The sequence below is a fragment of the Leptosomus discolor genome, chromosome 12 (assembly GCF_034619465.1).
Source record: "Leptosomus discolor isolate bLepDis1 chromosome 12, bLepDis1.hap2, whole genome shotgun sequence".
Lineage (NCBI taxonomy): Eukaryota > Metazoa > Chordata > Aves > Leptosomiformes > Leptosomidae > Leptosomus > Leptosomus discolor.
The window spans coordinates 16,819,649-16,891,737 of NC_141402.1; positions in this window are offsets into that span (position 1 = coordinate 16,819,649).

A 72,089-nucleotide genomic window follows, 5' to 3' on the forward strand; every position below is an offset into this window, starting at 1 on the left:
TAAGACAGCAGCAGCAAAGTAGGGAGGTTTTGAGTACTGTTACTCTCCCTGTCCCCTAAATGAGAGATCACACCCAAATGATTTCACTTGCCATTTCTCTTTTCTGGTATGCTTTTGCCTGGCAAATAAATAGCTGTTTTAAGATTTTTTCAGGGTCAGTGTGGAGCTTTATGTTGTTTAATGGTGCAAGTAGGCAATACAGACATAGAGAACATGCAATATATAACTTTGAAAATAAAGTAGAAGCCTTATCCCCAAATACTACCATAACCCTTTTATGTAGCTCAGGTTCCCATATACTCGTGTGTGTAAAGCCTTTTATACAAAGTGGTGGCTTGTGGCACCCGATGCATGTTACCCGTCAAACTTCTTCAGGCTGGTTTGCAGAGAGCTTTGATTCAGCAGTGAATCAGACCAGAGATAAACATTCATTCCTGATGTTTGCAGTACTCTAATTTCCCTACTCAAGGCAAGAAAATAAATGACATTAGAGCCCTGGAGCTTAACTGCGAGATGTTGGCAAAAATGTCGCTGGGAAGTCTTTTAAATTTGTGATATCCTTACACTTTTTATGCTGGCTTCTGTTACCAGCTCATTACACTTTCTGGGCTGTCTTTCAGTCTCTGGTATGATCTCACATTAGGTATTTTAGCCTTTAAAATCCTGAGGTGTAATCTTTTATAATAAACACTTATATGTATGCTTGTGTGAAAATATGTATATATAAATATTCAGATATTTATGTGAAGTTGGGTTGGTGTGATCAATGAGTCCTTTCCTAAAGGAGAATACTAATTCTTAGGTCTTGTGCATTTACCTAACCAGAACAGCTTAGCAAGCTTTCCCTAGGAAGTTTTGTAGGTGTTTTGAAAAGTGCATATTATCAACTGCACAAAATTTCTGTTAAGCACACATTGCTCTCGACTTGGAGGTGATCAGGGATTTTTAATTATTCTTTGGAATAATAGAAACAGATAAATATTTTCTTGAAACCTACCCAAAATCAAAATTCTATTCTTTGGGGCTTTAAAAAGAAAAGAAAAAAAAAAAAGTAGAGCTGCTTATCATGCAAATTCATGTATATTAAATGCCAAAGCACTTTCTTGGAAGTCAAGAGATTTTGAAAGTGAGTAATAGCATGGACTAGAGTCCATTGGCAAAACATCACAGCAAGTCACTCTGTTTTCTGCAGGCTTGTGAAAATATTCATGACCCTAGCCAGGTCCCCAGTCTTCCTTACATTCTATTTGCTTTATTCTTGCAGACTACAAAATCCCTGATTTTGCCACTGTGTTTTTCGCAAACTTCTTTCTGACCTTCTGAAGTTTGCAAACGACTGCTACATGTAAATGAAATGGTAATCGCCAAACTGTTTATTACCTAACAAATGGGAAATTCAGTTACATGTAGCAGCAAGTCAAGACACGCTTGGTATTTAAAGCTTCTCTTTGTGTGTTTGTCTGTTGTAAAACAGCAAATATTCTAGCAAAGGATTCTTCAAGGTTACACTAGATTGTTTTTGCCGTGTTTGAGTTCTTCAGTTCTGAGTTTTTCATTTGTGTAATGACTCACCCCTACGGTTTCCAGTGAACTTGGAAAAAATGGCATCCGATTTTGTCTTGTTCACCAATTTGATACATTACTCTATTACAGCCTCAAAGAGATACAGTTCTGTCAAAATCTGCTTTGCTCTACAAAAACAGACCCTGACCTAGAGGTGTCACAGTCATAAAAAGACTTTGAAACAGGCTGCAGCCCATTCATCTCTACGGCTTGGCTCAGAAAGAACGCAGAATTTTCCAGCATCTTCTCCTTTCTTTTTTGATGGAGCCCCCCTGAAAGAGGCCAGGTGCCTAACCACACCTAGCCTGCGAATACACGACACTGTTCCTATTGTGTCTGGATCAGCTTATACTGATTGGCTGGGAATTTTGGAGCGTTCAGTTACAATGACAGAAAAAACCAGAAGACAACTGACAGGATGAGGTGGGGAAATATACTGCACAGAGAAATAATATCTGTTAAATAAGTTCTTATTTGGTTTCTCAGAAATTTTTATCCAATGCAATACTGAAATGCATGCTAAGAAACGGGGTTTGTGTTGTGTGTGGACTCCCAAGTTTACTGATCCCTGTACTAATGCCACAACTGATTTCCATCTTGGAAGATAATCTAAGGAACCACGGATGGATTTAATATAAATGATGGGTTTTATGGAGACTGCTAGGATCATGAGCTGTCCAGTTCTCTTGATTTTTAAATCAACATCTAAGGCACTTAAGTAATGATATGCTTTCTTTCAGTCAGGGATACGGCCTGCTGCAAAAATTATTTGGTGAAGTTGTAGGATTCATATGTTTTGCAGGGATTCAGAATATCTAATACCCCTTATTTCTAAGACAGCCTGTGCTTGAAAGGCGTAAATTAAGAAAACTGTGTGAAGGCATGTTAAGAAAATAGTTATTTCTGGGAAGATGCCGGTCTGCATGAGGAGCAATGGGGTTGGATTTGGGTAGGCTAAATATTAAATTAATGATTGTGTGGGCATGCCTGAAAGCTGTAGCAACTGAAGTTGCTGTAGTTGCAATTGCACAGCTGTCTGTTTTGTAAATAATATCCTGGGATTTCTTGATATAACAGGTATTGCTTGGTCTTTCAATTACTAGTCTGTTTATGCATATATGGAAGATGCAGACAATTCTTCCTATGAAGAAAACTTCCTTTAAATATGACCTTGCCAGGGATTTATCAGCACAAGTTACAGGAAAAAAATCTGATTAATATTAGAATCTGTGTCCTGCCTATCTTCTTGAAACAGCATAGGATCTCAGGAAAGTAAAGTTAAACTGACTGCCTTTTTACAAATATTATTCCGTGCCTGGTACATACTTTCTTTTTTTGGTCGCAATGTAAAGTCTATTTTTTGATAAATACAAATAACTGGAAAAAAATTTAAGGTGCTTTTCTTCTCTTTGATTATTCACAGTCTATAAGGATTTCATGCCTAATTTACACAGCAATTCTATGGAGAATTCTATGGCTATTCTATGGAGAATGGCTTTCTACACCTAGCACAGCAAGCTTAGCAGCCTCTGGTCTGGTCTTATTCTTCAGAGGAATAGGTAACATAGGATTTTAGTATTTGAAAGGACAATAGAGAAGGGGATGTTTATTCACATGCATTATTCAAAGCAGAAAAGAACAATTGCAGCCCAACTCTCCTGTGCTCTGAACCGTTGCTGCATTCAGATACCTTCAGAAGCAAAGCGAGTGTGAAATATTTGGATTGTAGAGCACTGTCCACGTATTCACTACTGTCGCACTGCCAGAAGCAGGTCTGCCTGATCAGCTGGCTGGTGGGAAAGGGAGAAATATTAAACGGGAAACAAGGCAGCTGTGGCTATACCAATCCTGCGTGGTTATACAAATACTTTTTTTACTTTTTTCAAACTAGACTCAGCAGTGTGTCTGGCACGTAAGCCACTTTGCAATAGAACAAACTACTTCGAGAGGTCTGCAATAATGTTCAAAATGTGTTCTTAGGTTTAGGTGAAAGCATCTTGCTCATGTTCTTGCTACGTACGATTAGGGTGGTAGCATAATGAACCAGTATGGTGACTGTTACCTAAAATCTTAGTTAAACTGATCAAGTCTGAGTGTGATATGAATATTTTCAGATCTTGGTTTAGGAAAAACCCTGAAATACAAATAATGGCAGTTCCTAGGAGGAAAGGCTAAGGTTCAGAACAAATCAGAGTGATCTTGTACAGACACATGTATGAGTGGGTGAGAGTTTGTGTGAGTGGATAAGAGGGTAATATATGTAGGTCTTTTGAGTCCTTCTGAACTTCCTAATTTGTAAGACACTTATGGCAAGTATCAGATATCCCCAGGAATGCATTAGGTGTATAGCTGCGCCAGAGATGGGGTTGGAAACCTTACTGTTGTGTTTAACAGTGTGGGATTAAAAGCAACCTGTCGTATCTGGAAAAGGGAAGGGCGGTAAGTTCGCAGCCACTGTGTTTTTCTGTAGATCACCAGATTGGTATCATTAATTTTTGATTGAATTTGCTGAACAGTGCTACCTTGTTTAATCTAACACAGTGACTTCTTTCTTGTACTTCCCGCCCCCCCCCCCGCCCATGTTTTCCTGAAATAGCACAAGATTCCTCAAAGGGCTGAATTGGAGTAATGATATCAGTAGTGATGTTGAACTCAGTTACTTGTGAAAATAAATTATTTGAGTTTGAAGACGCTGCTGTGACAAATACCCTGGGAACTTTAGTATTATTTGTCTAAATCAATGAAGGCACAGTATTTTATTACTGAAATTGTTAGAGCTGTGGGAACCAAGTGAAGAAACCTGTCTTTCGGGTAGGTGTATAATAACCCTGGATGTGTAATCGTATTTTTGAGGGTTGCAGAACTGTGCCAGAGCTGAGGTTAGACTCATTTTCCTTTGCGCTCCTGCAGTTCTCATGCTTTGCATAAGTTTTGTAGTGTACCAGTGTTGTTATTCTCTGACAGATTATGTGTATGAATGAGACAAGATCTGTGAGAGAAGTGATGTCAGATATGGTTGGAAAAGACAAAATTCTGCATGTATGACATTGAATTTTTAAAAATAAGCCACTAAAAGCTTTTTCTCCATCTGTCAATCGACATAAAATATACCACCTCATCCTAAAAAACTCCTCATTTAATCAAGTTTCTGTGTCTATCAACATTTCTAAGGTAACCTGTAAAGAAGCAACTGGTGGTAAATATGTAGATAAGAGCCTGGAGTATCACTATTTTGATCTTGGTGGGCTTTAATGGTTTTATACCACAGCTAGCTTCAAATGACATGGCAGGTGTAGGTGTATCACTGACTGTATATACCTTCCTTGAATAAATGGAGATCTGCCCATCCCGGCTTCAAGAGGGGTATTGCGGCATAGTTTCTGCCTTATTGTTATTTTGCTGGTATAGCATAATGACTTGGGGAGGCTGGGGTGTAAAACTGGCTTTGCCCTGAAAGCTTTTAATTTGAGATGCCTTACACGCGTTTATCGTAACTATATAGCTTAGATAAAGGGCTCTAATATCTCTCCTAGCCAGCAGGAAGTCTGGGTTCTGGTAGTGTTTCAGTTTCCATAGAAGAGGGAGAAAATGTATACGAGTCCCTCTGAATAAGGTACATCCAAGGATGAACCAAGTCTGTCAAATGCAAAGGAATGCGTACAAGCAGCATGTGCCACTGTGCTCTGGTCGCTCAACTCAGTGGGATATTGCTTGTGGGAGAGCTTGAGTTTAGCTTAGGACAACAAAAAGGAAGGTAAAAAAAGAGAGAATAAAACTGTCTCTGATCAGTTCCGTGCTGCTTTCTGATCTGCAGGTGTTGGTGAAAATATCTCTGGTATATCGTGAGAAAGGACCTGCCTTCCTAATTATCTTTTGTCCCTCCTTTTTCCTTTAAGGGTTTAATTAACTTATGGCACAAGAAGAAAAGGCATGAGACCAGAAACAAAAAAGGCAAGGAACAATTCTAAACAAACAAACAATGCCTTATTAAGTCCTCTGACTTAAGAAAGTACCTAGAAAAGTGAAGGAGGTGGCCTCTTCTCCCTCCCCCTGCACCCACACAAATTTTTCCATGGTAGGCTTTCTGTATAAGGCCAGTATGTGGAGAAGAAAGAATTTTTGTTGTTTATAACTAGCTGCTAGCTGTCACAGCTGATCAATATGAACAAGTCCTAATCAATCTAGCCCCAATATAGGGGAAGAATTGAGTTTTCAATCTTTTCATGTAGTCAAAAAGAGCCAAAGCGATTGGATCCTGTGATGGCAGAAGATTGAATTTCTTATCAGGATCAGATAAGATAGTTTTCCTGCCTTCCAGAGTGATGTGGAAACTATCATGTCCTTTTTTATACATTATGATTATTTTAAGAACTTACACAGTCTTCCTCTCTGCTTATTTCTGTATGTTATATGAAAACAGAAGGATTATGGATCTTTGTATGGAGCTCCCCATATAAATAGCTTCCTGGTACTGCTGCTAATTTGTTATGTGAAGGGCTTTTTTCTTATTATTAAGTGAAGAATAAGCAAAATAGTTCTCTTAAAACTTTACTGGTACATGACTCATTCAGATAATTTAAAGTTACTGTGGGGATTTCTTTTTCCTGCAGTTATTTGTCCTCAATACCTGGTTTCTCAGTTTCTCTTTTAAGACTGCAGAGGAAGGTAAAATTATCATTAAAAAAAAGTATCTTTTTGGTATGGGTATCTCAATTTTTAATTCATAGCTTTTTCCAGCCATGAAGCTTCTGTATTATTTTTGTATCAGTTTTGTCTCTTGGACTTAGATGAGCTGGTGAAGGAGATGTTAGCATGCAACGTAAATACAGCAAGAGCAGCAGTATTCTGTGTGGTGAGGGATAGAGCTGTTGAGTCCAATATCAGAACTTTTTAACTCGTTTTCTCTTTGAATTGGAAACCAATGAGTCTGTCTTAGTTGTACAAAGGTAGTTTTGATTCAATTTATGTATTTCTTTTGAAACTGGCTCAATCTCAACAGCAGTAGTTGTTCTTAAAGTCTTCCAGTGGTTGGTGCCTGGGAGTGAGAGGCTCTGGGCAGCCTGAAGGGTCACTTGCTTGCAACAGAATCGTTCTTCCGATTTTTCTGATGGAAATTCTGAGGCACAGAGGAGTTCAGTGCCTGGGGTCATGGAGAAAATAATCGGCAGAGATAGGAGCAGAATAAAGAGCTCCAGACTTTCAGGCATGTGTTTCATCCACCGAAACATTTCTCCTGCGGGAAGCCAAGAAAAGTTTGATCCTTCCATTTGATACTGAATCTGGATTCTCCCTGGCCACCCTACTCTCGTATAGCTTTGCAGCAGCATACCTTCAGCGTTGATACTGCTTCATGCCCCTGTCACTCTTACCCTTTTCTTCTTCCACGTGTTAACTGGGGCCTTGCCCTTTGCAGCACCAAACTACCCCCAATGTTCTCCACCTGTACTGGTGCAAGGTGATGCCGTTAGGATACTTAGCCTTTCTTTGTACCCTTGGGTTGGCTCACTTTTCCACCATGGTCAAAGAAATGTTTCTTTTCCATCCATTGTAGCTCTTCATATGCCTTGTACTTCCCTCTCTTTATCTGCTCAGTGGGGTGAGCCTCATCTGAAGCTTGCTTGGGTTCTCACATATATGCCATCTTATTTCTTATATCTCTATCCTGTAAATATTCAAGTCCCTCCCCATCAGTTACTCTGCTGGATATTTGTGAGGCTGCAAAAATTCAGAGAATCTAGAGGGACAATTTTTGGTTTGTTTCTTTTGTGTGTCTTAGATTTATCTTATTAGGGCCACTTTTTTCCCTTCCCTGTTCTTCTTCTTTATCTCTGTCTCTGTGTTTGTGACTTCGAATTGTATTATCTTTTAGCTCCTGGCCTCTGCTGGGCTTTCCAATCTTGCTTTCATTTGGAAGCAGCAACCCCTTCCAGTCAAATTATACTGAGAATAAAACCAGCTCCCGTGACTTTTTGAAAAGATAAAGGTTTGGCAATTGACAGGTCATCTTAATTTGTAGTTCAAAGGTGAATGAATATACCGTAAGCACATTTGAACTTCATTTTTTCCTCAAACAGTGATGAGAAGAGATGTGTTGTATCTCAGGGTGAAGCTAAAAACATGAAGTGCCTGGAGGAAATATTTGTAAATATCCCTCATTTCCAGTCAGCTTTGAAACTGAGTCATCAGGGTGCCTGGAGCCCCAGACTGACTGTCACTAATCTTCTAGCCTTTGTCTTCAAAAAACATGAACTCTCCTAGTCTGGTTTCCTTTAAACTGGAGCTCTTAATGTTCCCCCTGCATTATACATAGTGCATTTTCCTTATCTGCTTGAGATGCTGTCTAAGCGCAACCTTCTACTCAGTGCTTCAGCTGGACTGTGTAGTGTGTTTGGTTTTTTTCCCTCTGCCGTCTGTATCCTTAAAAAGACCAAATGCTTCTGTAATTATTCATTCTTTTAAAAGATTAATGTAGAGGCAGTGTGTGTTTGTCTCTGCATCTGCTTTCTGTATGTGTGTATAGATATTTTTTTTTTTTTAAAATGGATGAGTGCACCAGTGACACCGTATATAGAAGGAAAGTAAGTCAAGCAGCTTGACTCTTTGCTTTCTGTCGCCACGCTACTATTCCTGTAGAATAGTTGCTTCGTTCTTTGTTTTGTGGCAACAAGGCATCACATCGCTCTGTAGTTGCTTGCTCTTTGGAAACCAATGAACACTATTGCAGTTGGCTCTTTTAAATCAATCACTGCGCGTGTGCTATTGTGGTTAACGGCCAAGGACTAAAATTCACTAGTAACTTACACGAAGGGGAATTGTCAGAAGGCTGTATGCCTGGTCAAGCACAGCTCAGTCCTGTTTGGACTTTTTTGGAGTGGTTTTTCTTTTTGATATATGGAACAAAAAAATTCCTGGGGACCAGTACTCATAAAGATAAATAATTAGCATGAGGCTTCAACCATGAAGCTCACTTGGCACAATCAGGCCTCTAATAACTTGTGTTCCCTAACAAGCCTGGTGAACTGAAGTTCTTGGAGACATCAAAGTGTTACACTCCCTGTGGAGAAAAATGGCTGAGAAGGGCTGAGTTGATGAGTACATGAGCTCTACCTTTGCTGCCCTGTCAGGTATATTATTTTATTTGATTTACCACACGCTTTTTAAAAATAAACCTTATCTTGCCATATCCATTGATCTCTAAAAGGATACTGCTCAATTTCTTTATATTAAGCAGTTTTTGGAAATCTGGACACCATCTGGATACAGTGCTCCAGATCTGTCTCAGTAATGATATGTCATGGCAATAACAGTTTTTTGTTTCATATTCTGCTGTGAACTCGTTGAAGGATTGCATTTGCTCCCATTTACATTGCCCCAGCATCTTATTTGTACTTGGCTATTTTTGATCTTACCGGTTTTTAATTCTTAAGCTTACCTGTGATATACATTCTTGGTTCCTCATACCAGTTTGCGTTGAACTGTATTCCCCATCATTTTTTACCAAAGCTGAACATATTGTGCAGTGTGAGATTTCTTGTGAAATAACTGCCTACTTACTTCTGCATCACCTACAAGGCTTACAGCCACTGCATTTCTATTCTTTTCCATAGAATTCATAAAGGTAATGAAAGTACTATTTCAAGAATAGGTTTCCAAGGGACCTTCTTTAGAATAGCCTTGATTCAATTATAATCTGATACTTTCCATTTCTGTTTTTTGTTAATCTATCAATTAACTGTTTATTAATTAATGTAATAATAAATTTCAGTCAGCATTTATTACAATGCAAAAACTGTTGTTGTACAAGACCACATTTATGAACACATTAAGACACTTATCTCCACAATAAACACTAATTTTGAATCAGAACAGCTCTAAAATTAAGACTGAATTGGAAGTCTTTGCTGATTAAAACAACCCTTGGAAGCTAAATTATTTTCTTCAAAGCTTACATCTTCTAGAGTAAGAATAGTGAAATTTCCACTGATTGGAAGTAAAAGTAAATTAGAATTCCCTATTCTGAATTAGCTTCACTCAGAATCAAACTTCATTTATGACTTTAATTACACTAATATTAATTAGTGGAAATAATATTCTTCTCTAAAGTATTCTCCCACCTAGGTTACTAACTCAGAAAAATTATTTTGTTAACCGAGCTTATTTTAGAAGGAAAAAAATCATCTTTGTTTAATAAAACCTGTTCTAATGTATCACCATCTTTTTGTCTGGCTAGGAGGGATCGGGCATTCCTGTCAGGAGACATCTTTTCATATAAAGCATAGGTGAAATTTGGTTTTAGCTTTCTATTTAAGGATCTTTTCTGCAGTGGGTAAAGAAAAATATGAATGAGCATGGTATATCTGTAGTAAAAGCTACATTTGGATGCCTTTGGTTTAGGTTGTGTGTCTACATGCTAATGGTTGGTGTGGGCTGCATATGCTTGATGTTGGTGATGCTTGAAACCATTAAGACGCTTTGGCCCAGACTTTCTATTCCTGCTCCTGAAATCGTTTCATAAAGGATGAAAAAACTTTTTCCCAAATGTAGCTGAGGTGGTTTTTGGCTTTTTTAAAGTAAAAAGAAGAATATAAAGTTGCAGAAAGGTGTTTATGAGATTTTTCAAAATCATTTAAGTGCTTCATGTTTTGAAATCTGATAATATGCCTAGTTCCTTTAAAAATCCTACTAAATAAACTCTAAGGTTGAAGATGAATGATGAGATACTGATTAAAACTGGCCTTCCACTTGGCTTTTTTGATGTTTTCTTCAGCTCCAGGTGATATTTTTTTCATTTTTAACGACAGATGATTATAGCTGAATGAGAAAACCCATACAGGCAAACTGATCTGGTGCCTCTCAAGCTTTCAGTGAAACTGCTTCTTCTGACATAGCTGGCTAAGAGCCTGGGGAAACTGATGAAAATTCATCTTACAAAAAGAACATCCACTTTGGTAATTTGTGTGTGTTATGGAATCTACTTTCTCTCTTTTTTTTTTTTTTTTTTTTCCGTGGGGTTTTTGGGTTTTTTTTGTTTGTTCCGTTTTTTTGTTTTGTTCTATTTTTGTGAACGAGCCTGCTGGTAGGGGTCTGGATAAATCAAAAGCAGGCAGGATTGCGAGATAACTATTGAGAGCTGTTGGATTGTGCTGGCAGCAGAGATGTTGGGCTCCACTCTGCGTGTGCTCTTTGGAACCCAAGAGGTTGGTTCAGGGTATCAAACTGTGATCGATTTAATGATAAATTAGTAATAATATAACTGAAATGTTATATTTTCTTTAAAAATAGAGAAGCTGCTGATTGACCTGTCTTATTGTGTAGGCTTCAGAATGTCTTCTGTTTCTGATGAAGAGTGTGACACTTGGATATAGGATCATTGCAAAACAAATAAAAATAGGTCTTTTTTCTCAAGAAAATAGAAAAGGACATTCTGTCCTACCTAGCAGGTTTTTTTGTTTAAAAAAAAAGTACCGTTTTTTAAATTAAACCCAGTATTTACCGTATGTATTTTCTCTCTGTGCATAGTTGTGGGCACTATTTGAAACAGGTTACTGGGCCACTCCAGCTAAGAAAGTAAAATACAAACCCCTTCACCTATGGCAGCAATTGTACATTATCTATACTGTCATTAAATTGTAGTAAAGTACAATTTTATAAAATGCAAAAGTACAAAGTGAGAGAAGGTGTAATTGTAATGATATTTCAAGCTGAAAATTCTTAATAAAATTGCTTTGGGAATGGAAGTTACAGAAAAGCATTAATATACTTTGTATGTTTGGAAAAATTTGCAATGGCAAATGGGTGAATTTGTAATTTTGAGGAAGTTTCAGTAAACAGACTTAACTTTTAGGAGAACCGTATTGCATTCCAATAACAAAGTTTATGATAAAATGGCATTAGCATTATGTTCTCTTAAAATGTTATTGAAGAGCAGCTGATGGAGAAATCCTCATAGTCACCTAATCTTTATTCATGTCTCTTTTGAAACACTGTGCTGAGCATGAAATTCAGCATTATCTACTTTGAAATGATCGAAATTCAGTTAAATATGCTGTTATAATCAGAAGAAGAACAAGATGTACTTTCCTCTTTCTGGAATCCTATCCTTTTTCTAAAAAAGAGCATAGTTTATAGCAGAAATAACTGAATGAATACTATTGTCTCCTATTTTGTAATTAAAATTTTATACATGATGATTCAAGAGGTTTGACTTCTGGGACTTGCACAAGTGAGTGGGACCACAGCAATCGAAGGTAGCTGGACCAGTCCGCTTGTACAGTACATCTGGGATGAGCTGTCTTGGCTTATAACCAAACTTTTTTATCCCAGTTATTTCTTTCTACTCTTACTGTGAGAGAAAATAGTTGTAAGCAAACCAAAGCAGTTCAATAAAGTGTCTTGGCAGCGAAACCCCCATGAAAGAAATAGTTCAGAAAAGGTTTAATTTGTTCTGCCTCAAAGAATATTTCAGGAATGAAAGAGATGCTTTCCTGTGAGAAATTGTGAGCATCTGGGCATTTTTAAGAGCTAAACACATAATTTCAAGATTAGTGCTGAGACAGAAGTCTCATCTCTATCTAGATGAAGTAATATTTTTGTAGTTTTGTTGACATTTTAAATATTAATTAGGCACACATGATTCTGTTTAGACATTCTTGGAAAACGGAATTACAGAAACTGCAAACCTTTTATTAACTGGAGCGCTGATAAATAGAGACAAGTCAAGGTGAACACTATTTCTGGCAAAATACTGCAAAAGTATTTATGAATATTCAAAAAACCTGTAATAACTTTACTAATACTGGTGATTTTTCTATGTAAATCTTGTTTAAAGCAAATTATCTGATAGAAGATTTGGTATCTACAGGACTGTCCAGACTTGTGGTATACACAGCTATTTTGTCAGAGGAGATACTCAGTTAATGTTTATATATACTACTGTATTACTTTATACACAATATCAGGAATAGGAATAACATAGGCTTTAATTTCTGTCTATTTTTTTTTTTTTAATACATTTACTTCAGATACCAGCTGAAGCTATGGTTATTTAGGATTGTAGGAGAGAGGAGAAAGTTCTGGTCTTTGGGAAAACTAGTAAGCATCTTGATAAAAATAATCTTTACTTGGACTATGCCTTTTATTTTTTATTTTATTTGCTTTTCAGTTCTGAACAATTACCAGAAAACTAGCTGCTAGATATTCCACCTCAAATGTTCCTCTATTTCATCACTTAGCATTCTTATTTTCAGCGTAACTTATGATGATGAGGTAAAACTAGTTATAGAGAAAGATGCTAGAATTGTTAATACCGAGAAGCTACAAGTTCATGCAGAAAGAGCCCTTGTATTTCCAGAGAAGACCTTCCCTGGAACATAACAACTTTGAAATTACCCTACAGGAAAAATTGCCATCTAAATTGCTAAGCAGAAGTAGAATTTTTGCAGTACAATATCTGGATATAGGAAAAGAGGTGACAGTAGCAACAGATGTGTAGTAACAGTATCCTTCTACTGTGCATAACAAAAGACACAAAAATTACTAACTGGAACAAAGCATCAATCCCAAACTGGCTATGACGTCCAGTCCAGTTGTAAAGACAGAACAGTGGCATTAGAATGAACAAATTTTTACAACACAGAGATGAAGAAGAAATTTAAGAGATTGTCACTGAGGAAGATAAGTAATATTATATATTTTCTTTTGGTCCCTAGGTCATTAAATAATTAAATTTTTAATTTTTTTTTACATGAAAATATTTATTCTTAATAAATGAAGGCACACTGCTTAAAATTAAAAATAAAATAAAGAAGTACTCTGAACTAAATATGGGGGAGAAATGGAACGTAGAGCATATGCATAACATGCAGTGATCAGAGTTCTTTATTACTCTGGCAGTTAAAGAAAATGGAGAGGTTTCTGTGTTTGGCTTAAAAAAAAAAAAAAAAAGAAAAGAGCTTTGAGAACTGTGGAAAAACATAAGGAAAAAGTCCATTTCTTCTTGTCTTGATACTTTCTAATCTTCAAAAACTTTGGCTTGAACAAGTTTTCTCCCTTGTGACCAGCAGGCAGACACAAACCGGAGCAACAGCTGTCTTGGCCTCATAAAAACTCCAGTGCAGCTACATTTACAGTACACTGAGACCTGCTGAGAAATTAATGCAAAGATTGTACAGGGCATTGCTGAAAACACCAGAGAGGCTCTCCTGGGAGTGGCAATCAGCTCCTCAGCGTTCACCTCTCTGCAGAAGGAGAGCCGAAGTGTTCTGCCTTTGAAGCTGCTAATGTTCATCTCAGCGCTCCGGTGTGAAAGCCGAGAGAAGACGACGGCGGGTTTGGGATCGCTGCCCTGCCTCCGCCGCCGCAGCAGGATGAAGTGCAGAATCTGAAGGAGAAAGGAAATAAACCCCCAAACCTGCAGCCGTGAAGATGCAAAGGAGTCTGGGGTCCCGCTGCAGCCCTTGCCCGGAGGGAATGGGTGGGGGGAAGGCAGGGATGCACCCGTGCTGCACCATGCCGGTTCTGGAGCGAGGTCCATGAAGTGAAGGACCAAGTTTTTCCAACTATTGCAAGGAGCGCTGTGCCGTTGATACAAATCTTGGTACAATTGTACCTCTGTGGGCTGGTACAATTAAATATCTGCAGTAGTTGGAGCAAATAGGAAATTAGTCAAGCCAGACAGCTAGCATGTAGAACTTGAGTAAATACTGTATGCTTTATGGAGAATAATTCAGCTCTGCAGGTTTTGAAATGAAAGTGTTATATAAATTGGAGATAATGGGACAAACTAGATATTTCAGAATATCTGTAACAGCTTTCTCAAATTCAGCATTAGTATCTTGACAAGTATTTGGGAGCTACTGTTTATAAATACACAGGATCTGAAAAAATTGTCTAAGTGGGTTAGCATCTTCAGAGAAACATTTGTGTTTATGTAATTGCTCTAGATCTGTAAGATGTGAACTCAATACACACTTTAATTTTCTCCGTATCTCTTATATTAATCTGTCAGAAGAAAACAGCCTCCCCGCCCACCTCTGATACCTGCTCCAAAATGTAAAAGACCCATTTGTGTACCACAGACATGCATTTATTTGTGCTTCTCTGACAACATTGCAAACAGTTCATATTCTCCTCAGGGAGCCGGAGGATGATGAGGAGCAACGTTTAGCTGGTGAGAAGAGCGAGGCAGAGGCAGGTGAAGCATCCTGCGTGGTGTTGCATAGGAGGTCTCTAGCAGAACTGGGAATAAAACGTAGCTGTCTTCGCTCACGGATCTCTGCGGCATTTGAAACCTCACTGCACACATGGGAGCATTACAGACTAATGTGACTGACAGTTAAAATAGTCCACTGATTTGCAGGAAGCATTCAAGTAATGCGTCAGTCTAAAGGGTCTGAAATTTAACAAATTTAAAAGGTTTTCTATTGTATTCCTCTGCTCCCCCTGCCCTCCCCAAGGCTTCCAGACTCAGTCTTCTATTTCCAATTTACTACTTCAAACTTCTGTTGAAAGCAGCATAGATTTTTATTATGAATGAACAGTTCTGGGAAGTGAGAACGGCCTTTGAAATGTTTCCTCCTGTATTAATTTAATGCACAATATTTCTGACTGTCCTTCCTGAAAAAGGACATTGCATGTTTGATTACTTTTTATGAGGGAACTGCAAAATACCTTCTGTGATGTATTGCTTCTAAAAAAAAGCAAATTAGAGTGAATTGGACTGAGTGGGATAAATTCTTGTCTCTGCCTGAAATGGGTGAAAAAAAATAAATAAATTGGGGGATGGATGAAGGATCTTCCATATGAGTGCCAGTCCTTGGCCCATTTGCTATAGAGAAGATGAGAGCAGTTTCTGGTTTGAGGTCTTTTTGTTTCTAGCTGCTCACTGAAGTACCCTTCAGACTATCCAGAGCAGGACCCATGCACAGCCAGCTGGTTAAATGGGTTTTTTGTTCAGTTTGCTGGCTGAGCATCGAAGAAGCCATCGTAGGGTGAGTAGCTGCCCCATTAATTCATCACATCGTTGCTGGAGTGTGCACCTTCAGTTTTTAGAGACATGTTAATGATCTGCCATTTTTCATTATGATAAATGAAAACCCTCTGCATGTAGAGCTTGTCTGAAGAGTGAGTCTCTGAAGGAAAGCATCACTTCAGTGTTTCACATTTATTCTCCCTCACTGATTCCCTGACAAAATCTGTTGAATTACGGTACCAAAAAATATGACATTGTGTTTTAACTGTGAGCTTCACCTGAATCTAGGAATCAATCCCCAGATTTTTGGCATTATGGATTAATGATGACAATAAGGACTGTGGCAGAAGCCACATTTGTTAAAAAAAGAGGAGACTGCTCGTTCTTCTTCAGCCAGCCTGGCTCTGCAGAGCAGACAGCAGGAAGAGCTCACTTGCTGTTTTCTATAAATAAAGCAATTACAGCAGGAGCAGAGTGATAACTTGTAGTGAATAACAGATTCAAGTATGTGTGTGTGTATATATATATATATATATATAAAAAAAATCTTCACAAATTCTTTGCAGTTCATATTTTGGGGTTTTTTTTGTTTGGTTGGTGGTTTTTTCCCTGTATGTGTGTGATTTTCTAGATTACTTGCAAAAGAATTTGACTGTTTCTTGGTTTGTTGTTGTGACCTTAGAATGAGGTTTTTACATGGAGAAAATTCCTCTGTGCCTAGTTAAGATGTCCTTTTTGCAAGTGTATGCATTACAATTTGGTATAAAATGCTCCAGAGGAGTAGCTGAGAGGATCCTGATCCAGAAAAGCAGAGGAGCGTGTGCCTGAGCTGGTGCTGGTAGTCATAATATTGATTTGACTTCAAGGTGAAATTAATTATTTTGTTGAGCAAAGATCTGTGGGAATGTTTTATAATACTATTTGCAGCTGCAGGGATCTTACCATGCCGTATGGAAAACAGATATGTGGGTATCAGAGGTTGGAATCCAGTCAATGCTGTTTAATGTACTGGATTGTACTTTGCAGTATATTTTTCGATAGAGGACCATACCTTGCTAGTCTTTTGAAGCATTAACTTGTTCCAAAAAAGCAGTAATCAAAGGGAAAAACCTGTATGACTGTTAGAAATACTGGGCTGGGACTCAGGAGAACTGAATGCTTTTCATCCCGATACTCTCTTTCACTTCCTCTTTCCTGAAAAAAAAGATCGTTCTCCTCTGTGAACCATTTAGCCACCTGTTGATGGAAAGTGATTTTTAAGGGCTCACGAGTTAAGACTGCTAGAAAATTGTGCAGAATTTACAGTTTCTTAAGATAAATACAATGCGTGTCCTTAAGATACATTTCCCGAAATCTCAGAACTAGTAAAACGTGTGATATCCACCATCAGAAATTCAGCCATAATGTTTTCTCAATTCTGCAAAGGGGGAGATGGATAGACAGAGAACTGGAAGTGATTTTCTGGCGTTTTGCTTCAGGGGCCTGACATCCTGAAAGTAGGTAGAATTTTTCTGTTGATATATATCAGAATTAGGATTGGGTTTTATCACTGGATTTAGCAAAATCCATAGACAGAAGTTCAATTCATGGCTCTTGAGGTATCTGACTGGAAGGTAAGCTTTCTTTCACCTCTGTTAGCCAAGTAGTTTGACTGGAAAAATCCTCAAGCGATGCTGACTGTGCAGCAGAGCCTCATTGCAACAGGCTGCTTCAAGGACTCAAGTAAATTGCTCTGTTGTCCATTGCTGTGATGGCTTGCCCTCTTATTAGCTTTGTCACTTCACCTTGATTTGTTTCTGAATTTCTGTCTGCAGTGAAAATCAATAGACTTTTTTCTCCTTAGTTTCCAAAACATCATAAATAAAATTCATTTCTTAAAATAGATACCCTGTGTTTTCTGAAATAACACCATAACAGTATGGGGGGGAAAAATGGAATGCTAGTAGCTGTTGACGTTTAAATATCTATGCTCAGTCCTTTTTCTCTCATTCAATGCATTTTTATAAAACCTTTTTTTACAGTCTAAGCATTTAATCTTTTTGGGGTTTTTTGGTGGTGTTTCTTCTTCTCTCTGGGTTCATCATATTGTTTGTGCATTCATGGTTTCAATAATCTCGCATTCATTGCGTCCTGCTTGCAGCATAGTGTTATAGTCTGCAGTTGTAATAAGAATAAGAATGTGCTGCTTATCTATAGCAGATATTTCTGCACGGGCTAGCTAAGCATTTTTATCTCCATGCTACTAATAAACTGATTTGACAAAAATGACACTTCAATTTATTGGCAGAATTGAGAAAAAAGGAAAAGAAAAGAAAACAAACCAGCTTTGTGTTTAACCTGTAGCCCAGCATGCCGGCCAGAATGCAGTTTAAAATCCAGATTTTTCAGTACAAGGAGAGCTGAGTTCCTTGTGCAGTGGCTCTGTGTGTGGTCTCTCTGATTTTACAAATACCCGGTTACCTGTTAGATCCCACTGAGAATAACCGTCTCATAGATGGAAAAATATCGTATGCAAGGAAATTTCCTTGGGCATTAAATCCATGCTAGACAAAAGAAGATCAAAGGGTCTTAGGGAGTTGTGCTGGTTTGCATAGTGAAGCTGTGGCGATAGTCCAGAGAGCTGCCAGGTTGATACTGAGACAAAGAAAAGGTGAAAGAAGGGAGAGCAGCCAGGCAGTGAGGAGGCGGTGCTGGGGGTGACTGTGAGCAGCAGTCCAGGATGGACACATGCCATGGGGAAGGGTGAGCCTGTCTCCAGCACCGCCTTTTGAAAAGGCTGCGTCTTTTCCTGTGGCCAACCCACCATCTTATTTCCTCTCGGTATCAGCTCTGCCTTTGTAATCAATTTGTGTTAAATCGGACTTTTGCAGCCAAGCTGATTTCCTTGGGAAATTTCTGTTTGACTGTAATAGTTTCAAACTCTAACCACGTTAGTGAAAAAAAATCAAAATATGAATGGAAATATGAAAATGCATTGTATGACCTTTCTTCCCCGTCACTCACGTGTGCTTTGTTTTCTTCACTGGAAGTGCAATTCACTGTCTAAGAATTCTGTGATCATAGCCCCATGCTATACATCTAATTGCAGTATGGCAATGCCTTGTTTTTAGTAAACTGTGAAATTTTAAATAGGATCGAAATTTGAATAACTGCTTTTTAAAAAAATCAAACGTTAAAGCAGCTTGTTTATTCTTCCATTCTATTTTTCCGTTATCTCTTTATATTTTTCTGATGTAGTGATATACATAGATAAAGAAAACTACAGTCTGTTTCCCTTCCAGAATGTATATTCCTTTTCCATCGCCTAGACAGCTGGAAGAAATTACTACATCTATCTTTTAACTGTTTTGTGTATTGAGAAAATGAAAAGATTTTTGAGTAACAGTAGTTCTGAAAAGCATATAATAGAATTTTGCCCATAATCAGAAAAAGTCTGCAATGTTTTGACATTCCCTGTATGTGAAACTTATCCTAGAATAAAAGTCAGTGTCAGTTTAATAGCTGTGCTGGAATGATCCTGTGGCTGACACTAGTATAATTCAGTGAGTTTGCTGGAAGCAACTGGACTGTAGGAGGGTGTTTAAGCAGATCCAGTGGAAAACTCTTAAGTGTGGCTTAGGTTGGGTCAGGTATGTGCTTTTGAAGTGAATCTCCCAGTTGTCCCTATCACTGTGCTGTGGTCTGTATCTCCGAGCACACCGCCCGTACTCCAGCGACAAACGGGCTGTCTGTTGAGGGTACCAGGCTGGAGCTCGGTTGAGGTAACTCCCTAAAATGTAGATATTAGGGACGTCAGACCCTCTGCGTCAGCTGCTGCGTGTGCCATTTGCTAATGTAGACCTAGATTTAGCTGTCGTGACACTGGATGATCTCAGTTTTGTTGTTGGTTGGTTTTTGCAGCAGTGCATCCTGACGTGGAGGCGTAACCTCAATAATATCTTGAGGTGCAGCAAACTTTAAGCTTTCTTAGCTAAAACGCTTTCTAAATGTAAAGTGTGGTTTTGGTCGTGTGGCTAAACCCGTGTCCTCTGCATTAGCAGGTGCTGTTCTGGAGGCTGTCCCTGAAATCAGAAGCTTAGACTTTGTTTCTGTTCCTGCCATACCATGGTTGCGTTTGTGCTGCCCAGTCCTCTCATGAGCCTGGTTCATTGAAGGGTGGCATCTCTTAGCATGTAGTCACAGACCCAGCTGGCCAGGAAATAGGACACATGGTCAAAAAAAAGAAAAAATCTATGCGAGGTTACTTCTGTAAAGTATGCCTTTTATAAGACGGAAAAAAAACCTGGCCCGAAACAAAACGCTGTATTCCTGCTTGATTGAAGAAACAGAACACAAGTATCAACATCTTATAACAGTTGAAATGTCAAACAAACACTTTTTTAAAAGCAAAATTTTCTGGAGTTAGCGTTCGTGATAAGACATTTAAAATTGCACGTTAAAAAGACAACAACAAAAACAAAACCCCAACCCCCCCAACCAAACAACAAAACAACCCAAACCAGAAAGAGTTTACCACAGCAGGGAAGCTTTCGTTTATGTTTTTTCTCTTTCTTTTATTTTCTTTTTTTTCTGAATGATTGTGCAGGATAAAACTGAATTAATGTGCTTAATGTCACAATAAAAGAAAAGGTTATGTTAACAATATGTAGGAGATGTTAACAATATGTAGGAGAACCTTTTCTTATTGATGTTCTTGAGACCACAAAGGACCAATCTGACATCTTTATTTGCTCTAAGTAAAAAGGAGTAGATAAATTCATAAAAATAGTAAATGAAACCATTTGCTTATTTTAATTAGACAGTTAAAGATGCGTAAAATCTTCTCTGAGGAGGTCTGCATCTACTTAACTTCAGAGAATCCTTCTTAAGTAAAATGAGTCCTTAATCAGCAATGCAAGCAGTCTAAATTAATCATCAGGCAACTACTTTAGGCTTTAAATCCCTACTTGGTGATGCTTTGATCCACAGTAAATATTTAAATAAATGTCGATGTAGATACTCATTGTCCACTCCTGAGGAAAAAAATTAAGTAGCTCAATGTATAATAGCAAAGCTGAAATACAGTGGGGTTGCCTGTAAACAAAGGCTTTTGCAGATGTTGCATTTAAGGAAAAAAAAATCAAGATGAAGTCTAGAATGGGCAAAGCTTAAAAGTGTCATGCACCCATCATAATATGCCCCTTTTCTTCTTCATATCATCTCTAAATGCTCCCAAAATAGAAATGAACTTACCGACGGGACTCCATAACGTAAATTGAGAAATTTCATCAAATACTTTTCTAGCACGAATAAAAAGGGTTTATTGTATTTGCCGTACTGCTGTGTGCATTCCTTTCGTGGCTTTCACTAAGTCAAGATAACAGTCCCTATCCCTGCTCTTCTATTAGTTAAGGGTGTGTTCTAGCCACTACTGAGCTTTGCTACTTTCACAAAGGTGACCCGTGAAACAGTTAAAAAGCCGTATATCATCCTCTAGCCGCCACTGGAGACGTAGGTTTGCCCAATGCGCAGAGCTTCCGGATGGCCCTAACGCTGCCGCCTTGCCACATCCTAATATTTTCTTTTTTAAGTTGACAGATGGCAGCAAGCAGCCTCAGAGCGCTTTGGTTTCTTCTATTTCAGGCCACAAAAGCAATGAAATGGGGAAACAATTCACCTTTGCAGGGCAGAAGACATTGTGGAATAGGGCTGGTCGCCTCCTCTTATCTGGCCAAGCAGATTTATTTACAGATCTCACGTTTCCAGGCTATTTGTAAAGGTCTAACTTGCTGCCGTAGATTGTATGCAATTCCTACCACATCTCGTGCTTTCCTGCTGAGTCCGGGCTTCACGTGTTTTGTGTCCGAACAATTACTTTTGGAGTGAAGGAAGCTGTGAAGCAGCCCACACTGTATCTCATTCAGAAGAGGCATCTGGGTCACCCAGCTCTTTGTTTTGTTGTTCAAGATGACAAACTATAAAAAGTTTGAAAAGACCTCTCCAACTGAGCTAAGCTGCAGCAGCTAATGGACACACACAGAGCTTAGGAAATGGCAGCGTATCTCAGCGGAGGGCTTTTGTCATCCTTGTACAAACGCTTCTCAGAGAAGATGCAATGTGACTAGCTAAATGAGCAAGATTAGACCAGAAATGATGTTGTGGTGCTTAGCACCTCTGACAGATAATATCCTTTTTTATTTAAGTGACTGAATCTGGATTATGTTTCTCAGTTCTGAGTAGCATGTCTTAAAATTTTTGCTGTCATGACTAACTGAAGTAATGTAAGCTGCTTTTTCCTTCATGCTGCCAACTCTCGATTCTGCTTTTAAAATACCCTTTTTACTGAAATAGTAGTAATAGCTGGGGGGAAACAACCTCTACAAGGCAAAACTACTTTTTAAAATTATAAGAATTAAAAATGAACTAATTACTTAGTACAATGAGGGGAAGAGAGGACTGAGTCTAAATATGCAGCACAGAACTAGTGATCTCAGGATAAAAAATTTCAGACATTTTTAATGATTTTATATGGATCAAGAGAACAGTGAGACCTCCACACATCTGTGGAGGAATATTCTAAGAAGCTGAAAACTGTGCTTCTGCTCAGAAGGACTTTCTGCTTTGCCCATTAGGAAATTACCTCTTGTTTATTAAAATTGTTTTATTTTTACAAAGCCCACCCGTTCCCAAGGGACACTCCTGGAGGAGCAGCAAGCAATCCCAGTGGCAGAGCAGCACTTGGTGAAGCTGCCGTGTAGCCACCTGACGTGGGAAGCACACTGTGTCCCAGCACGGTCTTCTCAGCCACTTTGATCCCATCAGAAATGTCTTCTGCCTTCCCCCATGGGCTGTCTGCTGGTGGTTCCCTCTTAGCAGGGTTGGGGTATCTCTCTGGAGGGGAGGGGGTTGTCTCACTGCATTTCTTCTTGCCCTTCCCCTGTAACGCTTTAGTGGCTGTCTCAAAATGTTTTTGTTGTTCTTTTGGGGTTGGCAACCAAAAAGGTGTGTGGGTCTCGTGTGCTGACTGAGGGTCAGTGTTTAGAAAGGGTGTCTGGTCTGGGTACCACAGCGGTCTCTGCCCTAGGAGGACCTAGGACAGCATCGTCTGTTTCCCCAGATGTGGGATAAATCCTTTTGCAGGGTGACACTGCCTCGGTGCTCACAGCAGACAGGCTTCTGAAATAAGTAATATGGGTGTTTTCGAACAGAAGAACGTGAGCACTCATTGTTGTGTCACCTGGGGGGGATGGCATGTATGTCCTGAACCAACATAAGGATGCAAAAGCTGCATTGTTGTTAGCTCACTTGTGAATGACATGGCATTATTCCCTGAGGGTCTTTCCCGGCACAGGAGCCTGTACTCATACATCTATGATGCTTTAGACTAGAGAAGAGTCCTGTATTTCTTTTGCTCAGTGTGCCCTCTTGGCCACAGCAGACTAGCACAGGCACACTTGTGCCTCTCTGGAACCTTCTGAAAGGGGAGAAATAATGTTGAAGTACCTGATGGGCAGCACTTCTAGGCCGTGGTGGAGAACAAAAAGAAGCAGCAGGGCAGTACGGGGAGCAGGGGGAAGACAAGTCAAACAACGTCAGCTCAAGTCAAAAGCTTGTTGAGGGCTCAAACACTGAAAATCCCATCCCCAGTGCCGACAAAACGTGCTGTGGATAGAGCCATGACAGACAAATCAGACGATGGTGCAGTCTTTTACCAGTGAAAGATGTTAGGAGAGTGAGCAGAATTTAAACCTGCTTTGATTGGTAATAATCCCCTAGTTGGTGCCTAGTGATGCAATTAGAGGAAGAAAAAAATTATACCATGTGCTGAAAGATGTTAAAGGATTATGCAATACACTGCATCATGTCATACAGTGGCAGAAAAAGAAAACAAGATTTTTTCTCGTTATTTGCCTTATTCCATTTAAATTGTGTGTGTGTGTATATATGCCCTCATATATACAATGGATTTTTTTATCCCAGGTGCTAGAAAATTACCGCTTGTTGTTCAGGTAAATTATAGGGAAACGGGGTAGCTATTAATATCTCTGTCTGCTGACTAGGCTCGGATCTGCAGGCACAAAAACTTCTGTTCAGCAAAGCAGTGATATTCCAACCAAGCGTAAAGAGCTGCGTAGGAAAAATTTAAGACCTTTATTGAAAAGGATGCAAATAGTAGAGATGCTGATTCATTTACCATTCTAGAGAAGGAATGTTATATGTAGTCAGAGTATGTTTGAAGAAAGTGTTGTTTAAAGTAACAAACAAACAAACAAAACCTCAAACCAAAACCCCCTGAGAACTGGTATCTGAACTGCATAAATGTAAGCATGGGCATAATTTCATGAATGAGAGTAGTTAGCTGAAATCGGATTGGAATAATGCCACGTTCGCATAAGTACATGTCCAGAACCTCTGGAATTTGCTTCTAGCTTCTGGGTCATGTCGATAATGTGGTAGCGCTTCAGTTATGTCAAAAGAGTTTGTTTTTTTGGAAATATTTATGAATTCTGCAAGATGCCATATGGGAAGAGGGAAGCTTCACCTGCGAACTAAGCAACTGAATGCCATCAGAGGTCTAGGCTTTAGTTTCTGTGTTTCTCAATTTAATAGCCTTCTCCAGTACTATTTTCCATGTAGTCCATTTTAATTAGGGATCAATAATAATTTCCCAGCAGTTTACTACTTCATTCATGTCAGTTGAAGTTGACTGCTTCAAGTATGTTCTGGGCTGTGTGTAGCAGGAAGGTTGCTCAGCAACTGTGATGTGCAGACGATAAAATTACGTGGACTTGGCCATTAACCATCCATTTATTTATTGTTCCATCCTACACTGATACTAATCTTCTGGAGCTGCCTGGGATACCTGCTGCTCTTGAGAAGCTGCATGTCAGCAGAAGATAGTCTACGTCATGTTTCCTCTGGGTGCTTAAGGGCACATCCTCTAAATGGGTACGAGTGGGATCATCAATGAAAATGGCTGCTGAAGCCAGCTCTAGCAGGGACAGGCTTAACCATAAGGGGCCTGATCCCAATCCTACTGAAAACTATTCCAGTCTTTCCACTCGTGTCAACGTTAGCTTAGACCGTGCTTTCAGATCAAGGCTTATATTCTAAGCTTTCAGTATTTGAATGCTTGAGAGCTTTATCTTTATCATCTTCAGATAGGATGCTCCAGCAATGTAATCAAAGTTCGTTACAAATAGCTAGCATTGGCATTGTTGTCTGGTTTTTTTCTTGCAAAGCACAAGCCTGGGCATAATCTTTGCAGACTTCATTGTATTTGGGGAAAAAAAAAAAAAAAAAAAAAAAAAGGTAGAAATTCTAGTTCAAAACTCCTGTTAAAGCTCCTGAATAGTCCTAATCAGGAATCAGTTGAAACTCATTTTGTCTTCTTACTGCAAAACAAGTTTTTGTTTTGAACTTTCAGTAAATGTGGGTATAGAAAAGATTAAAATGGAAATATACAGTTGTTCAGAATTATCAAAATGCTGTGTAGTCCTCACATTTCCAAAGGAAAACAAAACAAAAATCAAAAAACCTCAGAGCTCCTTCCATCTTGGGGAAAAAAGAAAATTGCTGTTGTCACCACTAGACAGAGATAGTTCCTATGGTGAGGTCACTTTTTAATCAGGGAAATGGAACAGTAAAAACACCTGGGATAACCCAAAGAAGGCATTAACTAGAAGACTTTAGAAATAATTTTTACTAATACAAGTGTTGACTGGGCACTTTGGTAGCATGCTAGTAAAATTAAGCCTGTGAATTGGAAAGGTACTATAAGGTACTAAATAGGGTACTAATGTGCCACACTGAGATACAGCAGACCTGAGCCTTTGCTGGTTTGAGTTGTTATTTGTGGGGTGGCAGAGAGCTACCAGGAAGTTTCCTGAAGGAGGAGACATTATGGATTTTTAATATTAAAAGAAATTCTTGTGAAATGAAGCAGCTGTGACTAGGTCTATACCATTTTATCCCCTGTCCTGGTTTGAGAAAGTTGACCACAGAAGAAGCCAATAGCCAGACTAAAGAAATGTTCCTCTGGCAGATCCTTGGCTGGAGATCAGTCTCCGTGCATACACTCACAGGTGCATAGTTTACAGTTGTCCTAAGTCTCTGAATTCCTCTATGTTTTCCAGGTATGTGAAACAGGAAGGCAGCTTAAGATATAAGGATTTTCTTCACGACTTTATTGCTCTATGGAAACTACTGCTGTGTTTCTCCTCTCCCGCTGTACAATGACAGTCATGGGACTGTTTCTCTCTCTTTGCTTCATGCCCCGTGCATGATGGTGTGTCTGATCATCACTGGTGTGGGATTCCTGTGAACTGCGTGATGCTCCAAGAAGTGGTGCTGTGGCCGCAGTAAATGCAATGCAAAGCACGGAGAAGGTAGAGGAGGCTTTCTTGGGAGCCCTGAAGTTGGCATCACTGATACTTAGAAGTTGAGGTTAAACATCTGTAAGGAAGTCTGCAATGTACTTATGAAGTTTTCAGCCACTGAACTGTGCTGGGGAGAAGACAGCAAGAGTATGTGAACATAAATTAGAGCTTTTCAGCTTTGTTAGGCTGGTGCTTTATAAACGCTTGAGTGATGTATTGAAGTGTCCTTCAATTTTCATATGCCTAATACTTTTTGAAAAATAAAAAAGACAAAGCTTGCTTATAAATGTCTTTGTTTTAACTGTTGGAGCCTCACTATAGATCACCAGAAGCTCCCACGGCATACTTGACATAATCAAATTCTATGTTAAGTGCATCTTTCATTAGTTTTAGAAAAAAACCCACAACCCTATTCCCTTACAAAAATATAAACGTATGCCTAGGAGTTCAATTTGCTTATTTCCATATCAGATGGACTAATGGTGGAGAGGCTCTGACAGTGTTTCAGAAGAGGTGAGGAATTTTCCATACTAATACTGTAAGTAGGAATTATCGGAGGAGACCTGCCAGAGCTCACCCCCCTGCCTACCCACACCCGGCAAGGTATTTTCAAGTTACATCTGAACTCGTTCCAGCTGACGTCAATGGCAAAACTTCAATTGACTTGAGGTGGGAGAAGGAGGAGGCCTCAGCAATGCCAATTTTCTGATAAAGGCAGAAATGCAGTCTTGCTGCACAGTGGGAAGTTATTTTTGTAGATTTTCAGAATCAGCAGGGATGAAAATGGTAGACACGTTTGCAGGTCATGCGTTTCTCCTTACCTTAGTAAAATTGCCTGTTTGTGAGCTCATTAACAAAGGATCCGTTTATTCTACAAAGTGTTAGGAAGAATGGAGTGTCCACGTAGCAGCTCCTCAGAAGGGTGCTAGAAGAATACATTTTTGATGAGCTATCAAGCATCATAAAAGCCGTGGACCTCTGTAGAAGCAAATCAAACGCAGAGCTATCTTTTCTGTGCCTATCGAGGACCTTGCCTGTGACAGAAGCCATTGGTTTGAGGGGAATTAATTTCTGGGCTCCTTTTAAACAGGGATTTTCAATGCACTTTGTGCTTTGATGCTCAGTTCCTGCATATTCTTGCTATTTTAAAGCTTTGTGGAACTTGGGGTGCTTGGAAACTGCCTTGAGGTAGAGAGAGCTGTGATAATTAGGCACTTGCTTTTATCCTGGGAGCCAGGGACTCGGTACTGCTGAACTGCACTGGGCAGCAGCTTTTGGCTGAAACTTTTTTTTCTGAAGTTGCAACTTGCTGGAAAGGAAAATTTCATTAGAAAGAGTTGCTTTCAAGGATTTCTTTTTTTAAATTTTAAAATAATAATTTAAGATATATTTAATACTTTTTCATTTAGCTTGGAACTTTTGGAGACTTAAAACTGCGGTGTTTTTTTTCAGGTGGAATAAAGATATGCAAGAGATGCAAATAAAAACAGACTTAAAGATGAAAGCCTATTGAAATGGATTATTCTGATTGATGTGTATATAAAATGTATCCATATTTGCCACTATGATTCATTTGGGGATTTAAAAGGATTTTTTAATATCCAGCTTATCTGTCTAACAGGAAAAACTCAAGAATTCTTCATCAACTTCAGACTTACAGTAATCATTTAAGTGATATTACTGTTTAATGTGGTTGAGGTGAAGAGAAAATGAGTATTTTTAGAGTTCTGTGACTGAATATTTAGGAGGAGGGGATTAGGGAAAGAAAAAAGTCCAATTAATGAAGCATGTTTGAGATTGGCTATATATTGTTTCCCTATGGAAATTTTTAGTTTGGAAACTTTGGTTTTGAAGTTGAAATATGCGCTATATTCACTTACTTGTTCAGATTCCTGGTTTTATTAGATGAGAAGATTTTTATTTTAATTTTGAATATAAGGAAACTTTTTGGTGCCCAAGGCTCTGGGAAAGGAATATTGTTAGAAAGGCCCCTTCCATGCAAGTGTTTGTGGTTTCTCTGTGTACCTATAGGTCTGGATGCAGAAATGGTTCCTTTGAAAACAGCAGGCTGAGGAAATGAAAAAAAGATAGCATGCCAAAATTTCCCAAGGACCGAGGAGCTTTGGTGTCTTCTGCCCTCGTGGTATGTACAAGAACTGCAGGATGCTGAACCTCTGTGTGCCCTTGTGTGTGAAGGCCGTGTGTGGTGTGAATAGCTACTGCTAGTACCAAAACCAGGTTGAGTCTGTCGATGGTATCACCTTAGTGGATGCAGGGTGATCTAATAACAACTGCTTGTAATCTGGGTCTCCCCCAGTTCAATACCCGAGTGGGGAAAGGGGGATTTAAAACAGTATTCTGGAAATGCCAGTTACCTGCTGAGGTCCCTGTGTTTCCAGCTAAGGTCTCTGATGGTACTGGTAAGAAGAGCAATTTGGTTAGAAGTTTATATATATGTATAGCCAACTATGAAAACTTTTATTAACCTTACACGTTAAGTGCAATAAGTACGTCTTTACCTGAACCCAGCTGAATGTCTAAACATAGAGTCATAGAATGGTTTGTGTCGGAAGGGACTTCCAAAGATCATCTAGTCCAGCCCCGCTGCGGTGAGCAGGGACAGCTTCAACTAGGTCAGGTTGCTCAGAGCCCCGTCCAACCTGACCTTCAATGTTTCCAGGGATGGGGCTGCTACCTGCTCTCTAGGCAGCCTGTTCCAGTGGTTCACCACCCTCACTGGAAAAAATTTCTTCCTTATAGCTAGTCTAAATCTGCCTTCTTTTAGTTTGAAACCATTACCCCTTGTTCTATCACAACAGGCCTTACTAAAACATGCTTCTCCAAAAGTTGAGTGAAAACTGCTACTGATGGCAGTGGGAGAGGAACTACAGTAACATGATGATTTCTGATAGCGTGCTGAGAGCACGAGATCTGATGCTTTGCTCTCCATTCATATAGGCAAATCTTCCCCCTCAAGTAGCCCCGTACAACAGGGAAACACCCAAAGGTAAAGCGTGAAGTGGAAGGTACATTTCCTGACAGCTGAAGCCAGGCTGGTTGAAGATTCCCAGGGACCAGTCAATCCAGCCAGTCTGGTTGGCTTTCATTCAACAGCATCTGCGTCAGTACAGGAGGTGGAGAGGAAATACAAGAGAATAATCAGGACATAAAGGCTAGACAGAACCTTTATTTTTTGGCCAACTCAATTTACTTCATGATGGTCCCTTGGAGGGGTGCTGTTCAGACTTTTTATTGGTGTTGTAAACATTCCAAAAAATACCATTTTGTGCAAAGATTAACTTACTCTCATGACTCACCAGATAGGAAACACTGAGTGGGATTAGTTAAATTCTTCCAATTGTGCATAATTTCAAGATTTCATGACATATGCAAACTTGATTTTGAAATTGAGATTCTGAATTTAGGTTTTACCTAGCAAGTTTATAATTACACATGCCCATAGCTTAATGAAGCTGCATTAAATTGTTTGGCAGAGTTACAAAATTTAATAGCCCATGGCACCGTCTGTCACCTTGAAAGTGGATTATTGTTGCTTTTCTTCATTTTGCTGGGTTAAGCAAGTATTTAAGGCTATTGTCCCAGGAATGCGTTTTTTAACAAACATATGGTGTGAGTTCATTGGACATTTCTCTTACTTTTTAATCTTTTGGAAGAAAATCCCATCTGAAAAGATTTTTAAAAATTGTTGTGGCAGGTTTCAGATTTGATTTTAATTTTCTGTTGTAATGAAGGCAATAGAGACTTGAATGAAATGATGACAGATCCACAAGTGATGCCCCATCTGCTACGCTGTCATGTAAAATATTATTCCTCAAAGTTGAACTTGCAAGATAAAATAACCCAGTAGTGTAAAGGAAATTCCGGGTTATATTTCTTTACAATCTTTGGTGGTGGCAGGGAAAATGGAAGTTAATTTGCTGATTTTTGAAGGCTTAAAGGGAGATATGAATGAATAAGTAGCAATTTAGTGTTTCTCTGCAGTAGGTGTGCTGGGATTTCAACAGGACCTTGCTGATGTTGAAACTAAAGATTGATTGATTTATTTTATTTATTAATTTTTGCTTAGAAGCATGCTCAAGGGACCTTGTCCAGTAAGTACATCTAGCTGGGATCTGCTACCAGACCCAGACTTTCCGTCCTTTTTCAGTGTTATACACAATGTCCAACTGTGGACGGACACTTCTCTTTCCTTTTCCTAAAAGGATGAAAGGAGCACCATCATCTAGGGAAGGAGAGGTCAACAAATCTTATATGGATATTGCTTTGTTGGCTTCCAAAAAAATCAGGATTCAATTAGGAGTTACTTTGTTCTTGATTTCAAGGACAAAAATTGGGGAAGTGAGTTTTGGATTTGCCACATACAATGATTCTGAAAATTATTTTTCATTACATTTTTAGAAAAAAAAAATATGCTAGTAATACCAGGAAATATTTTGTTTAACTCCAAAATAATTTTTTATTCTACTTGGATATCTCAAACGAAATCGTATTTTCTTAGATTAAAACCTAGACTTGAAGTTTCATTGTAAAAATGTTGAAGTGCTGAAAGTTCTGTGTCTTGAAGGGAGTATAGTTTGTTCTTCATATTCAATCAGTTGGTTAAATCCCACAGAAATTCAAAAATGCTGCAGACCTGAATCTGAACACTTCAGTGAAAAATTGTATTCAGCTTTAATTTTCATCAAGTGTAGCAGTGAGTGATATTTCCGTATACTGTTATGTATAAATTCCAAGTTTAAAATAGGGTCCTGAATGGGATTTAAATTCTGATGAGAGAGGAGGGGGAAATTAAAGGAGAGATGAATACAGGACAGGCTTTCCTCCTGTGAATATACTTTCAAAATTAGATGCATTAAATCTATTCCTGATAAACTTCAGGCCCACTTTCTAGATGATTCCTGCAATTGTGTGAGGTTTTTCAATAGCTTTGTAGCATGTTCAGAGTTTCATATAAAAGAAAGTCCAGCATTTACCAGCTAAGTTATGCAGCACTATATGTGTAAATCTGTTCATTAGTTACTGAAATTAGTGGTTTGATTTCAGAAGTGCTCAGCATCTTCTATGCAGGGATTAAGACCTTTACAGTCTTTTAGTTTTTTTATCATGTGTTGTCAGTGTACTAGGAGAAATTGTTATTAACAGAGAAAAGTACAAGGTTTCAGTCTTCACAGCTGTCATCAATAATAAATAGTATGTCTCCTTTTTAAACTTATGCATTCTTTTTAATTTTTCATGCAAAATGCTTTTGGCAGATTTGAAACTGGTGTATGAAAAGTTACCTTTCAATTCAGGGGGAAAAAATGTTATTTCATACCCAAAACCCCCACAGCCTTCTTGCACATGCATTAGTGGGTGTAGAGCTTCTTGACAATGTCTTTGAGATGTTATTCTTCTGAAGGATACTTTGAGGGCTCAGTGGCTCTGGAGACACCAGCTGTATTGCAATGGATCAGTAATTCTTTGTTGTTTTGGCAAATACATTTGTCTCTCATGCAGTCTTTTTTGAAATGGAGAGAGTATTTTAATTCTATTAGTAGTCAGGTGCTGATGAATCAGGTGCTATAAAATTGAGGTGGTAGATTCACTGCAGTATATCTGTCCACAAATGTGAGCCCTGAGTTGCATTAGAGAAAACACTGTGGCTTGATTCCTTTTTTCAATTTGCATTTTTATGTTCTGGCCCTCTGGGTTGTACAAATCTTAACACCCGTTATTAGAATTATGCTTAGCCCATTTCCTCATTTAGAGATCTTTTTCCCTAGAATGATGTCCTTGTGTGAGGGAACAAATACAAACTACAATGTGTTTTCAGGACATGCTAACAGCCTTCGGTGGTGCTACATCCATTGCCTGGAATTTTGACTGGAAGTAAATACTTGAAGATTCACAACCGTGTTACCTTTTCTATACACCTACATGAGTCCAAATGGGGTCTAATTGCTTTTCCTAGGGTTATATTTAGTGACTGATTGCAGATGGCTTTTCGATGGCAGGAAGGAGAAAAAGGAAACTTTTTCTTTTATGTAGAATTATGTTGAAACTCTCAATGTGCAAATACATTTATTTAACAGAGACTGACGCCTTGAAAAGACTTCTTGCATTACCAGCGCGCACTTCTGATTAAAATATGTTATTCTCTTGTTCCTATTCCGTACCTGTTTCTTTATATTCACTTACTGTTCAGAGTCACAGTGAAGCTGTGACACTGTCACACCCTGGTGCCCCTAAATGCTGACACAAGACACATTTATTCTGATGTTTTTCAACATTTGGTATGTCTTGTTGCTGGTGTGGTATATCAAGCCTTTTAAGATAGGCTCTGTAGAATGTTGAAATACTTGTGGTCTGCATTTCTTTTCTTATGGCTTGAAGTAATGTTTGTGGGGGGTTATTTATGTAAAACTTGTGTTATTAATTTTGTTTATGAATTGGAAGGGTAAAAGATAAAAACAAAATCCTATTTCACTTATCAGGGAGCGAAGGAGTTGGTGGGGCATGACGGTACGGTGGTAACTGACTCTGTGTGCTGGTGTGGGTACTGATCATTTGCCTCTGTGTGAAACCTCTGCAGTTGTTAATGCCATGATATAAACAGGCCTGGGAGCAGCAGGATACGAGTGAACAGTAGTTTAGGTGACAGGAGTATATATCTATAGTGCATCAGGTCATGTGAAATTTTTGGTGCGTGTGCCAAAAATGTCCTTTCATGAAAGGGAATAACTTCCAAAACAGACGTGTGTTTTTAGGAGACAGACATGCAGTGACAACCAAGATGCACAGAATAGATTTCACTGGAAAAATCAGCTTTTCTGTAGAGTTGCCACGCTGTGATGTAGCAAGGATGCTAATGTATTTTCCATATACTTAGCAGAAATAGTAACGAATCTGACAATATGAGGAAGCAATAGTTTCCTAACAGCAGTCTTTATTCGCAATTAGGAAATATTGGAGTTGTTTGAGAGAGTTTCTATGACAGGGTTGGAGATTTCTGTAGAGGCAATTGATCTTGGGATGCTCTATTTAACAGCCTTTGCAATCTTCAAGTTAGAGAAGTAAAACATGAAACGTAGGACCTGAGAGAAGGAAGAAATTCAACCTCACTTTCTGTTCTTAATTTCCCTAGGCTATCTAGAAGCTTTTCAGCTTCTGGCACAAATGTGAACAGCCTAAAACCTCCTTCCAATTGTATCCTAAGGAAAGGGACACAGCAGCCTGTTCTTTGGGTTAGAGATAGCAAGAGTGCAAGGCCGTCACATTAGTACGCTTATTATTTTGGACAAGTCCCCTACACAGAGTGACTGCAAAGAAGCATGGAGCTGGATTTCTCTGGGTCCCTGGTGGTGCAGCTTCTGGGCCAATGAACAGTGTACAGTGAGAAGAAAGCAGCTGTGTCAGGTTTTTTAATGACCTCACGGTAACTTGGAGCACATTACAGTTTTTACTGCTTGAGGTAAGTAATCAAACTGCTTATCTCATCCCGGTTAGATTAATGAAACAGTCCTGTCGACAGGAATAGATGAAGGAATGAATCCTGAAAATAACCCAAATATAAGAGAGGAAAACAGATGGTTCACAGATATCTTTTGCAGAGCTGCAGAGGCAATATAAGAGACATCTGAGGGCTAATCAGTGCTGTGAAAGCACTGACGATCTGATCTGCTCCTATCTTAGGAGAAGGGGAAAGGAAAGGGGATTATAGATATTGCATTTCTTGCTTTCAGGATTTGAATTCTGAAATGCTTACACAAAAGCAGAAAGGAAACTCTCAGTACTGTGGAGTCCTGGTGTGATTTCATCAGTGTCATCTTCCTGAAGGGACAGTCAGACAGACAGAAAACAAGCATGTCCTCCTCCTTCGCAGCCAGTTAAAGAGAAATAAACACCTCCAGCAATCGCTTTAACATGCAGTTTTCACTTCTTTTGCCTTTTTTTCTTTTCCTTAAAGCTGTGTCAATTATGTCCCACCACACAAAACCGAGAGGATAGGAGGGAATTTCGCTTAGTGCCAGGGGGAACAGAAGAACAGAATGACAAGTAAGTCTCCAGCTTCGTTGCAGTTTTGGTGCAGCAACCTAGTTGCCATATAAATCCAACTGCTGCAAAAGTATAAATGTTGTCGTCTGGTCCTTGGAAATGCTGACTGAAACAAAACGTGTTTTCCCTCTGAGTCTGAATTTGTGCTTTATTACCTTCATTATTTTCTTCATTATTTTTTGTTTGCAAAATGAGCAGTGGAAAAAAAAAAGCACCATATTTATTTTCTTTTTTCTCCTTAAAAGAAGCAGGACATAAAATGCCATTGCCATTTCCTCAGACGTTCAGCTACAAAGCATTTACATAAAGCTGTTATGCTTTCTGCTGTTACATGTTTGTTCCAGTTGTTCAGTCCACACTACAAGAAAATAAAGACAGGAAAAATACATTAGCTCAGCTCTCCCCAGGATCAAAATCCTGTTTTAAAATCAAAATTTCAAATATATCATCATATTCTTTCTTGTTACTTTCTGGGTTTGTACATGTGTTTTTATCTCATGAGGGTCTTGCTTTTAGTGTGTTTTATGTGAATCTTAAGCTTTAGGATCTTAAGGTGTTACAGCATTTTCCCTCTGACTGTTGAGAAAGCTTTTAAATTAAATGGAGGATTTCTTGTAGGTCATTGTGACCTTTGTATTTTTGCATTATAGAGCCTATTAACTGTGCGAATGAAAACTGCGGTTCACAAGTATGTTTACAACCATATAAATGAGGATGCGCCCTAAACTGCAGGGCTTGGAAAATGTAAGTAATGAACATTATTTTACTTTGACAAAGCAAAAAAGCATGATTAAGGATAATTGTAGGTAACTGTCATCATGAGAGAAATGTTTACCCAGTCAGAAGTACCAAACAGCATTTAAACAGTTTCTCTAAAGGGAGCATTAAGGAACTAATGGATGCCAGTACATGCCTTGAAAACAATTTGACTTAAAGGTTTTCAGTTTTTTTTTTTCCTCGTTTATGAATTTAGAAAAACAGTGATTGTCATAATTGCTGGTTTTAATGATGACTTGGAAATTTTCACTCTTACCTATGTTATCACAAAGCTTCTTTTGTTTGAAAAAATTAAATTTGAAAAACATTTCCTCATGAGGTTCCTGATGCTGCCTTTTCTGGTCAGGCCAGCAACTCATGTTACTGAAATGCAAATTAGGTGCACGGCTAATTTATTGTAACAAGGATGTTTATGCCCATTTTGGTGTCAGATAGAAGTTTGAGAATTAAATTCACCTTTTTTTTTTGTTTGGTTTTTTTTTTTGAGAAGCATTCTGCTTGTGTTTAAGTCTATACATAAAAATAAAATTATTTTAAGCAATAAGTATAATTTGGGGGAAGACTTCATAATGCTTTTGCATTATGGGTATTGGCCATACTGCAAACTCATTCACATGAGGATAAAGTATGAGAGACAGGAAAAGAGATGTCTCAGGTGCTGGGAAGAAATCTTGGTGATAATATAGGAAGTGAAGTCTTTGAGGCATAACCTTACGTTTTTTAGGATTGGAGTGGGGCAGGATTTTCCTTCAGTTTTCTTCTCGAAGGAGTAAAGTTGCAGTCCCAGCTTCTTGTGTCAATACCTTCAAGGAAACATGAAATTGCCAAGTGCAGAATTGGCCCAGGAATGGGAGATGGAAGGAGATGGTTGAATTTGCCTCGCTAGGTGGGTCCAAAAAATGAATAATTTTCAACATCTTCTTTTGAAAGGAATCAGATTATGCCTTTTATTTTATTCATAAGAACACCTAGAAGAAGATGATTCATATTTGGAAATGCATGCTTAGACTAGTATTTTCTATAAAGAGATTAGATGGTTTGCAAACAAATTTGTCTGGAATGCTTTGGTCCCAGCTGCAAGCTGTGGAAAGCCTAATTTTGGTGATCTTGGAGGAATCTCTGGAATTCTAAAAGCCTGAAGCACAGAACTGAGGAAAAGAAAAATTATTTTGTTAACTTAAATTCACCTGAAATGCCTTGTCAGTGGTCATTAGTTTGCTGTTTGAAGTGAAGAGGTTTGTATTCTGCAGGAAGTGAGACAGGACTATCTCTGCAGCTACCTATGGCCTTAGAATCTATAAAAAGAGAGAAAAGTGGATTTGTGAGTCCTGATAAGTGAGGATTCAGATGCTGGCTCTGAACCGTCATTGCACAGTGTGCCCGGGCATAAGATTTTGTTTTGAATTGTGTGATATTTATTGGCATTGTTATTTATGAATTTTTCTAGATTTGTCATCACATTGATTTTCATGATGACTTATACAAAATAAGACACCTTAACATCATTTATAGTTATTGCACACTGCACACATATTTCAGGATGCTGAGAGGCAGTGGACATGATTTCTGATGTTTCAGCTGTAGAAGAATAGCACTTCCCTAATAAAGTGAAGGACTGGTTTACGCAATTTGGATTCTGACAGTTCTCCCTCTGCCTTCCAATGTACTTTTATAGGAGTGAAATACGATTCTCATTTTGGTTTTATGCTAAGCTATACTTCAAAGCCAGAGAAAATTCAGTGGTCTTGGGATGAAAATTATTCCCAATAGGAAACAATGGAGGAAAAAAATTCTGGAGAAAAACGATAACCCCACAGGCAGAAAGAGTGGTTTATCCAATGTGCATTATAAGGAGTTGTATTAAAAAAGAAACAAATCCACCACCCTTTGGTGATAATTAAATGCAACTTAAACTCCGACAAACCTTGATCAAAATCCATCACTGGGCTCAGACTCCCATTATTGAACAGTACAAGATGAGCTGTGGCTGATGCAAGAGATTAACAGTTGCTTATTAGCAAGTACTATACAGGTATTGCAGTAAGTGCCGACTGGAAAGCCACCTCTTGAACTGGTTGAACTTCCATTTTCAAGCAGATTATACGTAGAGGCTGAGTTTTATGAAATGCATTACGGGCAGAGGGGCAGGCTTTAGTGCTGTGCTGTATCCCCAGAAGCTGCAAAAGAAATTTATCTGAAATTATTTTTGCCTGACCGAGAGCTTGGTGATGTGGATATACAGAACAGACCTCTTCTCTCTGAGTGATAACTGTTTGAAAGTGAAGCTGTGTGTTCAAATTTATGAGATACAAGCACCTGCTATATTTGCAACCACCTGAATTCTGAAAAATGGCCAAGTTTGAGGGTGTATTTTTGCTATCGTTTCTCTCACCTGTAATTGAGAGGGCTGCAAATGTGGGCGTTCACAGCAGGGAAAGAAGAATCTGCCACAGAAATCTCTTCAGGGGGTGATACAGGTGCAAACACTAATTAGGCCACAGAAGAATAAGCCTGGGGTTTTTGTGCCAGCCCCTACGCTTGCATCCACGTTGGCATTGCCAGTAGTTTGCTGGAGTTCGTCACAGTGGCTCTGTACGAGAGCATGATTGAAAAGATTTACTCAGGGAAGCGCTGAGGTGTGCTGGCAGAGCCGTGGCGGGCTTGGAAGCCTGTATGGTGTTTGCCAGCCCTTCCCTCTCCCCAACATGCCAATTCCTGGCTGCGTTTCCACAGAGAGGTTGAAATTTCTGGGGCTGCCAGTCTGTGGGATGCTACCTTTCTGTGTGAAAAATTGCTCATCTCATACACAGTATCTTCTGAAAAAAACAACCAGAAAGGCTGAGAGAAAAGAAGTGGAGTAAGACAAAGGAAAATAATCCCTCTAAAGCTCTTTGCGGTCTGTGTTCCTTCCACAGCCTGGCTTGGCACGATAAGGTATGTGTTAAACCAGACCGCTGCATCCCAGATAACTTTGAAAAGCATTGCCTTAAGAGCCAGTTCTTTCTACATTCTCACTAGGTTTCTACTCCTTTCTATATTTCTCTTTCTTCACTCTTTTTTAAAGAGTATTGCAAGTTAAGGTCTTCTACCTGCTCTTTCTCAACTTGAAATGATAATTCCAGGCTGGCAACATCATTTTTTATTGCAGTGAAACAATGTTGACTGCCAATTACTGGAATGTCACTTTAAAGGCCATATTCTCAAAGAGTACAAGGGCCATTTGCATATACAAATAAGGGCTAGCGTGAGCTGCACTAGAGACCACACTTCATTAGCTGGTGACTGAAACGAGACTTTGACGTCAAGCCCCACCTTGAATGGTGAGATTGCTAAATTGAGAGAAATATGTTGCTAGTCAGACCACCCCTGTCAACATATGTCAGTAAGTGAAAATAAATTTTCTTTTAAAGCTGATAGTCTATTCTCAAGCCATAAAAACATTACGGTACACAGATGTGTTGTGTGTTGTCTTGCACTGGGAGCGAACAAAGCAGGAGCCTTATTTTGCATTGGGAATAACAAGGTTTTCTTAAACAACAGCCCTAATAAAGCTCTTTTTTTTTCTTCCTTTAAATGTGCACTCACAAAAGTACTCCTGGAAGTATTCTTTCTGTTTATACATAGTTGTCTGTGAGTGGAAAAACATATAAAGATAACTCACTAATCAGAAAAAGAGAACTTCATTCTGCATGTATCTGCTATTTAGCAATAGATATTTTTAAAATATTTGGAAAACATGAAATATCATCAGGGAGCTTGCTAAACAGAGCATTTCTTTAGTACTTTCAGAGTGCCTTTTCAACTTTCTAAAGATGATAAATAAGCCAGTACATATTTATGGACTATATTTATTCATGGATAAGACGTGATGTAAAGTAATTGATCAAAGATCTCAACCATGAAAACCAAAGAGTTTAATTACAGGTAACAGTGTTAAAGTGAGATCATGCTTGACAGATGAAAAATTAGACATCACTGAAATAACCAAGAGAAGCAATCTGCATTAAAAAACACAGTAAAAAGAGAAGGAGAGGGAAGCAGAGACTGAACTATGTATCACCCTCCCACAAAAAAAAATTAAGTTGAATTCAGAACTTTTAGCCTTTAATTCCTACTCTCGGACTGCAGGCCCCATTTGGTGCTTGTTTGTGTGTCCTGAACAATAAAGTCTACCAGAAAAGCCCAAAAAAACTAAACCCAAACAAAAACCCCCAAAACCAAACCCAAAAAGAAACCCCCCAAAACCCAAACCAAAAAAACCACACCAAAGCTCTGGTTTTGCAGGTAATCTTTTTTTTTCTTTTGTAAAGATTTCTTTTTTTCTTGATTTGTTTTGTTTTTGTTTTTGTTTTTGTTTTTAAATAGTCCTATTCACTTCCAAATTTCACAAGGGGGTAAGATACTGCTTTAAGACATTGTCTTTTGGTATGTTTATACATCCAAATCCCTCACGTATTTAAAATAACATAACACTACCTACAGAAGGACTCGCTCAGACTTGATGGCAGGCACCCACAGAGAAACCTTAGGTGGTTTAGGTTAGGAGCCGCGTGCTGACAAGCAGTGCTGCTACCCTTTATATGGTGTCCAAAAGGCACTGAGGTGCATGATGGGTGTCTGCACGCTGCAGGCACCGTGGAGCTGCCTCTTTAAAGTACAAGACAAATAGATTTTATTTTTCTGCACTAACAGTGCCTGGTGTGTATAGGGGTGTGTGTTATTTTTTGAAACTGTCAACCGTACAAAAGCGCCAAACCAATATAATAGATACTAATCTTTGTTTAAAGTGCTACTGGAAGATTCTTGGCAGTGTGATGATTGTGGTTGCTCCCATTCCCATTATTTTATTCAATACAATGAAATCTGAAATGCTGCTGCCAGCTCAGCAGCTTTTCAAAAGATTTTTGCATGTCTTAATCTCTTTTCTTGCTTCAGACACTGTACTTAATACAAGTCCTAAATCAAAACTGAGGTATTACACATGCTGAGTATTTTCATCTCTTTGTAATATATATTATGAAGTGATTATGACATTTGCAGCTTAAAAATTGACTGTTGTCTGCTTTCACTCTTCTCTTTCTCTCTTTCTTTCAACCTTATAACCTTTTGACGTTTCTGACTTCAATTAGTAATACTCCTTTTGCCTAAGAAGTAGAATACAGATAAATTATGCAACCTTAGTACTGTGACCTGGTGGGACTAAGAATTTTCTGTAAAAATTACAGAAAATACAGATTCTGGAAAATACAAGTCTAGCAAAAGGAAACATTTTGGAAAACGTGCTGATAGCCCTGGATTCCACTTGGAGTGGGGAAAGGAGTTCAGACAAAAACTTGATTCTAGTCTATTCTGGCTCTCACTATAAACTCTGTTGCTTTAAAACTTTGGTTTTAGTTTGAAATTCAAATTAATGGTTTTTACTTTGCTGGAACTAACTGTTTCTGCCAACTTTTTAAATTGACTTCAATAAGGAATCTCATCGCTAAGGCGTATGGAAGGACTGCATCAAACACGGCAGCTAAATATACCAGCCACGCTTGCGTGGCGTTCCCATGGATGTTTACTGAAATTAGAAGTAAATAGTCTTGCTCTGTGCTTTATGTTTTGCTTCATCAAAGATGACAAAATTCTCAATGTTGGTTGTCCTCTGAGTTTATGGCAGACTGAGCACTGAAATAATCTGTGGTCTCTGAGCAGTTTTTTACCCAGTTGTACAATTCAATATTTGGAGGCATTCAGAGCCCCAGTGAGCTTCACAGACCTCCACTCAGATGTAAACATTTTCCCGAGGAAATCTGCTAAATTGTAGCTGTCCTCTGAAAAGATCTGTCTTAATTTGGTCAGTTTGCTTCCAGGGGTAAAATTCCCCTGTAATTTCGATGACGCCTTCCACTGGTTGTGTAGAGGTGAGCGTCTACGATCAACGCATGAATTATACCTGCTGCTACTGTCTGATGAGGAGGATGATTTTTCTGTTGTACTAGACAGAGGCTGTTGGCACTGTATGTGCAATTTTGGCAATTTTTTTCACAAGATAACATCAATACATATAAGCTATTTCCTCCCTAGCCCCTCAGCTGAACATCTGAAAGTCCTTCAACCTGTTGTACCTACAATTCATTAGCCAATAGTTTTTATACCTGTAGGGTTTTTCATAATGAGCGAATGAAAAGCAATTAATAGTGCAATGACATACTCAGCAGCTCTTCACAGCAAAGCTCTTTACACAGAAGGAAATTTCTTGATGCATCTGTTAGGTACTGTCAGATGCATGATGAGAAACTGCCGTGGGCTATTAGAGTGTATTTATTAAGTTTTGTGGTCCTGTTATGCCTAATTATTATGACATAAGTATCAATTAGAAGTGTAGCCATTTTAATTACATTAGTTCAGTTTGAAGGTAATGTCTGCTCTGTGGTGGACAGAACAGATAATTCTTTATCTTCCCAGAGATGGAGATACAGTTTTCCATTCCAAGACCTATTTCTAGGTAATCCAAACCTTCATTTCAGGACAGGATTTTCCATGCTTGTAACAACTCAAAACAACATTTTTCTTCCTGAAGGATTTTTTAAATTATCAGGACATGTATCACTTTTAATTAAACATCATGTAACACACAAACTCTGGAAAAACTGACTATCCAAGTCCTGAGTTAGAATAAGCGTGCACTGGACCCCGAGGTGTTGCTCATACACTTTTTTTCTATACCTCAGTGACACTGAAAAGTCAAAACTAGACATAAAAAGGCAGGTATTATTTCTTCCATATACAAAGTGCAGATTTTTTTCTTTACACACAGACTGCTTTTGTTTCCAGTTACAGAATGCAAGACTGAGCAAAAAGTGCCTTTGAAACTGCAGCCTGTTTCTGTAACCCCAGGTTGGGCCAATGCCCCCAGATAAAGTGGCAGAAAAATGCAAGAGGTGCTCAGAAATGCAGAGACACAGGAATAAGACAGAGACCTATTTTGTGTTCATTATTTTTAACTTCCAAGCACTTAAAGAATAACATGCATCTTATTTCTGGGAGAAAAAAAAAAAAAAAAGCCTGCACAGGTTTTTTCACAATATACAGAATTTACACAACCCCAATATATAGGTGTAATTCTCGGGGTGAAAATCCAGAACTGAGCCTCTAGAGAGCCAGAACCTGAGCAACTCTGCCAGTCTCACACCAGATACTCAAACCCCGAGTCAAGGCAATTGCTGACAACAAGCAGTAAGAGTCCCAAGGCAGCGGAGGCAGGTGGATGTGTGGGTGACAGGGAGACCCAAGGCCTGGGACAGAAACACTCCTTTGCATAAGAAAGCTTTTTGAAAATGTTTCTGCTGCAGTCAGTTTGCTTCTCTGTTACTATAACATAGACCCTGTATCAAGAAATAGCTGCAGCTGGTATTGTTTTTATTGAGGAAGAAAAAGGAAATTATCTGCTAATACTACCTACAGTTATGAAGTTTTAAGCTGAACGGGAACAAAGTAAAATAAACAGAGCTATGTTTCTGCAGATGAGGGACATCACTTGACTGTTTCTCAGCTATTCTGCTACAAAAAATAGCTTGAGCTTGCCAAGACAGCGTTTATGGTGATGGCCAGGGAGAGCCATCAGTTCAAGTAGGAGCCGCTGGGGCTATGTGCAACCTCAGAAATAAAGCGGGTTGTGCAGAAAAGGATGAGGAATCATAACCATTGCATAAAACTGTGATGAATATAGAACAAACACATGTGGTACTAATAAATATATAGCAGTAAAAAAAATGCTGTTTCTCTAGTAAGTTGAAATGCTGATAGATTCTGAGAAGGCGAGATACAAACGACGGTTGGGATGATCTTAGAGGTCTCTTCTAACCTAATGATTCTATGATTTTATGAGAAGATGGTAACTCATGTAAAATCAAGATAAAAGAAAGTGATGTTACAAAATGATGTATCTAGGAATGAAGGGATCCTCGCGATGTCATACCACATCACCTAGAGGTAATTGCAACCAAAAGTTTTGCTGTAAATTTAATCTGAGCTACAAATCAGCACATTGCTTGCCAGATTGAATGGCAATTTGAAAGAAAAGCATAAAGCTTCAGCTAGTACAGGCAAGTACCTGGAAAAAAATGAGCTAAAAAGAGAAATTGTTCAGGGTAGGAAAAAGAAAGCATATAGATGCAGTTGCAGTTGATATGTGCTTTTGATGGCCACAGACAGTGCTGCTGTGAAAATAATTGAAGGCTTTCCTAATACCACAATGCCACCAAAGGAATTTAATCTCCAGAAACAGTGTGCCATTTATTTCTGGGACATTTCTTTAGCAATATTTGAATATTGTAACAGGTCTGCGTGGCAAGGTTTTGGTAGCGGGGGGGTTACAGGGGTGGCTTCTGTACAAAGCTGCTAGAAGTTTCCCCTATGTCAGATGCAGCCATTGCCAGCCGGCTTTAAGATGGACCCGCCGCTGGCCAAGGCCGAGCCCATCAGCAACAGCGTTTTTCGCCTCTGTGAGAATGTATTTAAGAGAGTGAAAAAGTTGTTGCGCAGCAGGAATTGCTGCGAGTGAGAGGAGTGAGAATATGGGAGAGAAACATCCTGCAGACACCCAGGTCAGTGCAGAAGGAGGGGGAGGAGATGCTCCAGGTGCCGGAGCAGCGATTCCCCTGTGGCCTGTGGTGAAGACCATGGTGAGGCAGGCTGTGCCCCTGCAGCCCGTGGGCGGGGGAGCAGATGACTGCCCACACCCCGTGGAGGACCCCACGCCGGAGTAGGTGGATCCCTGAAGGAAGCTGTGACCCCGTGGGAAGCCTGCACCGGAGCAGGCTCCTGGCAGGACCTGTGGCCTGTGGAGAGAGAGAAGCCCACGCTGGAGCAGGTTTGCTGCCAGAGACCCCGTGAGGGGGCTCATGCTGGAGCAGTCGGTTCCTGAAGGACTGCACCCCATGGAGGAGACCCACGCTGGAGCAGTTCATGAAGGACTGAACCCGTGGGAAGACTCACGCTGGAGAAGTCATGGAGGACTTTCTCCCGTGAGGGGGACCCCACATTGGAGCAGGGGAAACGTGTAAGGAGACCTCCCTCTGAGGAGGAAGAAGCGGCAGAAGACAACAGTGTGATGAACTGACCCCAACCCCCATTCCCTGATTTCCCCCTGTGCCGCTGGGGGGAGGAGGGAGGAAAATCGGGATCAAAGTTATGCCCTGGAAAGGAGGGAGGGGTGGGGGGAAGGTGTTTTAAGATTTGGTTATATTTCTCATTACTCCTCTCTGAGTTAATTGGCAATAAATTACATTTTTCCTTTAATGGGGTCTGTTTTGCCCATGACGGTAAATGCTGAGTGATCGCCCTGTCCTTATCTCAACCCTACAAGACTGTTGTTTTTTGTTGTTTTTTTTTTTTTTTTTCTCTCCTCTCTCCTGTCCAGTTAAGGAGGGGGAGTGATAGAGCAGCTTTGGTGGGCACCTGGCATTTTGGTCAGGGTCAACCCACCACAAATATATAATCGGTCAACCCTCACCCTGCACCAAGTCACTTGGCAAGTGCTTTTTAGACACTGACAGAAGTTAATGCAAAAATAGTAGGACTTTACTAATATATTGCAAGAAGGAGATGTCTTTTTTTGCATACACATTTACCCCAGGGACTTCCTAGGAATTTAATTCAAAAATTTGAGGGGAAAGAAAAAAGGAGTGAAAGCTACAGAAAACATAGCTCTTTTTCTTACATGGGTACATAGCACAAAAGGGGAGCAATGAAGATAGTGTATTATTAAGCAAATATAAACCAGAGAGTAAACAAAGAAATAAGGAAGAGGTATTTTGATTGTTATAGGACAAAAGCTTATAGTGATTAAAAGTTATGTCACCTGAGATAAGTAAAAATTATTAGTGTACACTGGAAGAGAAAGGGATAATAAAAATGAGAGGCAGATAACAGAAGCATTTCTATTTCTCTCTTCCTATCTTTCTTTACTAAGGAAGAGCAATTAATAACTTGGGCATACGTTTTGCTGCCAGACACATAGCACTGGTCATTCAGCAAAGTGAAAGCTCAGCTTGTGGGTTTTATCTTTATTTTCTAATGCTGCTGTTATTATTTAAGAAATTTCTAGTGGATAGCATAGTGTACTGAGAAAAAAATGGGGTACATGAAAACCATTAAGGTATTACTTACTTCCCAACTGCAGATTAGCTTTGGGAATGGCTGAAATCAGGATTATAACTTTAGAGTTAATATTCAAGTTCTCCTCACAAACAGGAAGATTTTTAAAGAGTGGACTTGGCGGGGGGTGTGCATGGAAACTAGGAAGTCAGAATGTTGGGTAAATTAAATATAATCCTTTTTCTTCAGAACAAATATTACTGTTTCTTGAACAGCAGTGCATAATGCCTGCAGAAGACAAAAGCTGAAACTTTTTTGAGTCTTTCATTTATATATTAGCTAAAATGCAGACACTTGGGCACAGCAGCTCATGACTCTTCCAACGCAGCTCCAGCTGATTTTAGCAAGCAATCTTTTTTCTCTTCAGGAAACAAGTCAACTTCTCCTGGCCATGGGAGAAAACAAGCAAATCCCTTGAAATTAACCCATCTGGTGATTGTTGTCTTAGCTAACAATAAATTGCTGTTCATCAAGAATTTAAGAACCAGTGAGTAATTCAAAATAATCTTGAGAATGCAATGGGGATAGAAAGGGTGAAAGCTGATATACTGTCTAAAATGGGTTATTTTTGTATGGAACATGACTGTGTTTGGAGTATTTGCCACAATTTGGGTTTGGCTTCAAATTCTCATTGTTTTGGCAAGTTTATCCCATGCAATGAATCGCGAGCAGATGGGCGAGTGCTGAGCGATGCAAGGCAAGTGAGAAGCCTAGGGTGCCTCAAGTGGCACTTTAAAAGCAGTGTACTCGACTGAAGTACTGAGAGAAGAAAAAAGCTGAGATGTGAAATGACAAACAAAACACACAGCCTTAAAATTGCAAATTGTACATTGTGTTTCATATATTACAGGTGCTCTGGGTTAATGGGAATTCTTGACCCCCCAACGTCAGTCTTAGGGCATGTACACATATGCCATCTCTGTAATTTGATAACTCTGTGTGTTGTAGATGTTTAGCTCATGTAGAGTTTTTCAAAAAGATATACCTTTTTTCCTACTCAGGAGATTTCCTAGGAAAAAAATGCTCAGAGCTGCATGCATTTTATAAACAACTTCTGATAGCTTTTCAAACCTCCTTAATATTCATAAAAGGAATCTCCAATAAAGTGGTTGTCTAATTAAAGATCTACTTTTATCAATTGTGCTTTACAATCCACTTGAGCTTTCAGAGTTTCAGTCAAGCACTTGAATTTTAAGACTCATGGATTATTGCTTTGAGCACCAGGGATCAAAGCAGTAATACCACCATAAAATCTCATGGTACTTACTTGTCTCTCGTATTGCCGATAAGCAGTATTTTAGTTCCTCATTTAAATTAGCCACTTCTAAACTAGAGATTACTCCTCCTGTGGCTTCTTCTAAGGTCTTTCAAGGGAGAGTGTGCTTTAAACACCTCATTTTGCAAGTGGTCGTTAGCAGTAAGCATTGGGAGATTATTGATTTCCTTGCAGTCTGGAAATGTATGGACTGCTGTATAATTACAAGTGGCTTTGAACAGTGGAATGTGTATAATTTGATGTTTTAGAGTGACTCTCTAGTTGCATTTTTAATAGGGTTGTTAGGCAGCTTATGCATGGTTTTAGATGGAGGGCTGAGTTGTACCTGATAGCTGTTTGTGCGACCGGTGGTGCCCGCTCCTACCGTGGCAAAGGGCTTGGGGACTCCTGGGGAAGCACAAAGAAGGGGAGACTTCTTCATTAATCTTCCAGTAGCCAGCTGGTTTCATCTCCAGGAACTTGCTGGGTCAGATGTGGTTTCTGATGTGTTTAGTGATTGTTAAAGAGACATCTATCCTGTTACTGTGTTGGTCCCTCGGATGGCCGTCGTAGCCCCCTTGGGAAGAGGTGCTGCAGGTCTCCCACCTGGTGTGTGAAGAATAAGTTCTTTTGGTTTGATTTGAACCAAATCTCTACTTTCTTCACTCTATCCCTCTAGATTTTTGCTGGAGAAGATGGCAAAGACTCTCTCTGTACATGTCACTCGTGACTTGTAGACCACTACTGGGGTGGCTGTATCTCACTTTCTCACTGATAAATGTTCTCTGCCCCCTTCCCCTTTCCCCCTCCAGAGAAACAGCACTGCCTGTTAAAGGCACTGAATGAAACTGTGAGTTGGGTCCAGGAATTATGGCGGAACACAAGTGGCATTTGCCAGTTTTAGAAAGGGATTCAATTTGTTTGGACTTGGCTCTTCTGACGGCTGATACTGAGAGATCTTATCATCCCCCAAAGGTTCATTTGCTGCTTCAAACCCAAATGAATCATAAGTGAAGCCAAAAAGGAGGAACTCTTGGATGAGAGGGCAGCAAGAGGAAAGAAATTTGATGGAAAGATGTAAGAGTGGAATATATTATTTCACAGAAAAGTACACTGAGATATTCCAAAAAGTACATATGGGCCAACACCCAGATGAACTTACACTGTTACGCAACTCTGAGATATAAGGCATCTGTTAGGCTAAGCTGTGAGGTTGCAATATTACTTCTGTTGCTAAAGCTATTACACTCTTAATATACAAATCTAGCCAAGTCCATCTGAATATGAAACCTATTTCAAAACTGAGTATCTATGCAAAGGAGATCTGCCTAATTAGCCCATTTGCAAATATAAATGGCTGAAGGTAACACAAGAGAACTAGAAAAACCTGTGCTAAATTTCATTTTTCCTTTTTTTTTTCTTTTTTTTTTTTGTCCTTTTCTGGTTTTAATTCCAGATTCTAACCAGGCAGGTCAGATGGAAATCAGGCGTTGCTTGATGCTTGACTTGTGTGACTGCCAATTCTATTTAAAGTCCCCAGAGCATGTTTTTACACCATCAGGTCATTATTTTTAATAGAAAACTGTTGATAGTGGAACTGTACTTCAGCTCCTCACCAGTGTTTCTGGAGATGGATACTGACAGTGTTTGGAGAGTGCTTTGATACCCTCACAAAGATGCTGTGTAAGTGCAAAAAAAGTCAGTTGAAATATTTTTCAAGACAGAATTCTGCTTCCATACGCACTGATTTTGGTTGCTAATAAATTATCATTTTTTCTGTGCTTGGATTATTAGCTTTTTTCTCTGACAAACCTTATATATAACTTTAAAGTTCAATTTATTGTAACTGTATTTGCTGCATTTTTCTTGCGGACTGAATAGCCAAGGTAGAAGCTGTTGAGTCTGTTTTTCAAGTATTCTGCCCATGTTAGGAATTTATCACCTTGATGCAACCAGTTTGTTATCCTTGCTATGTATAAATAGTTTCTGCAGTTACCAATGACTGTACTAGATTGTCATCTTTAAAGAGTTTTCAGCATCTGCAACCCAGAGCTTAGATAGCTTTGTTGCATCAGAAGAATTTTATAGTGACTAAAACTTCATGACGTGTCAGGAACAAGAGATGTAAATGAAACGTCAATTGTTGCTTTAGACAGAAAATCAATCCTTTTTGCAGGAAAACTCTTCCAAATTTTGGCCTTTGTAGTACCTGATAATTATCAGTCTTGTGATCCATATTTAGGCCATTGCCTCAGGGAAGTCAATAGGTCAGATTTAGCTACTCATTCCATTGATGTACCTAACCTAAGTGGGAGAGAGCCATTCATTTCTATTGTGAAACAAAGAAAACCCTGGTTTTGTGGAGGAATTCTGGCCATTGAAGTATTGAAAAAGAAACTATAAGAAAGTGCATGAACGCTGAACCCTTTTTGCCTGGCGGTGCTGCTCAGCAGCTTCCAATAGCACTTGGCATTAAACAGAAACGGCAGTTCTGTCGGGTGGCCAAAAGGAAGGTAATCAATACCTTATAACTTGCAGATGACCGTAGCAGAATCTGTACAGTTAGAGGCTGTTATAGGTGGGAATTTAGCCCCTATATTGAAGCCAGATAAAGCTGGGAAGACATAAAGGAAAGAAATATTTTAATATTTTGTTGTATGCTCCAGCTCTTGTATTCTCCTTCGTACTTATCAGTAAGCACTAGCATAAAGCTGAATGCCATTTTGAGGAGTATTTGCAGAGATTAAAAGCACTGAGAAGAAGGTATCAGTAAGTGTTTCAAGGAGTAATCACATTCATTATTTTCTTAGTGTATAAAGGTGATAATAGTGCTGGAATGGACTCTTGCTTGAATGGAAAGGCTGAAAAAGCTGCAGTTGGATAGCTGGCCTCTGAAAAGAATGGAAAGGTGGACTTCTCTAGGATGGACTAGATCTCTAGATATTTTGTTCTTAATTGAAAATCCTGACTATGATTGGTCAGCTAATGATAAAAGACATCTAGATAGACAATGCTCATCAAGGATTACCTGTAGTCTCCTCATAATTCACACTGCTGGAAATTATAAACTAAAATTCTATAGGAGCTCAGGTCTCTGCTGGTGGAGAAATGTTATCTTAGCTGTTCTGCTTGCTGCCAGGCAGAAGGGACCTGACAGGACTTTGTGTCCCAGAGCTGTTCATCTGCCTAAAAGCTAGGGCATCAAAGTTGTTGCTCTAAAAGCCAAACGTGATAGGTTGTAATAAATTCATTCATCGAGCTATGTTGAACATGATAGAAATATTTAGCCTATTAGTGAAGAGTGCTTAATTCCAATAATTATCTTCTTGATTTCCTTCCCTGTTTCTGAACATAATGTACCTGCATACAAAACTCATAGTGAACAGGGCCATAACAAGGCTGGATGATGGGGTTTGCCTATAAGAAGCGTGCTTGGCATGAAAAGACGCTTGGGCAACTGCTGCTTGGAAGTCTTCTGTGGCAGGCTGAGCTGGGCAGAGGGCCAAAGGGGTGCCCCCCCACACCCCCCTATGCCAAATGTCCAGAGCTTTAAATTTCTCACCGTGTGCTGGGCCACAGCACACAAATAGGCACAGCCCTTTTGGGTAATGTCCCATCTACTTTGGTGAAAGTGAAGGCAGATGTCCAAGCAGGATGAGCAATGCGTTGACTGGCCACTGCAAATCCTGCTCCACTCTATCTTAATGCCATGACAGGAAACAAAAGAGGTTCATCAAGTATATAATACTCCCGATACACGAGAAAGATGTATTATGTACTCAGTGGCCGCTGGTTTACTTGTATTTTGTATGTTGTTTATGAACACGGATACCCGTAAGTACACACATTGTTATCAGGAATATAAATATTGAATTTGCATAGAAACATTGGCCTGATTAATGATGGAAATTTGAAACAAAAGGCTCTGAAGTGCTCTTGCAACAGCATGTTAATCTGTCCAAAGTAATGATAAAGCCTTTAAACTAGTGTGCTGTAATTACAGCAATAAGTAATTAGTACATTTAAAGGGCAGAAACAGTGCTGTGCCTGAATTCAGTGGAGGATAGCCAGGCAACAATATAAAGTGGCATTTCGTGAGCTAAATGTGAGGAAATGTGCTTTGTCCTGAAATATAATTATCTTTAGATGGATGAAACTGTCCAGGTACTTTTATTAAGAGAGCATTGGGCTCTCAAAAGCTAGAACTGTCTGAAACAGACATATATGCAGCATACATCAGATGTGTGATGTGAATATCTTCCTTTGTAAAAGGCTTCCAAGTTTCTCACGTAGTTGGTAAGGCAAAGCCAAAGAGGCTGGGCAGCTTCTGAAATCAGGGAATGGAGGCTTTTCTTGGAAGGAGGGTAGACAGGTACGGTGACTGCTAACAGGATGCTCTCAAAGAACACATGGCATCCTCATTCATTCTCTGGGTGCAGCATTTTTGTTGTCCACGCTATGGTTACTCATTCCTATGTTCTTTCATGGGTGGGTGAGTGGAAACAACAACCCCTCTGCTAAACCCAAGAAGCTCTTTTTGCAAGAAAGCTGGATGTAATTCAACAGGGGAAGAGTCTGTCACAGGCAGGCAGATGTGCCCATGCTGTGCTTGGCTCACATTCTTGCCAGGCACTGCCTCTGCTGCTCTTCTGTCCTCGAGCACCTCCTTGCCCTCAATACCGTGCCCAACAGCTTGCTAAAGGTAACCCTGGCCTTGTGCCACAAAGACCCCATTCCTTGAAAGCTGCAACACTGTCCTATCTTGGTTTAGAGATTTTGGGCTGAGAGAGAAAAGAAAAAACCTGGGACTGACCTTTGGGAAGGATGGTTTTTGTGCTGTGGGCATAGACAGTAATAACCTTCTTGTAAACATTGTTTTAGATGTATACACAAATCATTAATGAAGATTTCAGTGTCTTTGCCTTTCTTAGTTCAAGGATGAAATGTGAAAGAATAAAAATCCATAGAGCGCCTTTCATATAGTAGTTTAAAAGATGCTTATATTAAGTCGATTAGAACTCAGGAGCTCTGTCTTTTTAAAATAGTGTGTCACCTCCTGCTCAGACAGACTGCATGATTCCAGTTTTCAAACCTGTGTACCTATAATTAGGCTCTCATATCCAGTGCAAACTACAGGTGTTCAGTGCACTGAAAAGAGAGACGAATTTACCCCTTGTCCTACTATTGATAAAAATCAGAGCTTAGACAGTGGTGCCTTGACTTCAGGTCTCCTGCTCTGGATACATGACCACAGTCATTTGGATCACATAGAACAGGTCTGACATGCATTGCTACAGCTGTGATACAAAAAGGGGCTTTAAGAACGATAAGCATTAAACTTTGATATAAAAATAGGCAAAATAATTTTGGAAAGAGGTGGGGATGGGGAAGATATTTGGTTATTAATTTTATTTACAAAAAGGGGTAGATTTGATTTATCCAAAGAATTTTGTTTTAGAAACGTTCTTTTTAATTCCTCGGTTGTACTAAATGTCAAATGCAGTATCTTTGGATTCACAATTCCAATCTATCACTTGCTGGAAAAGAAAATACAAAAGCATATGGCCAAAAAGAACACAAAAAAGAATTTTTAATCCTTTTTTTTTTTTTTTTTTTTAAGCAAGATAGCTAGTTCTCAGAAGACAATTCTAGAAGATTTTCTGGAGTGACTGTTACTCTGTTCAAAACATTACTGTCTCAAATACGTGCATATATACACACACAAAATTTCACACTTTGCTTCTTGTGAAGAATGTTGTTTCATAGCGATAATCACTGCCTGAGTTTGCCACTCTTAATCCACAGTGATTTAATTTAGAAGGATGTGTTTTCATTTCAAATTTTTTTTTTTCATCATGCAAACGTGCTGTGAGGTAAGGAGAGTGTAGGCTGAAAAAAACCCAAAATTATATTCATTTTGAGAACATAGGGTAGACTAATTACAGGTGACTTTCATTACAATGTCAGACAATAAAAATTGACACCTATCAGAGTTCAAGACAGAAATGAAATTTGAAAGACCACTCCTGTGTTATGTGCCTGGAAGTTACTTTAGTGAAAGAATGACTTGAACTATCTAGGAGCTAAGTACTGTTTGTGCACACTAGAGCACAACTTCTAGTTTAATTACATGCAGAAGGAATCAAACCTGTGTGCTCTGAGACTCAGCTATGGAGAGAGAAAACCACAGGAAAGGAAGTAAAATGAGAGATTTGCTTCCATATGAGCTTCTGATCTGAGCTGTAATGCTGATATCAGCATATTTATTATGTCCATGTACCTATTTCTGCTGAGAATGGGATGAAATTTCCTGTGCACACTGTATAAAGATTGGAATAAGAGTCTGATGCTTGGTTAGTCAGAAGGAGAACAGTTTTTCAAAAAGAAAGCAAACATGGCTGAGTCATCACCTCTGGGAACAGAAGAATTAGTGAAGCAGAAGCATAAGGATAAAGCATGGAGTAATGTGGAAGATTAATGGAGACCGTTGCTGCGTTTCACTTTCATGATCTTGCCTCTTCAGCAAAAGTTTAGAAAGCTGCAATGATCGGTTTTAGTCAGTTCAAACTTTTAGGAATGAAGAGGAAATCCAAATCCATATTTTCACCAGCAAACTTGTTACATCCAATAGACCGAAGGTGGTGGAGATGGGAGAGAGCTTTGGGCTGCCTTTTGACCACTGATCTTAGATACTGCAAATTAGAATATCCTTACTTACGAATTCTTTTGTAGATGCTTGAAACAGGTAAGATAAAAACGTTAGTTTGCATTCCGGATCCTGATTTGTAAGTATGTATAGTGTATACGCACCTCAGAGAGATGCTTTCAATTTTTTGAAAAGGGTTCCACAACAGCCTGCCCTCAGTACCGGCAAGATTATAGACGGTTCATCTTGGGTGCGCTCACATGGCAAGTGCAAGACATCCAGGGAATCAGGCCCAGCCAGCACTGGTTCATGAAAGGCAGGTCCTGTTTGACCAACCTGATCTCCTTCTATGACGAGGTGACCCACCTAGTGGATAAGGGAAAAGCTGTGGATGTCATCTATCTGGACTTCAGTAAGGCATTTGCCACAGTCTCCCACAACAACCTATCGGACAAGCTGGCATCTCATGGCCTAGACAGGTGGTGTACTCTTGGCTGGGTTAGAAACTTCTTAGAGTTAAGCCCAGAGAGTCGTGGTAAATGGAGTTAAATCCAGATGGAGACCAGTCACAAGTGGTGGTCCCCAGGGCTCAGTTTTGGGGCTGATCTTGTTTAATATCTTTATCAATGACCTGGATGAGGGGATCGAGTGCTCCCTCAGCAAGTTTGCAGATGACAAAATTAAGCAGGAGTGTCGACCCACCTGAGGGTAGAGAGGCTCTGCAGAGGGACCTGGACAGGCCGGATCGATGGGCTGAGGTCAATTGTGTGAAGTTTGACAAGTCCAAGTGCCGGGTCCTGCCCCTTGGTCACAACAACCCCATGGAGCCCAACAGGGTTGGGGATGAGTGGCTGGAAAGCTGCCCGGCAGAAAAAGACCTGGGTGTGCTCGTTGACAACCAGCTGAATGTGAGCCGGCAGCGTGCCCAGGTGGCCAAGGTGGCCAACAGCATCCTGGCTTGGATCAGAAACAGTGTGACCAGCAGGAGTAGGGAAGTGATTGTGCCCCTGTGCTCAGCACTGGTGAGACCACACGTTGAGTACTGTGTGTCCAGTTGTGAGTGCCACAGTATAGGAAAGATGTTGAGGTGCTGGAGCTGGTCCAGAGAAGGGCAACAAAGCTGGTGATGGGTCTGGAAAACATGTCTTATGAGGAGCACCTGAGGGAACTGGGATTGTTTAGCCTAGTGAAGAGAAGGCTGAGAGGAGACCTTATTACTGTCTACGACTGCCTGAAAGGAGGTTGTAGTGAGGCCAGTGTTGGTATCTTCTCGCAAGTAACAAGCGATAGGACAAGAGGAAATGGACTCAAGCTGCACCAGGGGAGGTTTAGATTGGACATTAGGAAAAATTTCTTTACTGAAAGAGTGGTTAGACATTGGAACAGTCTGCCCAGGGAGGTGGTGGAGTCACCATCCCTGGAGGTGTTCAAAAGACATGTAGATGTGGTGCTTAGGGACATGGTTTAGTGGTGGGTTCGATAATGTTAGGATAACAGTTGAACCTGATGATCTTAAAGGCCTTTTCCAACCAAAATGATTCTATGATTCTATGATAAAATGGAGCTCTGAGAATATTTCCTATACTGTTTCTAGATATGATTGTCGGATATATGGAATTTTCTAGAGCTGTATTCTAACACTTTGGTTTCCATTGTACAAGAGGTGCAAAGTTGTCATCTTTCTAGCTTTTCTTTTCAGCTTTAATTTCTACTCAGAAATTAACATTCATTTCAAACTAAAATTTTCAATACTTTTGAGAAGTACTTACAGAATACAAATAATGTGAATTAAAATTCAGCTCTAACTCAACTGCAAAATTGTATTATATAACATGTTTTTAAAGATAAGGGTTAATTGAAAAGCGTATTGGCCAAATAATTTCTCTGAACATTAGCACTGTGTGTGTCACAGGCAGCAGGCAGCCATTAGATTATGAACAGGTTCTGATATGCTTCGAAACTGTATGGGAGGACAACGTTAACTGAGCACCATATGCTAGCAGGTTTGCATTCATTCAGTGAGAACAAGGAGGGGGTTTTACCCTTTAGAGTGAGGATCCTGTGCATTGCTGGTGCAGGATGTATGCAGGTGGGACGGGTCGTGCACGGGAAGGTGCAGGATGCATGCACAGATGTGTTCTGCACAGTGCCTGAAGATATCTTTGAGGTGGTAATAACCATATCGATAATCAGGGCTACCTTCACCTTAATGATTCAGAGATTGCCTTTGTTCCTGCTGAAGCCTGTGACAAAGATCCTCTTACCCACAGCTGCTACTGTGTTCCTTGTTGACCACTGGGTCTGAACAGAGAAGATGCTCAATATACTAGCTTTTCTGATTAAGTCCTTCCCAGGTCTGTTCCTTCCAGTTCCAGCTAGCTTTAGCTTTCTTGTAGACACTCTCATCTGCTTGAGTTTCCGTGAGAGGGTTAAATGTTGGGTAAAGGGGGAAGAAAAACCTAGAATTCCTCACCAGCCAAGTAGGTATGTGTGTACTTTTATGAAATGTACTAGGCACAATTTTGACCCATTCCTGTAAAGTTTTGAACCCTTGCTTCCTCATGTTAATCCTTTGACTCCTCTGGGGCTCTGTATGGAAGCACTAAGACCCATGTCTCTGTAGAATTGATTTTATTCATATTTGCTATTAGATGTCGTTGACTGCATATACACAGTGCAGAATCCACCCTGAGCCTAAACTCGCTGCCAATCCACACCAGTGATCTACTGGAGTACTTGTGGGGCAGCGGAGCTGAGAGCTGGGGAGAGTTTGAGGAAGTTCCCTAAATTTAATGTTACCCTCAAGGATTAATTTATCCCCTCAGAGAAGAAGCCTGGCATGTCTTGTGTCACACCTCCATCAGAGCATGATGAGACTCACCTCTCTTACTAGTGGGGCTGGACAGATGGGGTCAGGGGAGCTGGAGGAAACATCAGATTCCAGGTCTCGGGAGGAACTAGTGCTTCAGGACAGCAAGCTGAGACTCACCGTTAAGATTGAGGCAAAGGTGAAGCCTGCGTGTGCCTTATTACAAAGTATGGTGTGCAACTTGTGAAGGTGTTCCAGTTTATTTGTGCTGTATGTTACGTTCATTTATGCTGCTGATGGAAATCATATTTTAAGGTGCAAGCAGAAGCGAGCAGAGCTAAGAGTGGAGATCTCAGCTTTGCTCTACACTGTTCCATGCTCTGAATACTTGATTTCCCATCCTTCATATCCCAGGAACCCAAGATTCTTTCAAGTAGCATATAGATAAAACCTGAAGTTGAAGGCAATAACTGGTTGGGTCACTGTGATGAAGCTTATTCTGTGGGAAAGAGACTCACCATTTTTAAATTTTAATTTTAGTAAAGCACAGGAGGTTCCACATTAACGTAAGGAAAAACTTTTTCCCTGTGAGGGTGGCAGAGCCCTGGCACAGGCTGCCCAGAGAGGCTGTGGAGTTTCCTTCTCTAGAGATATTCAAAACCCACCTGGACATGTTCCTGTGTGACCTGCTCTAGGTGGTCCTGCTCTGGCAGGGAGGGGTTGGACTAGATGATCTTTCGAGGTCCCTTCCAACCCCTGACGTTCTGTGATTCTGTGATATGTGTGGCACATATCTGGCATATTTGAGTTGCTGTGTTAAAAATTGTTTGATTTGCAACTCATTATTCTGGCTGCAGAAAGTCCAGTTTTATTTTACCCTAGTGAAAATCCTTTCCATTTATATTCTGGTTTTATATTCATTTTTATATTTTATATTTTATTTTATTTGTATAGTCAATTTGCATGAAATATAAACAAATATTTCCTAATGAGTAAGTATTCACCAAAGTTTCCAGCTTCATGGTTTTTTCTTCCTTGAGTATTTTTTATATATATTTAGCACAACAATATTTTGGAATCTTTGCATTCTCCTCACCAGTGTTATTTTTCTTGTGCAGAGAAACCATTTATCTATTTTGTACCTGCAGTCCTTTTTGTGGAAACTCTCTTTCTTTCTTCCTGAGTATTAAGAACAAATCAATAAAAAGTGAAAGCTTAAAAATATTCCCAAGTTGCATGTGAAACAAATGGGGTTTTTAAGTGCTGAGTTGACATCCCTTCCCACCATGCTTCTGAACGAGATATAAAACTGAGGTCCTGACCACATGCAGTCATTTAACAGATCCCATGGCACTTTTTTCAAGAGTAGAGGTGAAAGCTGCAATGTCATGCCTTAATTTCAATCGGATAATTACATTCTACCTACTCAAAAATTCCTCACTGGTTTCTGTCAGGAGATATATTCCTTATTTTTCTCCTAAACTGTTGTGTTGTGCATTGCTAAAAGGCTTTTGCCCTTTACCCCGGTAGGAATCCTTGTTCCCAGACATTTCAGTAATGAGTGAAGCAATCATTAAATATCTAATTTGCAATAAAATTTCCTAAATCTTCTCAAACACCTCAGGATTTGTGGAAATGTAGCACATACTCTTCTTCTCCCTTATAGACTGTACAGTGCACCTCATTGTCCCACGTTTTGGAAGACCGATTAGTAAGTGTACGCATAGAAGCAGCAGATGAAACATATTTATTATAAAATATTCCTGGATTATATCTAGCTTGTGGGTGGCATTTGTTGCTCAGGTGTCTGCACAAGAGCTACACATGCTTATAGTAGAAACTAAGATTACTGGGCTAAAACTAGTAAAATTATTTTAATATTTTTAATCGCACCTGATGACACTCTTCTAAATATGTTGACAAAGTATCTCATGCAGGTGAAGCACAATTCTGCTGAAGGTTCCTGAGAGCTTTGTGAACGTGATTTCAATGTGAACATAATTTAGCTGAAGTCTGAGGACTGTGGGGATCCCTGGTGCAACAACAATACCAATGTGTTTCTAAACGGGGCTACGCTGTGTGAAGAAGATGCTTTATGAGCTGAGAAAATGAGTGGTAGAGATTTAATCTGGTACCTTGCCTTTGCCTGAATAAGGAGGTGACTTGGAAAAGCTGGAGGTTATGTACGATGTTTGGGTGTTTTGTATCATCCTGTGTGAGGTTAGGACAAAGCTGTCTTAAGGTTAGTAGCCTCCCGACTGAAACATCTAAAGTGTGATTGCATGTTGTAGTTTGAGCTCTTCTAAAGGCTCACCAGAATGGATAAAGCCTATTTTCCTCCCTTCTCTATAACTCCCTGTCCGGTGCATGAGTTTCTGCTCCTTGCTTTGTGGCAGCTGTGGCACCTGTCTAACCAACCTTATTTTTTATGTGCAGAAAGGCTGTACAGCACTGGTCCCTCTAGCCCAGGATGCTGCCTCTGATGGTGAGCAAAAGTGAATGCTCAGTAAAGGAGAAAAAAAATCAGATAGATATACCGCTCCCAAACACCCTCCAGCAATCTGTGACTCCAAGACTTTCTAAGCCAGAAGAGGCATCTAGGTACGTGGTAATCCTCAATGGATTTTTCAGCAGAGGAGTTGTCAGGGAAGACTCATCCAGTCCTTCCTTGAATGCTTACAAGCTTTTATCACTCACAGCACTCCGTGGACAGGAGGCACTATTTAGCTGTGTACTGTGCGATGGACCACCTCCTTCTGTTTGCTTTCAGCCTGTCACCTGATGGAAACCAGGTGACACCCGCTCCTTCTTCTGCTGGGGGAGGCAGTGAATAGTTGATCTGCCATCCTCTCTCCAACACTCATGTTTGCATCCACGTCTGGCTTATCTCCCTTTGCTTCCCTGTTTTCCAGGATGAAAACTCCTAACCTTAGTTGTTCTTTGGACATGAATTTTTCCTAGTGTATGATCTTCCTTGTTGATCTTCTGCAAACCTTTTGTAGATTTGCTCGGTCATTTTTGAGATGGAAAAGCCAAACCATTATTCAGTGGTCTGAAGTTCTCTCTTTTGTTCTCTTTTCTTTCCTTGTATTTCCTAAGACTTTATTTGCTCTTTGACTGCTATTGAGCTCTGTGCTGATGTTTCCTGGAGTTATCTCAAGTAATCCCAAGATTGCTTTCCTAGTAAAGGTCAACTCAAAGCCTATTATTTTTTTCTGAGGTTAGAATTGCTTTTTACTGCATGTACCATATATTATTCTACACTGAATTTTATCTGCCTTTTGACACAAAGCTCCTCAGTGTCACAAGGTCTTTCTAGAATTCTTTGCAGTCAGCTCTTATCTTTTCTACCATCAACAAATTTTGTTATTCAGTGCATTCCTATGATATTACAGGTATGTTAAGCATGAGAGATCTCGATGCAGAGTGCTGTGAAATGCCACTGGAGATAGCTCTTGATTGAGAAAATTATCTTATTCTCAGTTTCCTACCTCTTCACCAATTGTTTTACCTATTTTCCTTTTTATGCGAGGGTTGCTTAAATATCTTCAGAGCTTATAGTAAGAGGCTTGGTTGGGAGTTATTTGGAAGTGTAAATGGATTGTATCAACTGGATCTGCCTGTGTAAAAACCTTATGACTCCTTACAAAAGCATCAGGTTTGTGAAGCTTGGCTTTCCCTGCAAGTGCTGATAACATTTATCCAAGTGCTTCAGTTCATCATACGCATTCAAGAGTAAAGTGGTAAAAAAGAGACAAGAAGGTAAATCAGTAGCACTTTGCTGTGTTAGCAAGGCGGACTGACTTACCTCCTGATCAGATGAGCACTGAGCATCACGCTGGTGGGTCTCTGCGACCTCTCCCTTGAGCAGCAGCGAGCTGGTGCTTTGGTCAGGACATGGAGCCAGCTGGGTGGTGGCGATGGGACTCCACGGGCAGCAGCCGTGGCTTCTTCCTCAACAGGTGGGTGTGGTGGCTGCTGGACTGGGCCAGTGTGCAGTCACGAGGGCTGGCTTGTCTCACCAGCCTTTTCTGATAGAAGGGGAGCAAGGCAGGTTATTTATTTATTTATTTATTTATTTTCAGAAATAAAGGCCAATGTTTTAGCATGTAAATGAGTAATAGAAGTGCTCTCAAAATTATGCCATTTTCCGAACGTGGAAATACAAGTCTGAGGGGGGTTTTCCGTGCTCTTTTTGGGAAATTACTGGGGCTGAGAAGCATTTTGTGGCTCAAGTGAGCAATACTTTGTGTCCCAGGTGTTCTCCTCCCCCAGCTTTCCTTGTCTTTGGCAGAAGTGGGGAAGAGAACTACAGATACACAGGTTCCCTTTAACCAAGGCAGAGGCATTGTGTTGGTCTGTTGTAGGAGAACATGCGTTAAAGGTCCTCTTGAAGGGAGAAGTCCCTTCAAGAACCTGGTAAGTGTTAAGTTCTTTGACTGGACTAATGAAGTTTAGTCCAGTCATTTAATTCCTCCAACAGATTCGGTTATTTTAAGGCTACTTAAAACTTCTAATTGGATTTTGAAAGCAAAAATGATGTAATTGTATTGTAGAGCCTTCAAAAATAATAATAAAAAAGGAATACATTAAATTGTTTTAAGAAGTCCCTCGTAACTGTGTAACTGCAGTAACATACAGTGTAAGTACTGTCACTGTTAAAATATACAGAGAGGGTGTCTTTGCTCACTCAAATGTCTGACCAAATTCAAAACAATAAATTAAAATGTAAATTAAAGCCCTTCTTTTTTAATTTTTTGCAGATGCAGAAAGACTGTGAAGATAAACTTTAAAGGTTCTGATGACTGTCTTTTTCTCCTAGGGAACTTATGAACATCATTATAACGTGTGAGTGTAAGATAAAAAGTATCTACTGCCTTCACTAGGCTATTGTACTTCAATTTTGCTTAAAATCAAACACATAAGTTAAGTAAATTTAGAAAACTTGAAAGTCTTCCAAGGGCTATAGTGTTCAAACGAGTAGATTGGGGATGTTTAGTAGATGAAGCCAAATTATTTTTACAAAGTATGTTAACTAATTGAAATTTAAGAGCACTCCATTACTTTATGATTATTTTTTACAAGAAAACAGAAAATGCATTTCTATTTACCTGTATTTTGAATCGTTTCATTTGAGTCCAGCTGGTAGCAGTTGTCTATGAATCCAAATTCTCCTGTGCAATTGTTAATGTCTGGTTTGTAAGCTGTATTCAAACTTGCTGGAGAAAAGTAAAATAAATACGTTCCACAGCAGCAATCTTCTTTATTTCTAGCTCTTTATTTAGACATGATGTATTTTGACTGATATAGCAGACAAGCTGCACTTGCAGGTCCTTGTATCTGTGTTTCATTTTTACATTAAGGAAGGTTGCAACTTCATTACTTTGAATATAGAAAACAAATGAATAACTTCCAGTTTTGCAAAAATTTACACCTTGCCAGTCTCTAAGTAAATTTATAATTTTAAAAAAAAATCTGTTAAATTAAGATCATTACAAATAAGTAAACATGCAAAAGAAGGTACTTTAATTTTTTAAAAATAAACGGATATCATGGAAAAAAGATAATTCTTTAAATTTTCTATAAAGGCAAACCATATAATTATTTAATATGTAAGCTGCTGTGAAAGCAAACATATTTAGGCACAAATATTTAAACCAAAATATTGGCTCTTGTCTTCTTATTCTTTCTCTTTTTTCTTAAAACAGTTTGCCCATATTGAATATGGTCAGAATGTCCCATACGGTGCATGGGACAGGGAAGATGGCCTCTATTTGTCCCCTCTGGCATCCTGGAATGAATAGACTGCCTGTAAGCCAAATCTGCTTGCCTTCTCCTACTATTCGATTTAGGTATCTAATATTAAAAACAATCAGTATCTGCTGGGCTTTTCATTACGAATGTGGATGGAAACCTTTAAGGTGGGCTATGTATGAGCACTGAATTCAGCAAGGCAGAAGACACCTTGCAGCCCCACGAGATGCAGAGCACTTGCCAAACACCTTTACCAGCTATCCTGCTAATAAAATCATCCTGAAAAGGTGAGCCACGACCAGGCTGAGTAATATACTTGGGTTATTTATGAGGTGCGGGAAAGAACTGACATCTCTGAGGCATTACATGCCTTCCACTTTGGAAGTGATCAGACCTGCCAAGGGACATAAACCTTCATTTGTCTCTGGCCTTTCTCTGTCTTCAGATGTGAAGTTTCTTTCTCTCACAATGCTACAGCACAAACCTGCTGTATTTTCCTCAGTCCCTTTCAAGGAAATTGACTTTTTCTGCATCACTATCTTGATAGGAAGTAATGTCCTTCTGTGACTCCCTACTTTATTTGCTGGTTTGTCTAGAGACTGTGGCAGAGCCCAGAATTTCAGTCTGCCCTTTAGAGAGTTGGGCTGATTCAAGGGTTGACAGACCCATCTGAAATATCAAAATTAGATAGCATGTCAATAAACAATAGGGTTTTTTGTTGTTGTTTTGTTTGTTTGTTTGTTTTTTTCTGTCCTGTTGTCTCTTAAAATACATTCTAGATGGTGTGCTCTGCCTGTAACATTGGCAACCACTGATAACTTCTGGGAGGAATCTGTCATTCAGCATGCAAAATGGCATTCTTGACCACGAAACAGTGGTCAGGTTTAAGCTGCTAATATGTCTCCAGTTATCAGTAGCAGGCTGTGATTTCTTTTTGTTTTGGGATTCCTTATAGTATTAGAAGAATTTTATTTAATTGGTCTGCCCATGTATTTTAAATGGAGGAGATAGCATGGAGCTCTCACTGCTTTGTAGCTTTGCTGGTTTTACCTCTGGTAAGTCTAGCAGAAGTCGTGAAACTCTGCACTTTAATAGTTCCATGGCCTATACATGTGGATCTCTGTGGCTTTATAGTTGCCTTTGAAGTTAATGGGAGCACTAGACAGAGCTAGTGGTGTTTGTGTTCGCTCTTTTATCACATCAAAATGAAGCTGGTCCGTGACACTCAATTTCGAGGTTGTAGTTTGCAATGGCGTAACAATAGATGACGCTCCAATGTGTCATAGTAAACAACAAGCATTGACATCCCTTGGTGTGTTTTAGAATATTTTTGCATTAATAATGTGATTTTTTGACAATCTTCCAACTGATTTTTTCTGGAGATAATGAGGACTTGTCATAGCACCTGTCTTCTGTTGCACTTTACCTGTGCTGCTGGAATCCAGCTGGAATGAAATTGGTTGTTCCTCTCACAATATACTAAGGGGAGGGGTGGCTTTTTCCTGAAGTTCACGTACTTTGACTCATTAGATTTACTTGAGTCATACCATAAATGCTTTACTCTTGATTGGATTCTTCTGTCATCTAAATAATATTGTGTGCTGCCACTTTTTCCTCCTCGGGCAGTTGCAACATTGGGACATATGGTTTGTCACCTGCTCCAATGCTGTCCGTTATTGTACTTTCCTTCCATCTTGTGTTCTCTGCATCGCTGGCACCAGAGTGCCTACATTTTGCTTCATCTCTCAATGTCTGGCTTACTGCCTTTTCTCTGTTTGCTTCCCTGTGTTCTGTTCATGCCGATGAGAGGGTTTTTTTGGCAGTTCAATTTGTAAGGTGGGATCCTGCATTTTATGGGTGGCCACTCCTTTGCTTGGAGCATCCTTAGTTCTCCTGGACTGCACTCAGGTGCCAGATACCTCATACCTGTGACACCGCAGTCATAGCATTTGCTTTGTTTTCAGTTCCTTTGTTTCACCTTATACCGTGGATGCTTAAAATTATGTCTGCAGACATATTCTGTCACAATTTTAATCAGATTTCTTTCTATTCTTTCTCAGCATTTGGGGTGGGGGTTTTTGGTATTAGTTTGACAGCAGAGGGGATGTCCATACTATACAGCGCAACATGTCACAGATTATGACATGTGATTCTATTAGTAGCAATAATTAAATCACTCTGAAACTGGAATTAGTTTAGGGCTGCATTCGAACTAACTAGTTGTGCTGAGAACCAAGAGTTGTTATTTTTAGGACAGAAATGGCAGTACCCTAACTATACTTTCTTGTGCCTGCATAGAATACAGGTTATGTTCTCCCTGCTGCCAAAAGCCAACTCAAAATTCATGTACATCCATGATCACAGGCTTGAGACTTATCTGACACATGGAGCTTACATTCACTTTCTGAAAAGGGATTAAATTCCTCTCATGAACTAATGTTTCAGGGTAAATAAGCAGATTGTATAGACTGTTGCTTAAAATGAAAAGTCATTACAGCGCCTGAACTAAATAACACTGCTGAGGATGCGCTCAGCATCAAATTTTCTCTTTTTAAAACTAAATCACAACTTTCGTATTTTAGAAAGAGTTCATTAAAACTTGTCTTATCTACTTAATTAAAGGCAAGTGTCCCTATATAGAGACAGACAAAATAAATTAACATAATATGCCTCAGCTTCTCCTGAGGAGTGTAATATTCTTATCTTTAGAACGCTAATTGCTGCAGTTAGGGTTTTGTTAAAAATGAATTGATATTTGCTAAGAGTACAGATTTGACAGATGCAGAAAACATGAGTGACTACAACAGCATTCTGATACTCAGATGAAACAAGGTATTTAAATGTTAACACAGTGTTTTTCTAATACGAGGAAAAAATATTAGTTTAGGAAATTAATCCCAGCGCATTGGTGTCTTTCATGGGATTGTAGTGCTTTGTTAATCTATTGTATTACAGAAAGATTCAAAGTAAAAGCTATTTCTATCATAGTAAACTGTAGCAACATGTGTAATAACAGGGAAGATTAGTTTCTGCCCACACAATTAGGCAATGTATTGACTTAATACAGTTCATGCACATACATAATAAATGGGAGTTTATTATAATATGCATACAGCCATCTTGAATACACTGATTAGCAACATAATACAGTCAAACTTAATCATATATATTTGTATTTTGTTGAGTGCAAATTAAGTCAATGTATTCCAATGTTCTGTGTTAGCTGTGTTAAGCAGACAAGCTGTATGGAGACAAGAGAACTAACTGATATCTGTTTCAGTAAATCCTTCCTTACATTGACAAGTAAATATTCCATGGACTACAGATCTCCTGGAGAAGAAGCTAGGCACTTACCGGAAGAGAAGCAATGCATTAATGAGATAAATTGACCGTTTAGAAAATAATCTGTAGCAATCAGCAAGGTGCAAGTAACAGCTGAAATGCTTTTTCCTGGGTCTCCAGTGGGAAGTCATGTCTCTTGGGACATGGAGCAACAGCAGTCTTGCAAATGACTGGGAGACACTGTTTACCTAGACCTTCTCACAGAGTATTTAGCTTTGGTGCATGCAGCCTTCTCACTCCCATTTGAAGGAGTTCGGGGAAGGACTGGCCTGACTCTTAGCCAGAGAACTGCTAGAGCAACGAGATCCATGGCTCATGGGAGACGTACGTCCCCACGGATGGCTTGGTTTATTCTAATACAAGGAGTTTGTAACCTTACCTCATTGGTCTTGGTGTCATCTACGTGTCTCAAGTACTTGACAAAGATGGCGATATAATTGAGAAATCTATTTAACAGGGCTCACCAGCCAGGTTCCTTGCTAATGGTATTGATGTCCCTCAGCTAGACCTTTTTTACATGCCATAGGTGCGAGAAGAGCTGATCCAGGATTTCCCATCCTTGCTGGGTGTGCGAACGGGTCGTGAATAGCTTCCCTAGGTCATGACACCAGTGTGGCTGAGGGCTTTTCTTGATCTTCTTAAATGTACTTCACTGTCTTCATTTCTTGAAGTTTAAAAAAAGACAAACCGAACAACATCCAAAACCCAAAACCCAAACCCAACAAACCCTAAAGTGTAAATACAAGTAATGGGTCTGTAGGAGGAGGCATCTCTGTTACTTGGAAGATGTTTCCAAGTAATTTGGAATTTGCCACTTTTTAGCCTGGAGCAACTGAGCTGTCAGTGTAATTCCCTTCATCATGGCTTGACTATTAAATTTGCTTTACTAGGACTGTCTGTAGCACTGTCTAACATAGCGTTTATCAATCATATTAAAACATCTACTAATGCATAGGTTTTCATTAAGCAGCAAATAGGTTTGTGTTTGGTACCACAGACGTGTTGTTAACACATTAACTCAGATAACAGTTTAGTAGGAATGACCATTGTTGTACAGGGCTGTTTTGGATTTGTGACCAAAACGGTGTTGATAAGACAACATGGTTTAGTTAAGACTGAGCAGTGCTTACACATCATCAAGGACTTTTCCGTTTCTCATGCTGCTCCACCAGCAAGCAGGCTGGGGTGCACAAGAAGCTGGGAGGGCACACAGCCAGAATGGCTGTCCCAACTGACCAAAGGGATATCCCATGCCATATGATGTTGCGCTCAGCAATAAAAGCTGGGGAAAGGAGGAGGAACAAGGGACATTTGAATTTATGGAGTTTTTCTTCCAAGTAACCTTTATGGGAGATGAAATGAAGCCCTGCTTTCCTGGAAATGACTAAGCATATGTACATGTGTATTAAGAATTTAAAAAGACAGATAGTCGTATTATGGAGCCCTTAATGAAAACTTCCAGTGGTAGCAAATACCTGACTGTGCTTTCTTTTGCACTGAAATTCAAGCATTATGCATACTTGGACATTACCCACCAATTGAAAGGCAATTTGAGAGAAGTAACAGCATCCTTGGTGTCAAGGGAGCCAAGATTCACAGTCATAACTGACGGCCTTCCCTCACTGCAGCTTTGGAGCCAGGCATTTCAGTGACACATAATTTACAAGATAGAACCGTGTTATATGAGTTATGTAAATGATTCTAAATTATTATTCTGCCATCAATAATACGGAAATTTTAGGAACTCCTAATTTACACAGTAGGAAAGGATTTTATGTGGCATATGGAAATGAACAAGCCACACATGCTTCTTCTGCTTAAAACAGAGAGCTTTGGACTGTGTGATAAGCCTGTAATATTCACGTGTCACAAAGGATTTTTCTAAATAATGAAGTGTCTGCCCTTGGTATTAAAGATAAGCGGAGTCCCACTTGAGAAAGAGGGGAAAACTGTTCTGGTTGTTTCTGGTTTTACATTGTGTGGTCATCTTGTTTTGAAACTTCCTTAAAAATAACCCAATTCTGTCAAAATAGCCAGTATATTAGTTTTGTGTGTAGACATTACATTCCTATAATATAAATGCTATACAAATATTTTTCCTTTTTTTCTGTTAAATAGCAATGTTGAAACATGAGGGCTAGGTCTTTCAGCTTGGTGTAAAGAAACAAAATGTGTTCATTGCAGGTAAAATCAACTGGGGATCTGGTTTTTGGCATAAATGCAAAATAAAGGTTCGGGAAGTACTTTAGACTTCTAAAGAGAAAATGAAATTAATTAGAATGGCATTGAGTTACATTCCTTAAAAATATTTTAAATTGAAAGTTCTTAAAAAACATTGACTATCCTTGAATGCAACCATGGATCCTGAAAAAAACTAAGCTTCAGGAAAAAAAAAAATATGAAAAACCGTGATTATATGTCACATGTGCTTTTTAGTTAGTAGAAAATGGGTTCCTTATTTTAAAAAAATAAATAAATAAGGGACAAGGAATGCAAGAAAAAAAATCAATGTTTAATTTAGTAAAGGGGTAACTCAACGTACACTTGAGTTGCTTATGGAAATTAACTGCAGTTTGAATTCAGGGAAATAAGGTCACAAATCTCTTTATTATAGACAAGTCATAATGTAACATAATTTATTGCTTAAAGAAAAGCTACAAAACAAGTCTTTAATACCTTTGTAATATTGCTAGTTCCCTATGGCAGAAGTCAGGAAAACTAAAGAAGTGAAAAACAGTGAAGGGAACTAAGGTGATTAAAATATTAAAAAAAAATATTACTGGATTATGGTAGTTAAGCACTTAAATGGCTGAGGGTGAACCAATGTTTTGTGTGGGTGTCATTATTCAGGTTTTTTTAATTAAATGCTGTGCAGAAGGAATATTTTAAACAAAGAATGAATATATTTAAAAGTTCTTTTTCATTAAAAGCAATATACAAAGCCCAGCCTCTTATTTTTCTGCAATATGCCTGAAATATTTTTTCCTCTCTTTTATGTAGAGATGTTTCCAAGGCGTGGATGTTTCTCCCTACATGTTTTTTTCCTATTTTTCTAATATTCCCAAGGGAAAATGGGAATGGAGCAAAGCAGGAATAAAAAAGTAAGCAAATTATAGAAAGATGAGTAGTTTCAGTTTGGGGGACTTTTATGAAATTAAAAAAGTGAGAATCTTCTGTTAATGTAATTTCCAAAGAACATAGTATTAGTCATCATTAAATACGAATTTGCCAAGAATGCAATACAAGATATTAACAATGAAACGCTTCACCTTTGTTTTCTCATGGTAGTGTCAGGCCATTTAGGACAGGGTGTCTGCTTCATCCCTGAATTTAAAGAGGCAAAAACCAAGCAAATATTGACCACAGCTGACCTTGTCTGATATGTATCGTTAATCTAACAGTAACATCAAGCAGCATAAAATTAGGAAACACATATTGATCTCAATGTGACCTAAAAGTGACACATGCAATGGGATCTCAATGTACCTCAGTGAGAATGAGGACAATTTTACTGTAGCACTGTTACTTTTTGGTTGACTTTTTTGTCCAGAAAGAACTCCAAAACCCTGAACAATTTCCATAGGAGGAGATAAGGTTTGTGCAGTGTGCCATGCTAGCATAACAAGAAAGTGAAGTTCTAAATTTGCCTGCTCTCCTTTCTCCTACCAAGGAGACTTGACTTTGATTTTTAAGAAGGGAAAGGCATGGACAGTTATAGAGAAGAGTTACAGGATTTTGGTTTTGCAATGTGCTTGCATTACTGGACTACTTAACTTGAGTCCAGCATAACATATGTTTGTAAATCATGTAGCGAAATATTGCCTACCAGAGTTAACAAAGAGCTGATGGAAAATAAACACATATAAACGGGCATAACAAAACAATGAGAAGTTAGTGGTTGATTAATGAATCAGTATTCAGCCAGAACAGTCCACAGACCAGTTAATCAAAACTTTCTTTTGATTTATATGTAGTTAACATAATTTGACTTAGTAGAGTACTGAAGTGGACAACTGGAATTACTAAAATAATTAATAGGGTCAACATTTAAAGATTTTGGAGTGGACAATGAGGAAAATAAAGACTAAGTTCACTGGATCAAGAATTATTTTTCTCTACAGGGACTCAATTAATTAGTTCTCTGTTCCAGAGATTTCTTTGATCTATTGTCAAATGTAGTGATGATTCAACACAATTATTCTTAAATTGGGATAAAAATTATGACAGTGCTCATATGTATATTTAAGGACTGAGGTCAGTATTTGATGGTGCCTCAGTTTGTTGCTGGTTGCTGTTCCGCAGCAGCTCTTTTCCAGTTGTCTGGTAATGCATGCTATTAGAGTGCCTACCCATAGAAAAATGTCATAAAGATACAGACACATTAGTATCTCTGTGTCCTGCAAATTCTGTTCAATAAATGCAGCTAGTTGTGTATGCAACACACAAATGTTGAATGCAGCTGGTGGAAGGAGACATTACCAATAACCATATTTAAACAGGAATGGCAATATGAAAGGACATTTTTTGATTTTTTTTTTGGCTGAAAGAGTAATATAAGATAATTGCAGACCTTATTGTCTGTCTTGTGTTCCTTTGAGGAATCATAATAAAAAATTTCTCTATAAAGTTATATAGCAGTACAAGTCCATGCAAAACACCTTCAGCAAAATATGCAACTTAAAATTTTGAATCCTCTTTCCCTCCAACAATGTTCCAGGTGGCATTTAGAAAATGAGAGGACTTCAGCAGCTGAATTTGATCCGAGTTTGATTCTGAGTCTCCAGCATCCCTGGAAGCAGCCTTTTCTAAAGTGGATTAATTCAATAAGCCGAACAGCAGCACGATCACCACACCCTGTCAGTGTGACACCTGGGGTAAAAACACTTCAAAACAGGCTGTTTTGTACAGACTCAATAGTGTGGTGAGTTCTGATTTTGTGTGAGAAGTCAGTTCTGGAGCTCTCAGTTTACTGTCATGCTGATAAATACCTGATTTGCTGTTGATAATCACTTTCCTCTTCCTTAATTACAGCTCTGTTTTTCTATTCGACACTTCATGTAGCCAGTACTAGATATTCCAGTACTAATGAATTTGATTACAGTATACGAGATAACGGATCAAAATAGCACAATATCAGCTCTTCTATGAAGGAATGTAAACACCTTTTATGTTCTAGCAGCTTACTGCTTTCTTCATGACATTGTATTTATTCTGTCTTGATTTCTAGCTCTGAGCATGATGAATGCATATATTCTTAATTTCTCATAGGGAGGGTGGCAAGCACTGTAATAGATAATTTCAAAGCATAGTGACAAGAAAAATGCAATGAGCCATATTTAGGAGTCTAACCATTTTTTTTCCTCATCATTTTAACCGATGAAAACGGAGCAGTATGATCTATGTGAATGTGTAATCCTTTTCTTACTTGGTAGGCTTCAAATACTGCCTTGCTGGGATTTTGAAATGGCATGATTGTGACTGAGTTGCACATTGCTAAGAGGAATTCCATTTTTCTAAGAACAGACTAAAGTAAAATTATCAAGATTATAAAGAAGTTATGGTTTATCTGAGCCAACAAAAAGACAGCTACAAACTGACCATTTTATTAGCTTTTTTTTCTCAACGCTACTTGCAGTTTAACATTTGCACCTTCCTTTTAACTTTCCAATTTGTTTCTGAAGATGGTATTATGCATGGTATAGTAGAAATAAGCTTGATTTTTCCAGGAAGACTGGTATAGAAAAATTGATGGGCAGTCATCAGCTAGTGTTTTGAACGTTTAGATCAGTATTTTCATTTAGGGAGTAGGGAAAATTTAATTCAAAAATGCTGTAGCTCTAGACCCATAAAACTGAATTTGGCTTGAAGAGGCTTCAATTCTTTAAGGAAAACTGTATTAACCCAAATAAAATCAGAAATAAAATGCTTTTCTGAAGAATAGAAGAGTGTTAAGACAACATATTAGTTTGTAATCTATATTATTTAAAAATAAACAAAAGAAATCTTTCCAATAACCAGCTTCAGTTTTCTGGATAAACTAATACAATTTTCCCCTTTTTAAAGGGTCTTGGCGCAATTTCAGACGTATTCAATAGCTACAAAATGGACATGGGCAGTATGGAAATAAAGGCAATTAAAAATATAGTTGTGACCAGATCTGTTTATTCATGCATCACAATTCTTCACTGCACAAGGAGCCCAGCTGACTTCTACAGCAAGCTGCAGACAGAGATGGTGGTCTCGGGCACTGGTCCCAATACCAAAGGTACCACTGAAGATGCAATAGCCAGCTTGGTTTCTAAGACCATTTTCAGAAAAAGGTGGACTTCAGTTTTCTGTAATTCGCTCTTCTACCTGTTTGATGCTTTCTGAAATTAAAATCCTCTTGAGGAGAATCGCTTTGAAAATCTGAGGCTTAGTACTTAATTTTATCAGGAAAAAAATGTTGGTGCCTGAAAATACTCCAGATATGAGAAGATGTAGGTTGGCTGACTGGTTTTGTGGCCTCTCGTGGAGAAAAACCTAACAGCTTCCAATAGCTCAGAAGTACAGATAAAGGAAAAGAAGGTATGGTGGAGTCAGATCATGGCAGTGCTGTCTCTGGCAGTAACCGCACTGGATAACTGGGCACCATTAGGGCAAAGCTTGAAAATGAGAGTGGCAGTAGATGTGAACAGCATTTGCTGCTGCTCAGTCCAGAGTCTGCTTGTCCAAGTACGATTTCTTCATTAGCTGGAAGAGATGAGCGATGATTTAATGGAAAAGCAGCCTAAGTAGTAACATTTATCTTTATTTCTACACAAAACTGTGCCACACATGGGTGTACGCATAGTGGTGGAACCACTGATGGAAAATGCAGGCTACACTTCTCAAAGCTGCAGCCAACATATTTTTGAACAGTTTTAAGAAGCCAGTATATTTTTAATCAACATTAAGGAGATAGTTATTGAGTGTTTGGAAATCTGGACAGAAATCGGAGGTTAAAATAGCCACTCGTGTGTCCTCACGGAAAGAACTACATGTAGGTTGTTTTTCCACAGAAAACCCAAACCTTTGGTAAGCCTGAAATGGAAGTAGAGTTAGGAGCAGAACCTAAAAGAAACACAGCAGAGCTGCGGCATAGAGGAAACAGACAATCCCTTAGCTCTTGTTGAAGAGCTGTGTGGTTGAGATAGTGTTCAGGAACCCTTAAGTGGGTCAATATCCCTCTATTAAGGAAAAATAGCTAAGGAAAAAACATGAATCACAGGTAATAGATCCAGTGTGGAACAGTCCTCAAAAGGTCATGACTTATTCTGTCCCCAAACGTTATGATGGTGAAGTTGCATACTTTCAATCTTTCTTCATGCCTGGGGCAAAAATTTTAGGTTAAAATAGTCTTGGTTTCTACCACTTATGAGGAAACAGTATTATGAAAT